The sequence below is a fragment of the Phaethon lepturus genome, unplaced genomic scaffold (assembly GCF_000687285.1).
Source record: "Phaethon lepturus isolate BGI_N335 unplaced genomic scaffold, ASM68728v1 scaffold16566, whole genome shotgun sequence".
Taxonomy (NCBI): domain Eukaryota; kingdom Metazoa; phylum Chordata; class Aves; order Phaethontiformes; family Phaethontidae; genus Phaethon; species Phaethon lepturus.
The window spans coordinates 1-60,263 of record NW_010547136.1 but is presented as its reverse complement, the minus strand read 5'-3'; the positions used below and the strand labels follow the sequence as shown (position 1 = coordinate 60,263).

The window sequence follows — 60,263 nt, the reverse complement described above, 5'->3', positions numbered from 1 at the left end:
TTTCCAACCTAGTGATTCTGTGATTCTAATACCTGTGTTTTTATTGCTTAGATGCCAATGTCTGTAGCAAACTAATATGACAAAAATATGAGCTCATCAAGCTTTTTATACTCACGTGTATCTATCTACATTGTTTTTTTAATTTAAAAAGCATACATATTATTTGCCCTCATGAAGTATAGGATTATTTACAAGTAATATCCTGAAGTCTGTGGTTTTGATGCCATGCCATTACCAAGGAATGACAGAAGATTCTGGCTTCTATTTAGTAGAATAAGTACATTCTTATTTTTCCATAATTTTACATTGCTTTTTCATAAGCAATATTGCATCAAATGGTTTGCATGCTCTTGTATTTATTTTACCAAGAGATTTTTCAGGAAATGATCAGTGCTTCTGCCTTAGTTCCTGAGTTCAAGGAAAAACAAGATGCCAACTTCCTCTCAAACTAATTGAGGACATGCAATCTGTTTCAGTAGTAGATGAAAATAAGTTTTTTCTAGACAGAACTTCAGTGATGGGGATACTTTTCACATCCTTTGCCTTAGTGAGGTCGTCATAAGGTAAATGACGAATAGAGAAAATAAACTAATGTTTTCTATGGTGTTTAACTGATTTTGTTTGTTTTCCATATATATATACACACTATATATAGAAATAAAGTTTGGGCCTAGAGCCTTCTTGGCAAATACAGGTTTTTTTTTTTTAAATGTACAACATATGTTAGAAATCTCTTTTGTTGTTGTTTAATCATTAATTTATCTCCTACGAATAGAATTAATCTGAGTAGGGTGTGGGAATAGTTTCTGTTTCCTCAAACTGAAAGACTAAATCTGCAAGAATGGAATTCAGTTTGAATAAGCTCATACTAAATAAAAGCTGATGTGAAATGTTACAGGAAGACACTGCTGGGAAGAAAACAAAATCTGGTATTTTGTAAAACGATGTAATTTGGGAGGATATGGAACTAAAATCCCATGCATAGATAAGTGATTTATTTATCTCCATCACTTAATCACTGAGTGGATATTAGTCGTATATTTTACTAGTCTGGTTTTTGACTGCTGTACGTGTTTTTCAACAGTGTTGGCAGAGAGCCTGAGAAGACAGACCAAATAAGATTTGACATTTACCTCTATGGACACATTTCCTCAATCTCAGAACACTAACTGTGTGTGGGAGTGTGCAAAAAAAAAAAATACCCAGAATGTTTTCATATGATTATAAAATAAACATATAAGCTTTATGGGCCTCTTTGGCCTATAGTTACATTCCATGAAAACATGAAGTTAATTTTCAATAAGTTGGTATGTATTTTCTTCATGTGCTTAGGTTTTATAACATCGATTAATATAATGACTGGAAATCAATATAAGAAAACACTTTAATGAAAGGAAATTGGAAACTTCACAACTGTCATGTTTGTCTATTTTTTTTTTAATAAAAAATAGATTTAATTTAATAAAAAACTTTCAAGATTGATGCAATTATTTATTCTTTCATGGGCGACATTAAGTATTTAAAATACCAATTTGGAACACGCTTCTTAATACAAACTGCCTAAAAGTAACAGGTGAATTTGTGCATGTAAGTTCTTAAACATTTTGTTTGGTAACTCAAATCAATGAAGCCTGGTACCATTTTAACAAAATCCTATGCAGAATCTGCTTCATGCTTTAATGATTTGGTGCATGATTATTCACTGAATAGAAAAGGCGGCATGAGTTATAACAGTTGGGGCAAGGTTTAATGAGGAGATTGAAACGGGAGATTTGTTTCTGCTAAGCCAACTATAGACAATTAGTCTTTATAGTCTCAAGTTAATAAGATTATTTCAATGCTACTGTCTTGCTATCACAATGGAAACTCACTAATGGAAATTATTTACAGAGTAGAATAGCTTGGAAAACTAAGAAGAAAAAAACCTTTCCACTTTTTTAAGATGTGTGGTGCTCTAATGATCCATAGGTCTATTAGTCTGTATAAAAATGAACAGTTGCATATACACCTATGGTGTGACTTTATTTATGCTGCAGCTGTTAAACTTGCATGAAACTGGCAAGTGTACCAGTTATGTCTTTATTATTGCTGCCATGTGTTACAATCTCACTTCCTGGAAAAGAAAAAACTGCATTCTCTACTGATCTCAGTAGCAGTTGTAGAATTTTACCTCATTAATGCCTCTATTTGAAATCTAAGAAAAGATAGAAGTCTTTTTAAAGACTTTAATTTTTTTTTTTTTTATTTAAACAGGCTTTAAGAATTTGAAGTATTTTTTTCTATTTGGCATGAAGTAATTTTTAATTCCAGCGTTGTGTAACAATGTATCAGATTTAAATGTTCCTTACGTTTAAGAAACAGTGTCATTTTGAGCTAAAGCAGGCTGACAGTTATTTTAGAAATTCCATTGTAATCAGTATGTGTAGGAGATGACACACGCATGTTTAATCACTAGTATTAACATTAAAGTTCTTAGAAGTTTGTTCTAGAATTTTTCTGAGTTTTGGCCTGGAATACATGCAAGTGCTGCGTATGTAAGGCTTGCTTTGCAAAGCTATAGCAGCGAATGTGCACGATATGTCACGCATGGCTTACAGAATGTTTTAGAGCCATCCCAGCAATATATGTAAGTAAGATTAGTTTTGCACTTTTTTTCCCCCACTTTAACTCCTTTAAAGCATGCAGTTAAATGGTCTATTATGAGATGGGGGGATTTTACAATACAATGTTATTTTCTATTTTTATTGAACGAGCAATTTTGATATTATTTCATAAAACAGGTTATGAAAACATTACAAGGCAAAGATATTCTTATTTAATACTAGGTGAATCATTACATGTGTTTTTCGGAGTCTTGTCTTTAAATAATAAATGAAAAATGCGCTTCAGCCATAAAGAAAAAAGAGAACCTAAAAGATAAGTGGGAAATAAAAAATAGTTATGTGGAGAGAAGGAGAAACAAAAAAAAGAAATTCTATTAAGCATTTAGAAGGGGTCTCTTCATCTTCTTTTCATCAAACATCTCATTGCACAGTACTAAATATAAAGCTAACATATAAAAAATATTTTGAGGTGTTGTGTAAATATGTTTTGACTGCTGCTTATACCTTCTGCAAATAAATACTTTGTTCCAGGTTTACAGACATTTTTTTCAAGAATAGCTTTGTAAATTCCAGATAATTTTCCTTTACAAGTTTTATTCATAAAATTGTATTTTTAAGGCAGAAAAAAAAAAGAACATTTCTAAAAAGTCTGAAGACTGCAAAATATTTTCTGAGGTTTCATCCTGTCTTTACAGATGATAATATATTCATATACACAGGCTATTTCTTGCATATTTTAGAGATTGCATTGAATAGCACAGAACATCTATGACATTTCTTGTCCAAGTTGTCAAGTCAACTTTTAAGATCATGACTATTTGTGTGTGTAACATTAAGAAATAAAAAAACAGAAAGTCCTAGAAAGTGTAATCAATTCTGCTATGGTCACAAAGTGAACGCTGCTTTTCTGATGGTTATCTCTGAGATTATTCTAGTAAAGAATCTCCCTGAAGCTCTCTTTGGTTAAGCCTGTGATTTTCCAAATATTACAGTTTCCGTCTTAGCCTCTCCTAGACTCGTTGTTTCATTAATAGTCTCACTACACCTTTGTAGCAGCTAGAGTTGTTGCTTCCTTACTTGCCTTGTAGAAACTGTTGTATGATTGTCTTTTGTAGCTCTAGACCTTTGTAGAATGAGACCTCCTTTACAAATAGCCTGGTTCTTTCTCTGTCCCTTTCCTTTCACTCTTGCCAGTTCAGAAATTTCTTCCTGAAGAGATTGCAGTTCGCAATCCATCCGTCCTCTCATTTTCCCCAAACGTACTTCAAATTCCACACAATTGCCTTTTTTGCTGTACAGATGCTATGCTTGTTCTGTTTAAAAATTATAGAGCTGTGATGAACGCTAATGTTCAGTATTTGCTTGAGGAGTTTTGTCTTAAAGCTATCTGTATTTAGCCTGATGTATAATTTCCTCAATCTTGGCAGATAACTTCTTATAACAGTATTTCAAAGTTAAGGCTATTCTATAGTGATCTATAGAGCACTCTGCAATATTTAGAAAGCTGTACCGACTTGCATTTAGAATTTGGGTGAGAATTTCAAAGGGTGGTTCAGATCAGGTTCTATATTAATTTTTTGTTTCCTCACTGTTCTCAATTCCTTATTCTCATCAATTCTGATGTATTTAATTAATTGTTCCAGAAATGCAAGTGCTTCAAACTGAAAATAGGATTTTTAAGTAATTAACTTGTACTTCAGATATTTTTCATTATATAATTTCTAAGAATTTTTCTAGTTTAGAAAAATTTACTCTTTAGTTGTAGTTCAGTTTCTCGCTTCTTTTGATTAAACTTACTGTCATAATTTAGATTCAAACAATATTGTAGCATCTGTTTAATCAAAAATATTAGAATCAAATACTGTGCATATCATTATAGTATAAACAGTTGATTTCAAATGTTAAATTTGGTGCAGGCAAGTTTCACAGGGAAAATTTTTTTATGAAGTTGTCTATCAATGCTGACAAGTCAGTGTTATAGATCCCCTCATCCTAGATTTGATCCTACTAGAGATTGATCCATTCCAGCTTGTTAGCTGGATCAAACAGAGAGTGATGGTAATCAAGCTACCAAAAATCCAGTAGCTGCAAAGTGTGACACTTGGGTTTTTTCCTGTACGTTTTCTGTCTAAACAAAGCAGCTTTTTTTATGACCTTTGCATCAGTAAAATAGATTAATTCTATATTGTTTGTCTGCTGGCATGAGTGTTTTCAGGGCGCTCCATTACCCAGGGAGGGGAGTAGTGAGTTGCTGTTGTAGTGCCTGAAAATGACCCCACAGAGATGAGGTAGCTGACACTGCAGTGAAAAGCATTAGGCAGGGTATTCTTGGAATGCAACAGCACAATATAAAAACTGTCTGAATTCTGAACATCTTGGGTGTTTGTAACAGCTACTTTTAGATAAATTAAAACAACTGTAGTACCTGCTTCAGGCTTATTTTATCCTGTTGGTATCCAAGCATGGCAATAATAATGAATGTGTAATATTTCTGTTGTCACTCCATAACATCATTCTTTTTTTAACTTTTCCAGCTATTATGCTGTCTATTAATGAGTTCTATTTCTCTGTATCAAATTACCATGCTTTTTTATTTTTTAATTTTTAACCTTTTCCTAAATCTTCACAAGAAGCATGTGTTTGTGAAGAACAGCATAGGCACGTTATGCTGTCCTGCATCCTTTACCCCTTAACCTCCTACTCCAGTATAAATGTTTCGATTGCTACCTTATTGCATAATAGTTTCATATACAAATGTTAACCGTCTCAGCTGATACAGTGTGGCTATTTTTAGCACCAGGGATCTATTAATTTTGTTCTTATTTCTTTACTTGTCAACCTAAAATGATTTCTTAAATATCTTAATGTGGTTCATGATAAATCACATAGGAACTATTCAGAATTCTTCTGGTGGAATGTAACTTGCCATTGCTGCTAACATCTCTAGCATCTGTTGCGTATAGCACATGTCTACATGAGATATTTTGGCTAGCTTACTGGTTCATGGAATGCAACCAGAAGGTTTGTTTTATTATAGGCACGTTGGTAGCTTTGCTGCACCCCCCAGAAGCTTTAACCTTCATTCAGGCTATACAGTAGGACTTTCAATTACTACCACATGCTTTTTCCGCATTCTGCTTTCTTTATCCAGTTAGAGCATGGTTTGGTAACACGCTGCATGCTTCCAGCTATTGTTACTTTTTCTGTTATCTACAAATCATGGAAACAAATAAAATATGAGCAGATGACAGTAGGATTTAGCTCCATTCTGTGATTTTATCTTTTGTAGAAACATAAAGTGTTTGAATTCTAAAACACTTTCCAGTGCGTAACAGTGTTAAATTTTTCAAGCCAGAATTAATGTTTATCTTGCGTTAATGTGCGTATTGGTTTTTCTGAATAACTTTACCAAACAAAATTATACCAGCTATCCACGGCGGGAGAGTAAAGCCAGATCACTAGCACTTGTTTTGGGGGCGCCTTGATTTGATGTTGTTCTGATAGATTGGAATTGCAATAATGATCATCTTAACTATTTCTCTAATGTGATTTACCTGTTTCCCATGTGCTAATACCTCGTCTGACCTTTACATTATCTAAAAATTTCTGGAGCGCAAATTTCCTTTGACAAATTCTATATGAGCTTTTTGCTACTTTGCACTCCTTACAGCCAAAGCTCGTGCTGTCTTTTCTATAATACTTTTTATATGTAATTCTGGACTTATTTTTCCAGAAGTACGTTGCTCAATCTTCTCCACGTTCTTACTGTCTATTCCAGAAATTACTCAAGTGGCCTTTACAGGAGTTCAGAAACTTCTTGAAGAACCTGAAGTTCCCAAGTATTGTGAAATGTATTTTTTATTTTTCTTAATAGGATGCAGCACAGATGCCAAGCAAGCTGAGGAGCAATCTGCAGCTGCAAGTGAAGAACTTTATCCTTTCTGTAGGGAGCCAAGTTATTTTGAAATCCCTACAAAAGAATTCCAGCAACCTTCACAGGTAGCAGAGAGCACTATTGATGAAATTCCAACAAAAGACACCCAAGGCTCCCATGCAGCAGGTGCAGGGCATGCTTCCTTTACCATTGAATTTGATGACAACACTCCAGGAAAAGTAACCATCAAAGATCACGTGACAAAATTCACATCAGAACAGCGTCACAAGTCAAAAAAGCCTTCTTCCTCCAGTGGTCAGGACCTGCCTGGGCTTCAGACGGTGATGATGGCCGCAGAGAGCAAAGTAGCAGATTGGCTAGCACAGAACAATCCTCCCAGAATGATATGGGAACCAACAGAGGAGGATTCCAAAAGTATTAAGAGTGACGTTCCAGTGTACTTGAAGAGACTGAAAGGTAAAGTGAATAATTCCAGATATGCTTATTTCTGAAAGCAGCAATTCCTCACCAGCATCCAGTGTGTGGATCCCTGAGCCCTTGCGGAGTTCAGTTGAAATCCCAGATGCTCCACACGCGTGCAAGGATCTATGCTGGGAAAGTTTATTGTGGTATTAAGTCTTAAAAAGAGGATAGAAAACCAAATCCTAAATCATCTTACAGTAAGGATACCAACTGCACATATTCTAGGACAGCTGAAAACATAAGGTATTTAAAACATTGGTCTTGAAAGGGAAAAGGAAAAAAACTAAAACATTAGTTAAATTTTACCTATTTCAGTATTTCCCATGCATTACTTTAAAAAGCTGAATTGCTTTTTAGAATCAAAGCTCTGACGTTCAGATTATGCTTTTAGCAACTCTTCCAATGGCATATGTTCTGTGAATATTCATGTGCTCTAAGAAGATAAGTCATGGCAAAGAACACATCCTATAGTTAGTCTGCTTAAATCGATCATGTATGATGGAATCGGGTTTGAGTCAGGAATCTGAACTAGACCAAGAGCTTCAATATTTACACTAAGCTTGAAGAATATTGTAGAATGCTGCTGTTGAATGGAGTTTCATGTGATTATACCTGTTCATTCACTGCAGGCAGTGTCACTTCAAATAAAATTAAATCAGATGTTAAACATGAAAAATGTACTTTCTTTTGGATGCCTCTTAACAGAATAGAGAAGAAAGTAGTTTTGATGCTTAGATGAAGATTCCAGTGACATTCAAACTTGCAGAATGAAAACTTCTGAAGAACTTTTTCAAGTCTCTCTTATTTTCTGTTTTTAGTTTCAGCAGGTTAACCCTGCAATTCCCTTTTTTCTTGATTCTGCAACTTTATCGTATCTAGCTTTTAAACCAGCTGAGACTGAGTGCAACTTGCTGTGTCTTACTGATCAAAAGTCTGCTTTTTAAGGCTGATTCTTCCAAATTAAGCTCACATAAAATTCTGAAAACAGAATTATGTCAATGTGCTAGCATTAAGGTAATAGCATAATATTTCTTCTAGAGTACACCACAGAGAATTTTTTGGTCTTCATGATACTGTATTATATTCATAAACATTCTTTAAAATAATTCCCATGTCACACTGATAAATAGGAAGAGCTCTGTTTACATGGCCTTAGCCTTTTCGTGGCAGAAACTCCTCAAAGTTTGATAAATTTTCGTCTGAGAGGTGTAAGTTATGGGGTGCATATGGCCATAATAAATATCTGAATTTTGTAATCTTCTGTGATCTGTTTGTATTGTCACTCATTATTTGTACTTTTTCAAATCATAAAGGTAGAGAATATACCTAGTCACTTTGTAAGTTCGATTTTAAAAAAAAATAATGTTTTTTCTCCTTAGCTTTTTCTTTGAGTACACTCTACTGAAGTCACACTGCTAAAATTATGTTATATAACTTTCACTGTGGCATTGATACTTATTGTTAATATTTGGAAGAATATGAACCATCACATCATTTTCTTACTGTAGCGAAGTAGCAAACAGGAACATAAGTTGGGAGTTCAGCTGTATATTCAGTGCAGTTAGTCTGATAAGTAAGGTGATTACTGAATAGTAACTGCATATCCTAACTATGTAGGTGAGAAAATCTTAAAAAAAGCTATCCTCTTGAGAACAAACAAACAAACAAAAAATTGTACATTCTATGTACACGAGTAAGACTTGATCCCAAAGAGTTAAAAGAAGGTTAAAACTGTTCCTTCCCTGAAACTGAGCTTTGTACATTGTACATCAAGTTGCTCTGTGTTAAAGTTGACTTAGTGTGTATGAGTATACAGCCTTCCATGCATTTTCAGGTATCATTACAAAATACATTTCTATGCGTATATATGATTTATTAAATATGTAATACTTATTCTTAGATCTCAAAGTAGTTTGTGGAATGAATAAGTAATAACAACCATTTTACACACATACATCAGATGCTGAGGGGAGTGAATGATAGAAAAAATCATTGTACGTCTTGCAAAGAGTCATAAAGAATTCATTCCAATTTTCAGTAAACATTTCTCATGGTAAATATGTGAGAAATCCAACAATATGAACTGTGGCTCTCAATGAGTGGACTGTTTTAGGGTTTTATTTTTTTTCTTAACCCTGCCTAGAATGTTTCAGTAACCATTTGTAATCAAATGTCTGTGTAACAAAATTAATATAATTGGGAAGCATACTATAGTACAGCTGGTAAAATACTGGCTTTTGTAAGACACTGGTAAGTATTCATAGGTGAGAATATTGGTGAAAAGGGTAATTCAAATGCATCACTGTTACCAATGAGCTTGTGAAGTGTTGCATTGTTTGACTCACAGCAAGTTGAATGCATTACAAGGAGCTGTACAAAATTTGCAGAGCCAGGTACTGAAAGCTGTTGGAGTCTAAATAGAAAACCTATTTGAAATTCTTTCTTTCTTAATTTGCCAGTTTCTTTTGTATATGTTGGGTTGGAGGTTTTTTGGTTTGTTTGTTTCCTTGTGCTATATATTCTTTTGCTTTGCTTGTAGGAAATAAGCATGATGATGGTACACAAAGTGATTCAGAAAATGCTGGTGCACACCGGCATTACAGTAAGCAGGCAGCACTTGAAGAACACTTAAGGCATCATCATACAGAGCTGAAAAAGTCACACCAGAAAGTCCATTCCACAGAAAAGCAGCAAGAACAAGCTGCTTTGAGTCAGACTGCCTTTATGATTGAGTTTTTTGATGAAGACCATCCTCGAAAGAGGCGTTCTTACTCTTTTTCTCAGAATGTAGGAGCTCTGTGCCCAGAATCTCCATCTCCAACACCTCATGTGCGAGCTGAAAGAGTGAAACCTATGTCGGGAGAGAAAGCAGTCTCTTCATCTGTGCAAGCTAGCTCATCACATCACAGAGCGGTACATGGTGTTCATGCAAAACTTCTAAAACAAAAATCTGAAGAACCCTCTGCTGCATTACCTGTCTTACAAGCTGCATTGCTAAGGAGTTCGGGAAGCCTTGGTCATAGGCCTAGTCACAACCAGGAGATGGACAAAAAGTTGAAAAGCCAACATATTTCTGCTGCTGCTGAAAAGGACAATGAGGATGACCAGAGTGACAAAGGTACTTACACTATTGAGTTGGAAAATCCCAATTCTGAAGAAATGGAAGCCCGTAAAATGATTGATAAGGTGAGAAACCTAAAATGTGTACTTATGCTGAAGTGGTATGTGGTGTGTTGGCAACAGTGTGCCATTTCAATTCTACTTATTAAAGCTGCTGCAATAGTACAAGTTTTTAAGCCAGTCTGTAAGGATGAAATATGGAGTGTCATAAAAGCAGCAGGCGGCATTTGGCTAAAAATTATTGTGCTGCTCTTTTTAGTTTGGTAGCTTTAATATGTTTTCAAAAGATTTAAGTACTGTAAGAATACTAGGCAACAGAATTTAATTAACTGGTATTTTTGTGGGAGTTGTTAGACTTGAATTTTTATGCCCCTGTGGAAATACTCACCTGTTCTTAAAATCATACGATCTCTGTAGTTTTCAGTATGTAAATTGATCCCATCAAAATTATCATATAGAAATAGATTGTAGATGTTTTCCATACTTACTAAAAAAGTATATTCAATAACAGTAACTTAAATTTCAGCACCCATTATAAAAAGTATAAGAATGTTTTCCTTTTCCAAAAACGTTTATATAATAGCAATGTCATTTTCTTAGTTTGAATATAGCTATATGCTTTGTTGGGCTTAAGAATCTTAAGTTAAATAACTGCAAATAACTCCTTGGATTCAACAGGAAGGTGTGCGTAGGAGAAGCTATGTTTAATCATTTGACTTAACTGACTCTTAAAGACGATTTTTTTCGGTTACTGTGTTTTCCTAAACAACCCATTCTGGTAGAATGTTGGCATCCAGTTCTAGGAAATTTTTTGGCCAATTTGACAGGAAATTCATTGCTTACTTGTTATAGAATTATCTAAGGATTGATTTTGTGTGTCTAAAACTTTTCCAGAGCTGAACAAATACATTAATACATTTAGAATGAATTTTGGCTAAACATTGAAAAATATTTTTTGAAAGACAAACTAGCTTCACTGTTTTGATTTTTTAGAAAAATGATGACACAGTGGGAAAATGTGAAATTTTATTACAGGTGGTTTTATTTTATAAAAGGTGTTCATGGGGCAGTTGCGGGGGTTAAAATAAAGAGAATTGCCGTCCATAAAATCATAAGGATAATGATTTCACCTCTTACGAATTCTGAAAGGGACACTTGACTTGTTTGTGTCAGTATTCAAAGTTCTGAGAACTAGGAGCTATATTAGACAATGTCATTGCTTTGACTTAGTAACTACAAATATCTACATTTAATTCTTAAGTTATTAATCTTCAATTAAATTGCATCAGAAAATGTGTAAGTCCTGTTTTTGCTAAGTATAGCTGTGCAACAGGGTTCATTTGGAAACCAGAAAAAATAGTAACATTTGGAAATAGTTTATATACTTTATACAAATGTTAATAATCTCTAATTATTTGTGGTCTTTAATGTCCGTTCAGGATATCCGCAGTCAGTTTTCTGTTTGAAACAAATCTCTCCTGTTACAGTAGAATGAAAGGGGGTGAATGTAAGTTTTAGGGATGGGAGTAAAGTATTGGTTAATATACTTAGCATCGTATAAAAAGATTTTTGGATATCATAAGTACGCCTTGCTGCTAACCTAAAAAGAGTCATCACTAGAAATTAAAGATTTATTAGGAAGTAAAACATTGTTAATGTTTTTTCTTTGAGGTCTTCTGTATCTTTTCACTTAGTATCTGTATTGAAGTATTATGAACAGTATATTTTACACCCAGTTCAGAGTCCTGCTGCACAATTCTTACTTGATTTGGTAATATGAAAGAAGTATGATACTGTTTTTATGAAGTGCAGAAAAACAGCCAGTGAAGAAAATCAAAACCAAATGGAAGACAAAACTTCTTCCTCCAGCTGAGCTCAGCTTTGCTTCCCTCCTATTTTAAATTGCTAATGCTGTGGATTCTGTTCCTTTGCTGAAGGTGGGTGAGGAAGACGACAAGGACTTCTGTTAGCCTGTTGACTGCTGTGCTGCTTTATTGAGGATTTAACAGAATTATTGGTATACATTTTATCAATAATTCCAGTATAACCGCTCTTTCTTTGTTTACAAGTCAGTTCTTTTTCTAAGCAGTTATGATGCGTGCTCAATTGAGTCTCACTTAAGGTTAGCAAGGATAACTTTCTAAAATATTTGCACAAATAATGCAGTCTTGACAGTAACAATTTACATTAGAATGGTGCTAAGATCCATGTCTGCCTTGCCTGAAGAATTTCCTGTGGAATAAAGTACTTCTGGTTTGGGTATTTTTTATTCTTTTACTGTAAGAAAGGGTACTGGAAGAAATAGCTGAAGATTACTTTCAGTGTGACTCATTCACTTGGGAAACCTTAGCCTTAGCCTTACTCCTGTACAGTCCGGTCCCTTCTCTGGAAAGGAATGTAAAAGCAAACCATAAATGCAAGAGTGGCATTACCTTGTCAAAAAACAAGGTGTGATTCTTCTCACTTCTTTGAGTTAAGCATCCAAGAGTGGTACACAGGAAATCAAAGCTAAAATTCTCAGAAAAATGTGGGGGGAAAAAAAATACATCTGTATATTTTTTTAAAAAGGTGTGAAAGACGTTAATGTTGAGTTGTATTGTTTCCTTCAAAAGTACAGTTTTTGCTTAATGTAGCCTTTTACTAAAGGTTCTAGGAAATAGACTCAAGTAGAATAGATACTTATGTGAAATTATTTAAAAATCCCAAAAGGATGTTGTCTTGCTAATTTAGCATCTTGATTTCATTTAGATTGCTAAAGATCCATTTCTTCCTCTGCTACTCTTTCAGTCTTTAAGAAAAAAAATATTGTCTTTACAGCAGAAGAGGAATAGTATAACAAACAACATACTTTTTTTTTTTTTTTAACCATTTTAAAGCCTGGCTTTTGAAAAAGAATGTGAGAAAGACACAAAAATAATAAGAAGGAAAAAGGAAGACATTTTCTGAGTAGCAGAGAAAACATTTTAGTGATATAGTGGTGACTGCCTTGGAGTGAATGTCTGCCACTTACCTAAAATGAAAGATTCCAAAAACACTGAGGCTTGTGTCTACCAACTTCCAACAGTAGATAATTTGCTGAGCCAATGAAATTAAAATCAGACAAGATACCAAGATCTGACACGCAAGGTCACTAGAATAAAATCTATTTATATAAATGCCCACAGACACTGAACTGAGGAGGAAAAGAGAAATTTGTTAAATTGTTTGCAAACTTGCAAGATTTAAAAAAATAGATTTGATTTTAGGGTGAAAAAATGCAGCAGAGAATTTCCAGTTGTAAACGTAAAAAAAAGATGCAAGACCTGTGCACGCCTGGCGTCGTCCAGAGATTGTTCCTGTTTCACTTGTATGTCAGTTAATCATTTGGATTGATTGTATTTTAAAATCTTAAATCCTTAGATCAGCCATGATAGGAACTGATGTAGGCAGAGACAGAGAAGCAGTCATCATAAGAAGATTTCCTATTTGTTTCTATTTTAAAATATAATACACATACATGTACGTGACCCGAACAAATATCTATGCTATCTCCACAATATTCCTGTGCTTACATAGGACCCAGCTGTGCTTTTCACATGTAGCACAAACCCATGCATGCAAACCCCATCTTACATTATTGAAATTTACTCTGAAATTCATATTACTAGGACTTCTGACTCATTTTTTAGTAACGTGACATTACTACTATTTCTTTCAAATCCTGTTGGGGTTTTTTGATATATAGAGACTGAGTGAATACTGCCAATATTACTGATATGGACACGTGTTGTACATTTCCCTCTTCTGTCACTAGTTTACTTGCATTTTTATTCTGTCGTGGGTTTCCATATGGTCCTCTTGTCATCTTTAGCTTACAAAATACAAATTTTAAGCAAGATCAATTCTGTTCCTCACAAACACATGTTCTTTTCACTTCTTGTCTACAGTATAAATGTATGGTTATGTCTTAATGTTCTTTATGAATAGAGAGCCCTTGAAAAATAGCAATGAACCTCGCTTCCTAAAAGTCCTTTCATTAGCCAATAAATAGCAATATTTCTGCATCCAGGTGTTCGAATGTCACTTGAATTCAGGGAGAAATATGAATTGTTTAGTATGCAAACAGGTTTAGAAAATAAGTACATTAATAACGTGAAAGAAAGTCATGATTGAGTAATAGTTGCTGGCTCTCTTTTTATACTTGTAAAGCTCTTTTTAAAAATCACCATTGAGAGTGATTTCATCAATGTGTACAGGAGAAAAGCTGCTCTTGCAAACTGCAAAAACCACCTTGAACATATCAGGCTCACAATACTGTCTACTCAAATAGCTTTAGAAAGCCACAACTCTTTCTAGCAGAATAATACTCTCATTGTTGCAGCTGACGGCTAAGTACAAAATAAAACAAATTCAGGGTATTTATTGTCATAAGTTTTCTATCTGTTTGCTTTTTTTATATAACGGAAGTTTTTCTCAGCAGTCACATATCAGGTTAACAAAAATCTTCCTAGGCCACAGAAAAGGTAAGTCTGTCAATGGATGAAAGGATTCAAAACTATGTTTCTGCAGTTCATCTTCCTTTTTGTTGATGTAAAAAGACTGCAAATTATCAGGCTATGTGAGTTTCCTTTGTTAAATAAGGTAAAATACTACCAGCAGTAAATTTTAATAAATGAATGTGCAAATAATTCAGAATGTGTTTGGAATATGTCCTGGTTTCAGGCGGGATACAGTTAATTTTCTTCATAGAGGCTAGTATAAAGCTGTGTTTTGGATCTGGGATGAAAATAATGTTGGTAAGATGCTGATGTTTTGAGTTGTTGCTTAGTACTCAAGGACTGTTCAGCTTCTCATGCTGGCCTGCCAGCGAGCGGGCTGGGGGTGCACAGAAAGCTGGGAAGGGACAGCTGGCCCAGGCTGGCCAAAGGGATATTCCGTACCATACGACATCATGCTCAGTATGTAAAGCTGGGGAGAAGAAGAAGAGAGGGGTGGAGTTTTCTCACTTCCGCTCTTCTGATTCTCACCTCCATCCCACCAGGGGTGAGCGAGCCAGCGGCTGCATGGTGCTTAGTTGCCGGCTGGGGTTAAACCACAACAGTATATTAAATACTTTGAGCCTATAGCAACAGATAAAAAGCAACTCAAGTCATTTTTGGGCAAGCTCTTTGGATGTTTTCTTGGGGGTTCCTTTTTTTGTTTGTTTCTTTTGTGTAGGGTTTTTTGTTGTTCAGCCAATTTCATTTCAGGGTATTTCTGAATGGAAACACTTTGTAGAACTTACTATAGCAGAGTTAAACTCCTTTATGCATGTGTGGTTAGGGAAGGAACAGAATAGAGGCTCTATGTGTGTTTCTGTTCTCATCAGCCTATCTAACCAGGGAATCTAGAATGTTATAGCAGCTCATATGCATATGAAACATTGGGCTTAGATAAAGTTTTCTTTGGTCCCCAAATTGTTTTTTTCAATTATGTTATCTTAATTTACACTTCTTGATAAATAATTGATTTTATTTTCATCAATAAAGTAATTTTAGATCTCAAATTCAACATTCTGATTCCCAAACATAAAACTTGGAAAAAAAAGTACCAAAATCAAACCTCAGTCCATCTCTCTGCCATCTTCAAAAGGAATTATTGTGACCACTTAATCACTTTGTTTTCAGTGCAAAGTTCATGTTTGAGGTGATATTGAAGTTTATTTTAAATTGGAAAAGGATGCTGTTTTAAAGCCTTTGTTTATATAGATAAGCAGGCCATAATAGTAATGACCTTGTTTTCAATGTACATGCTAAGATCTTTAATTTTACTTGATTATATACTATGTAGAGTATACATAGAATGTTATTCTATTGACACAATATACTATGCAAAGAGTATACATAATATATTCTGTTGACACAATCTTGAGAGAGGTTCTTTTTTCCTCTTTAAAAATTTGCAATAACTAATAATTTTGGAGGGAAAGCTGTGTTAGTGTTCATATGGACACCAGGTTTTCCATTTTCATTTTCTACATCTTTCTGCTCATGGTGATACTTATATTTCAGACTGTTTTGACTGACTTTTTTTTTTTATGTATATGAATGGGAATCTATTCTGAAAGACAATTATAGTAAAATGGAATCTCCTTACTCTTTTTGCTCCTGGGGTATGTGTGTTCATACCGTATTATGCTACTGGCTAATGTGTTCTTCAGAGACTGTGTACTTCTGAATGGTTGTTGTTGCTGTTGCTTTAAGTGTTCATAAAGCTTGTTTACCAGATCTTGTCTTCTCTTCTCTGTTGCAAACTGTGAAGTTTTATCAATAGTCTTGCAGATAGCATGAAACATTGTATTAAGCATAAAGTAACTGCTAAATGAAGAATTGTGGACTGACGAATTTAAGATTAATGTTATTCTAAATATTTTGAAAGTAAGAGTGACAAAATCATCAGTAGCTATTTTACTACATTGTTACACTTGTATGTATCAGTCTAGTTCTGTGAGAAGTACAGACTAATTCGTGTGTTTTCCACATTTGTAAATAGTGTGCAATGCACAGCAGGGATTAATTTTAAAACATGGAGCCATATACCAAATTAAAACATTAAGATCTGCAAGGTTTATTAGAAAATGTATATTCTGAATTCTTTTACTGAAACTGTTCTCATCCAAAAACGTGTGCAGGTGGAAACTTACAGTACAGTTGGAGCGGGGAGGGAGGAATGTTTCCATTGCAATACTTAACATACATGTTATTGTAACTCCTCTTGTTATGGAGTTAACGTACACCTTATGGAGCTCCTCTTGGCAAATTTTTGCAATATTGTAACTGACAAATTACCTGGAGAGAATCAATGGACAGGGAGTAAGTTAGAAGGGGGAAGAAAAAATCTCAGCATGTTTCAGTGACTGTTTAAGGAACTAAGATGGATGTATCTGTTTTCAGAAAGTGACTTTCAGATCTTCTGTCTTTTCACACCCTCTGGGTTTAATTGCTTTTACCATTACTTCAGCAATTTCTTCTAGAAAGAATGCCTTTTAGCCCCACAGAGTGTCTTGGTTGCAGAATGACCGTATTTTATTAATACAAAAATACTGCTGAAAAAGCAGTAGAACAGTTGAAGCCTATCAAGTCATCCGAGCATGTAAATATTGTCAAGACTTCAGAGGATGTTTGTAATCTTTTTTTCTTCTGAGGAGAGGGGAGGAGTCTTAACAGTCTCTAAACTTACTGTTTCCTTTTGAATTCGGATTTCTAAAGAAAATGTAGCTGTTTGCTGTAGTGAAGAATTCAAAATATGTATGCATGTAAATACGTAACTGGTGTCTGGTAAGAGGAAGTTATTAGGCTTGGCATGTTGATCCTTTTCATTCACTTATAAAGCTTTTTTTGTACCGGAGCGTCTTGCATCTAATCCTGTATCTTCAATATATAGTTAAAATGACATAAAAGGCTTATGTGAAAATCCATGGCTATTCGTGAGATATGCCATGCACAGAACACAGTCTGTTCACCTGAGATGGCTAGGATAACTGCCAAGAACAAGCAAAAACTATTAAAATTAGACTTCTCAGAAGCAGCCTGGTTACACACAGTTCGTGCAGAAGCTAAACACAAAGTGAGCTTAGGCATTGTACTCTGACTAATCACACTTTCTCAAAGGAGGGAAGAAATGCTTGCCTTTTGTCCTTTCTATATGATCAGTAACTCTGACTTTTAACAACCAATTTACTGTATATTATGGATGTCTGGACTACCTTCTTTGGAAGAAGTATGAGGAGCTCAGTCTGAATACGAAGCACAGCATTGCCAAGATAATCTGCAGTAAGGATCTGAAGCCTCTTCCATTTCCCTGCTCCCTGGAATCCTCTCTTCCCATCAGTCAAGCATCACCTGAGTGTGGCTTATTTAAACTTTCAGATTGTGGCTGTAACTCTTGTTGGCATCTGAAAGAATAAAGGAGAATTTTTTTAATGCTTTTAATTTGCAAACACCATCATTGATGGATAGATTCCTAATTATAGATCTCTGAATTGCAACTAGAATCATTATTTATTTGTTGATTTTCTCTTAATCTTATTAATATTATTAGTAGTTACTGCATATTCTTTATGTTAAGACTGCAGTTGTAAGACTATTGGGGAAACTTTACAAACTCAAAATTTTAAAACTAGAGAGAATTCTTCAGGTTTGTATTTCGGATAAAATTTATGCTCCTGGTTTGTATTAGTGCTTTTAGAAAAGCTTTCTAATGCTTCATCTAGTAAGTATGTATGCAGAACAATAGAATCCCTGTTCTAATATACATAATTTGCTATAAAACTGAGTGAACATATGTAGTAGGAGTTTCAAATAAGACCTTTTTTGCCATTGTTATCAGTATCATCAGTAATGATTTGGATGAGGAACTAGATCTGTGAACACTTAAGTACTGAGTAATTATAATACCGTAGAACTGCAGTGTGATCTTCATAAACTTTGAAATAGTTTAAAATTAATATCCTGAAATTAAATAAAAGTAAGTATAAGGTCCCAACATTAGGAACTCTGAAAGGCATGTAAAGGAGATACAACTGGAAAAAGCTTTTTCTTGCTCAAGAACTTTAAAGTTTATAAAAGGCACATAAGGAGGACATCAAGTGGGATGTGGTGGGTGGTTTGTTGGGTTTTTTTAGCTAACCCATTTTTTTCTTTTCAGTTTAAAAAAATGGTTCCTGTTGCCATTAATTTTTCTGACCAGTTTTTATTTTAATTTCTAGAAGGTCTCGCATATATATCAGTGCAGAAAAACAGCTTTTATGGTTATAAAGGATCATCACTTCTGATAATTAATCCTGAAGTCATTGTACTGACCTCTAGTATAACTCATCTCTGGTAAAAAAGCTATTAGTTTATCTGTTGCCGGGGCAGGGAAGAGGGGAAAGGAGAGTCAACAAGACCAATTCCCAGTCACTAAAGCTATCTTCTGTTAAAGCTGTGTTTCAGTGATTGTGACAAGCAGGTGTGCTCTGAATCATGTGCTGTTTTCACAGGGAAAGGCATATGGCCTGCCAAAACAGATTACTCTGCTTTCTACCAAATTAGCCCTTGCAGAAGAGGACAAGGCATGTGCTCCGGCTTGGTCCTGTAACTCACGCCATCGCCAAAATACGCCAGTACTTCTTGCAATGATTGTGTCTTACTTGTGTTATATAGATTTTGTTAATTCTTGTTTGTTATTGGGTAAAGAAGTTTTTAAATTACTGGTTATGTAGATGAAGGTACAGTCTCAGTTACAATATTGGAAAAAACTGTTGCTGAGATAAAGTGATGGAATTTTTTAATACCTACATCAAGGTGCAGTTGTTTTGCCATTAGTTATTTTTTACTTCACCTCCGTACTTTTCAGGTTGAGTTTGCATTCCAGCAAGTAACAGCATAATGCTTTGGGGCTCACTGTATTTTTAGCCTGCTGTTTTGTCCCTTTGTTTTTCTGGTGGAACCACAAAATGTAACATGAGTATCACAGGGGGATCTTTGGAGGGCTTACCACTCATTGCTTTGAATTTGAGAAGTATGGTTCAGGAACTCCCTTCTTCCCTTTTGATTTAGGAGACTTCATTGTATGTCAGCCATACTGTTGACGGTTCCACAGCTGTGAAATTACTGGGTTTCCCTTTGGGCTTTCTCAAGACTGCCTCTTTGAGCTAGAAGGCTGTCCTGAGATGCTAAATTATTAACTAGGATCACTGGTATTATGGATCATAGGATCACAGAAGCTTGTCTCTAGTCCAGCACCTGCTCAAAGCAGGGTCAGCATTGAGGTCAGACAGGTTGCCCAGGACTTTATCCATTTGAGTCTTCACACCCTACAAGGACAGAGACTAGGCAACCTTGCTTGGCTCAGCCTCTCTTGTTTCAACTTACGCAATTCATCCCTTGTCCTTCTGCTGTGCACCACTGTGAAGAGCCTGGCTGTCTTGATACGCTCCCCACGGGTACCTGGGGGTCGCTGTTAGGCACCTCCAAAGCCTTCCCTTCTCCAAGATGATCAAGCTGAGCTTCCCCAGACTCTCCCCACAGGCGAAGTGCCTCCAGCCTTGACCGTCTTGGTGGCTCCTGCTGAGCTCAAGTTTCATGGATTGGGGTGAACGAAACTGGATGCAGTCTTTCTATCACCTGTTAATCCGTTTACTTAAGAGGTGAACTGGATTGCAGCCTAAACAAAATGAGGCTGACTATGTTTCATAAATGGGGCTTGACTTTCTACAGCAATATTGTTGTTATTGTTCCCTTGCCATTCAGAATGCCTGATTTGCAATGGAAATTGTTTCATGCTTCATAACAGTAAAGTGGTGATTTTTAAACACCACCACCACAGGTTATACAAAGTTTCTGAGAGTTAGGCCGTTACACCCAATGTGGCAGAGACCCTGCAGGAGCCCCGTGCAGATTGGTGCACTTGCCTGGGTTTTCCCCAGTCAGTCAAATTTCAGGGATTCTGTGAAAGTTTCTTATTTTGTAACTTTATGACGCTTGAAGCATTCAGGAGGAAATAATCTAGTCTTTCTGCTAAAATATAATCTCATAAAAATAAAAATAGGACAGAGCAGGGCAGAAAACTTTTAACTTCCCAGAATGATTGCTTATAGGAAGCTGGTAGCTTGCAAATACATTAATCTGATAGTTTCATTTTTAAATGACATCTGTTTAAAAAAATAGCATTAATATTTGTTTTTTGGTTTGGTTTGGGTTTTTTTTTTTAAGATCTCTAGAAATTGTTTTCTTCATGGTACATACAGCTACGTAAGTTAAAAAATAAACGTATTAACTCCCCATCCCCCAGACTCTGCAAAAATACAAGATCATGATTTTGTGAAAGTCCTTATTGTTTACAATGATATAAAACATTTTAGAAGATGTGGGAAACTTCTTTTTTTTTTTTTTTTTTCATTGACAGCTGTGTGCTGGATACATGTGATTTGAGATGGTTAGGAAAGTTCTTGAAGTCATGAATAAATGCATGGACTTCCTTTGCCTCCTCTATAAAAAATAAACAAACAAAAAAAAAACCCTGTTGTTCTCATTTTTCAAACAGCTTGCCATGTCCAAACCTGTATCTTGGAATCTGGCTTCATCTTTTTCTTCCCCAAAACACAGTTAATCAAAATACAGGTGATAGTTGGTTCTGTTCAAAGATGTAGCTGCTGTTTCTGACAGATACAAGCTTTAAAGAAAGAAACTTAATCTTTTTGTATAAATAGATAAGAGATGCAGTGATGGGTGTCATCAGCATTTCCTCAGGGGTTTCGTTGGTTGGTTGGTTAAGTTATCTCCTAGACTTCCCTTAAATTACTTTGAAATCATGAAGATATTTAAAGAACAGATACATCTGAAGAATTGGAAGCCTTGAAGAATGTTGTTCAGTCTTTGTGGGAAGATAGAGATCTCTATCCATTCAGGCTTCAATCACAACAGCCCACTGTTTGTATACATACTTTAATCATAGCAACCCATAAAGTACAAACTGCATTTTTCTGAATGGTATAGAGGTGACTTCCAGCAGAAACTTTCAGGTTATTCCATGGCTGTTTCTACTGAGGGTATACTGTCTTTATTTGGTGAACAGTGTAAGTGGATTGGTTAATCCTGAAATTCTGATAGTATTCATTTTCTGCAGGTGTGTGACAGGTGTGTAAGTGATGTTCCAAATTTTGTCAAATACTAAACATGAGTTGTTTTATCTTTTGCATAGTTTCTATATTTAAAGTCTTAATTATGTATTAATGGCATGTTTTCAAAGGGTTTTTATAAACTGCAGTTCTGAAATTTAGTCTTTGGGATAGATCACACTTGTGTGACTCTCTTCTTTATTGTTGAGAAGAGGAGCTTTACAGTTGTGTAGCGATGGACCTTCAGCAGAGCAGGTATATGTGCATACCAGTGCTCTAACATGTAGAATGAATGTGTAGTGCAAAAATATCCATTTATCGAAGAAGGCGCTTTCCCTTTCTTGTAGTCCCCAAATATTTTGCTTAGGTTTTCTGGCCTATGAGATCCCCACTATATATACAGAGGGAGCATTAGGAGTCGTACTAGGAGATAAATCTATGACTTGGGTCTTATTGCTACCCATATTGCCTTTCACAGAAAAAACAGGCAATATTTGCAATAATTTCAGTAATAGAAGAAGAATAACAAAATTTGCTTAAACAGGACTTCAGTACTAGAAAAGGTGAGACTGAGAGAAAGAAGCCTTAGGTAGGCGGTGGTGCTTGTGATACAAATAAAGAAATTTGACATGGTAAATGAATGTGCCACCCGACAACATGAAGCAATTTACAGGCAGAAATTTGCCTCAGTATTCTTCATTAGATATGGAAGTGTTCAATTCATATTTTCCTTCAGATGCTTATGCGATAAAATCAGAATTTCCTTTCATCTAAAAGAACGTGTAAAACTCTGTAATCAGTGGAACTACACTAAACAAAGAAAAAAGTCGCTGCAGAGTTGCAGTATAGTCAAAGGAGGCAGTGGATGATAACTGGTTTGTATCTTCAAAAATTGCTACAACTGTACAAATCAAAAGTATATCATTAAAAAAGTGTATCATTAGAAAACTTAAGTTATATCACACTTTTTTATTTAAGAAAAGAAATATTTATTAAATACTCTTAAGCAACTGCTGCCTAAGTGTATCTAGACGTGATTTATGTATTAATTGAAAATTGAGCATTGCCTAATTTTAGAGTTGCAGACAGCAGGCTTTTCACATGAGAGCAAAATACAAATCCAATGTGTTTTAAAAAGCTTCCTCAGTTATAAACGTACAGGTGTTATAACAACATCACTGTGGCCATTAGAAGAGCACAAGCAGGAGCAGAATGATGGGGTGCCTAATTTTTTTTTGGTTTTTCCTTTGTCTGATTCTCAGACAGTATAAAACGTTATGGTTTGTGGCCATCTAGTGGTGAATCCATTTTAAGTATACTAACCGTGTTCAGAACTTTAATAAACAATCCTCTACCTGTGCTGTGCAAAACAATTACAAAACAGTTTGGAGGGGGAAATAATTCTGTATATCTTTTTCTCTAGGAGGATAACATCTATGAAGGTTATTTCCTTCTGCCCTTTTCCTTGTCTTCCTCTAAGAAAAAAATATTTTTGATGTTAACAGTGTCTTTTTAGGAGCTGATTTTAATGTGTGTGGGATTTTTCCATTTTTATTCTGTATTTTATTTTTATGTCCATGTCCTTTGTAGTAAAGTAGTGAATTTATTTTTTTAGGCAGAAATTTATGCATTTTGTAAGTTATATGTTTCCAAGATACAAAATAGTCTCTAAAATATCTTTGAAGTATACGTCAATTCTGAAAGCAATTCATGTTCCTTGATATCTGTGACTCATGAGAAATGTGACAGACAATATGCTGGCTTTCCTACTTAAGTCCTTATTACTAAATTGCCTTCATAATTATATTTTCTCGGGTTTTTTTCTGAGTACAGGTTTTAAAATGTCATGGGAAAATTACTCTATCACAAGCAGAAGGGATTAATAGAAGCATCTGTAGGAAACACTGTAGTAGAACCACCATGGCAAGTCGCATCTTGAGTGAGATGAGGTTTGTGAGATGGTTTGTGAGACCTGATGGACTTCTAACATCTGCTAAGTCCCTAACAAATTAGGAACTGAAATTTTATTGTGCTAGAGAAATAATTCAATAAGCTTATTAGTAGCAGATGTAAGCATTTGTATTTCTCGTTTTCACTAGACAATAGCAAAAATCTGAAAATTTGGTGATTCCAGTTATTGTTTTTTCTTAATTAGGAAATGGACTATAAAATGGTTTTTGTAATGATTTGCCTTTACCTTTTGTTTCTTTCATCAAGGTGTCATTTTTTCATGTCTGACCATTCCAACTAGCAGTTCCTTGAATTTTCACAGTGTTGTTATAGACTTCTGCTCTTCTTTTAATTGATGTAGATATTTCTTCTACTTAATTTGTAGATTTCACCAAGATGACAGATAAACAAAATACAACAAAACCTATTTAAACTCACTATCCAGCATGCCACCATCCATCCATTAACATTGAACATTGTATCAGGATGGTATTGGGTTAATGTATGTAATGGTTTGTTTCATTTTCAGGTATTTGGAGTGGATGACAGCCAGGATTATAATAGGCCTGTTATCAACGAGAACCAGAAAGATTTAGTAAAAGATTGGGCTATAAATTCTGCTACAGTAGTGCTGGAAGAAAAAAGACCACTGAGTACAACTGGATTTCTTGACACAGAGGTAGAATTTAATTTTTGATGGTCTTCTTTTTTCTTCCAATAAGAGCGAGCACTAATAACTGACCAGTAAGTGTTAAGCAGCAAACAAAACCTTGCCTAGAAAACTTTAGCTCAGACGTATTTTATTTTTCTTAGGCCTTTATTGCATTATCAAAACTTCTCTGTCAGAGATAGGTACATTACATTGTGAAGGTGTTTTAAACTGTGCTACCTTTCTGCATGCACTAACACCAGTGTATTGGAAATGTAGCAGGAGCTTCCTTGCAACATTATGTTTGCAACACACATTTGCACAGTATACACCTCTTCTAAGTTATGCAGCGGAACTGAGCAAAAGCTGGTTATGTTTTATAGCCCACAGCAAGTAACTATAGTAAAATTCAGAAATAAGGTATATGCATATAATGTGTTATACAAAGGCAGATAGAGGAAATGTGATGGATAATACATTTCAGCTTTTTTTTTTTTTTCACCGCCAGAGGACTTCAGGTTTTTACGTTCACAGTTTGAGTTCTCAAGTGAGATGCTACTCATGAGAAGTCACTTGTGTTAGTTGCCTCAGAAGCAGTATAATTTAATCAGTTGGTAAAAGATTAGGCAAAGGAAAATGTGTGTTCTTCATATATGACTCAGAATATGCACACAAGCTAGACGTATTTCATATTGAGAGAATCTTGGGAGACATTCTGATACCATTGTGATGGGTAAACTGTAACTTGAAATGTGTTGGGAACAGAACGGGCTAACAGTGGAGCAGAATTAATCTGGTAACAGTAACAAAGCACACCACGCTTCCTTCTATTTGCCATGGCAAACTGTTTATGAAGTATGATCCTGTAAATTAGCAAACTTTATAAATAATTAAAAAAAAAAATCTGGAGCATATATTGTGTGCCTGCCATGAAATACATTGTTTTTAGTATTTAGGAATCTGTTCCTCCTGGAGGAGGTGTGCTTTATCATGGTTGTATTTTAGCTACTGTCCAGTCTTGATACACTAAGTTTGTTACTGTATCTAGATTAGTACCTTTGGATAGTTTCTCTAAGCCCACTGATTCAAGTAAATTATTGCCATACAGCATTGGGCATATCATCTGGAAGAATTTGACAAACTTCGCCTTTCACCTTGCTTCTTTGCATGAAACTATAACCACAATCTTTCTCTCTCTTCTTTTTCATGCCTTTTGCAGCATTCAGCTCTTTTGTGCCATACCTGTTTTCAAGATTATGAAAAGTAGTGATATTTTTCCATTTCTATGATTTCATAAGCAGCAGAAGAATATATAATTTATTTTATGAACATAGTGAAGCTTTCTGTGTGTCATATTTTGAAAATAACAGGGTTTGGTTTTAGAAGACAGAGACTTCTGAAATCATAGGGCAGGTTTAAGAACCCTTCTGGCAATGGCATACTAAAACTCACTTACATTTAGCTTGGAATTACAACAGTGATGCTTTTTTTTACTACTTTGGATGCTTTGCTGAATAAAACGTCTTTGCATATTGGGAAGGGAATGGGTTATTTGGCATAGTCTTAATTTACAAGATTATTACAAGACATGATAGGAGAAAAAAATCGAAATTGTTCACTGTGTAAAGGAGCAAAACTGACATAAGCAATGTGGATATAGCAAGAATTAGTGTGAGAAGAGGGCAGATGAAGGTGGAAAAAAGCTTACCAGAGAAAGTTAGAAACAGAAGTTGGTTCATATGTATGTAGAAGTAAGAGAAGCCAATTCAGAAGAATACTGCTGTATTTTGTAGTGTCACAATGGGAAAATAATCATGAGGATGACTGTTGAGAGAAGAATGTAATATTTAAACTCTTATTACCAAAACTTACACTCAGTTTGTTTTATCATTAGGAAAGGAAGAAACAAATGTGTTTGATTTATAAAGTATGTGGGTATCATGTTCTCATTATATATAAACTTTTCTGCTCGTGGTTTTTGGAAGACTTGTAATCTGCAGCTCAGTAATGCAATAGGTTAATAAACCTTCTTGAAGAGTATGGCTAAATAGTCAGGTAACCTCAGGGTAGCTCAGTGTTCCAGGCTTGCATCCACTCAGATTGTGGGTGGACTTTGTTCCAGCTGCCCATCACAGTTGTACCTATAGGTGATTAAACAGAATGAGGTGAATTCAGAACATGACTGACGTAGAAAAGGCAGAGAATAAAAATGTTAAGAGATTTCAATTCAGGAAGATGGAAAAGATAGCTTGGGGAATTATGAAGATTTTAAAAAACTAATTTGGCATTGAAAGATTATTCTGAACTTAAATATCCTAACTTTACAGGGCTTGTGAAGTATTGTGAATAAAGTGCTTGGAAAGGACCTAAAAATTGCTTTTCTTTTAAAGAAATGATCAGCTTTTCCATTGATATGACAAGCTGTGGTACTTTGGAGTAGTGTATGTCATGAGACTAAATAAAATGCAGAATGAATGTCTGACACAGTTGGATTGAGCCTGCATGCATTGGTTCTTGCCTTTTAAATGATTACAGATAGGCAGTAAGAATACTAAATCCATCTATTTAAATTATTTAAATGTTTTTATTTTCTATATTATAAGCTGCCACTTGCCAACCAAGGTAAGTGTGATTTAAGAACAAAAATAAGATAGAGAACAAAAAGAATATTATTGGTTTTGTTATTATTATTTATTCTTACTATGTGAGCTTGATTCATAAAAATGCTGCAGACATTTGGGCTAAGATTTATCCATTTAATTTTCTGTGGCCACTTATCCATGCTAACCAGTTCTTAAATAATGTACATGGTTTATCAACGTTGTCTTTGATGTACTTCTTAAGAACATACCTGGGGTTTTTTTGGTTTATGTTTTGGTGGTTTTTTAAAATGGTTTTTGTTAAGACTGCAGCACAGCTAGAGACCTAGTTCTGCATCTGCAGGGTCATCAGTGCCATTGACTAAAATGTTCCTTTTCCTGTTTTGAATCCCGATTTCATGTCTTTCTCACTGAATATAAAATAAATAATACCACTGACATTCTGAATACTGAACAACATTATTCATGTCAATATTTGCTTTATTGCTTCTTAGAAGTGGAGAACTGTTGTGTGTATTTAGAGGCTGTATTTCCTTTTGTTTATCCTTTCTACACTAATTTCCTATCCTCCTGTAGAGCAAACCATTCAGTCTGAAGTTTGATACTTGCTCTTGTTTGAACTTAGATCCTATACTGAAACGTAGGATGATTGTCACCAATGTCATATGGGTGTGAAAAGGCCCTTGGATACTCTGGAAAAATGTATTGTCAGTAGAAAAGGGCAGTGTTGTTGCCATAGTAGAAAGTGTTGGTGAAACTTCCTCTGAAGTACTGACACTAGAATTGTCACCATTCTTGGTTAAGAAGGGTGAGTACAAGACTAGAGAAGGTACAAAGTCTACTCAGATTATTAAGGGAATGGAGATTTACCATACAAGAACAGATTGATAGAATTTGTTCACTCTAGTAAAGTAGTAGCTGAGATCGGTACAGTTGCTGGGTTTTGCTGTAGAAGTAGAGTAAATGCAACAGAAGGAAGAACTATTTTAGATGTCAGTGTTGTTCCAGGAACAAATGTGAAGACATTGGCTGGAAATAAAGTGAGCATTGAAATTTGAAAAAAGATCATCACCCCTGGAGTAATATGGTTCTGAAGCAAGTAGAGGGGGGAGGGAATAAAACAACTGCTTTCAAGAGCACTTCAATTTACGAAAGAATGGCATGCTGTGATTCTTATGAGATAACTGGCATATGCGTCTGCAAAGACTACTTTTTTTTATTCAGCTTGTTGAAATTTATTTTTTAAAAATACTATTCTGCTCTTAAATGCCAAGTATTGGAGATGCTTCCAGTTGTCATGGGCGAGTGCTTAGGGTTTTTTTCAGATGTAGAGCCTGAAGCCCGAAATCTTCAGGCTGAATAAGTCCAGAGAAATCCATTGGTACATTTTCTGAAGATGTGTTACTCCAATTTAGTTTGAATACATGATAAGCATCAGGGAAAGCAGATTTAACATGAAGTTAAAAGGCTGGTATCTTTTACGCAAACGCAGCTTTCCTGAAAGACTAGGAAATTCCTTTCAGTATTCTAGAGAAGATTTGGAGGATTGCTTACCTGAGAGACCATAAAATGCAGATTGATATGGATTATAGGAAGAACATTAGGATACGTGGATGTGACTTTTTTAACATATGTTTTATAAACTTTTACTTTTTGAATGTGTTTAAACTACTATCAAAAGAAACAGCTTTTCATAGCTTTGTTGTTTGTGCTTGTATGTACAGAGAGTTGGCAAAACACACATTTACATCCACTGCTCTGTAGAAAACTTTTTTTGGCAGTGTAATTACTTTCAGAGAAAAGTAATTTATCATGTTGATTTACTACAGTTAATCTGCAAAGTCTTAATATATTTCTCTATTGTGAAGTGGAATTCGTATTTCTGATACATATCTGTATTTCTGGAATTGGTTAGGCGGTACACAAAGAACTAGATGGAGTTTTCTGTAGCAAAGATAATTGGGGCGTCTATCATATTTGCTTCTTGCTGTCATTAATTGTTTTATTAATGATGGAAGTTCAGTAGTATGGACAGGAAATAAAGAGAATAAAGTTTAGAGATAGGAAAGAAAAATGAGGCTTCAGCAGTAGTTGTCAATGCATAAATGCTGCGCATTTTTATGTGGGTTTTTTGTATAATCTTTCTGGTACCCTTTTCCTTGCATTCTGTTCAGAAATGACCATAAATAACAGAAACATTTAATTGCCTGCCTTTGCTGTTATTAGACTTAAATTTTATAACATTTTGATTCTAAAAAATGAATTTACAATGTGGAAATTTGTATAATAGTTCAAATGATCTGGTGTATCTCTGACTTACTACATTCATAATATTCTGAAAAAGATTCGTGATGTTGCACTTGTTTGCATTAATTAGGGTCATTCATTTAATCAGGAGAAATTCAAGATCATAAACTCAAGTCTTCTCAAATGTCTAAGTAACTTTTAATTTGAAAGAAGTCATACAATAGATGACATTGTTCACCAGTACATTTCTGCTAAATAAATTTTATAAAATTGATAGAGTTGGTTCCTGGTCAAAGACTAGAATCCCAGAGTGGCCAAGGCATGAGGCAAAAATCAGTGTTTTGAATAAAGTCCCAAGATTTGAACAGGCAGCAGAGCTTCATCTAACCTTTGAAATGGCTCCTTCAAATTTCATTATTAAGCAAGCTATTGGTATCTGCACAGAATCATGGAATTATTAAGGTTGGAAAAGACCTTTAAGATCATCAAGTCCAACCATCAACACAATACCACCATGCCCACTAAACCATGTCCTGAAGTGCCACATCTACACATTTTTTGAACAATTCCAGTGATGGTGACTGCTACCTCCCTGGGCAGCCTGTTCCAATTGCTTGACCACTCTCTCAGTAAAGAAATTTTTCCTAATATCCAAGCTAAACCTCCGCCGGCACAACTTGAGGCCATTTCCTCATGTCCTACTGCTCGTTACTTGGGAGAAGAGACCAACACCCACCTCACCACAACCCCCTCGCAGGTAGTTGTAGAGCGCGATAAGGTCTCCCCTCAGCCTCCTCTTCTCCAGACTAAACAACCCCAGTTCCCTCAGCTGCTCTTCATAAGACTTGTGCTCCAGACCCCTCACCAGCTTCGTTGCCCTTCTCTGGACACGCTCCAGCACCTCAATGTCTTTCTTGTAATGAGAGGTCCACATGTCGCTCCATGTCCTTCCCATCTCTTTTGTTGATCTTGAATTGAGATTTCTTGTTTGACTTGCCTATGATTATGTAACTCCTTTGGAACTGTAGTCAATGACTTTAATTTTTGAACACACACAAGCCCCTACCCCATGTTTTTTTCCTGCCTTTCTGAGCTGAGGACTGACATAACCTCATTTTAAAACTAGCACATGTTCTAATACGTTTTAATATAGGTTCTGCTGTTTAAAATTTCACTGCACTGATTCTGCAACTATATAGATTTTGTTTGCCATTCTAGAGCTGGTAAGTCTAAAGTTTATTGAGGTAAACTCCTTTTTCAACTTCTGTCAGGAAAATAGTGTCTGACATTTCTATTCAGGAAAAAAATGGAAAGAGGACATGCTTTTTTATCAAACAGTTGTAATTTTTATTCTGCTTTTTTTATTCCTTAGGAAGGTTCTACTGCCCCTGGAAGTAAACGTTGGGTATCACAGTGGGCCAGTTTGGCTGCTAATCACACACGTCATGACCAAGATGACATCAGATTGGAGTCATCTGTGCCTGCTCCATTGGAAAATGGTATTAAAAAAGCTGTTGTTGTTATAATTTCTGCTGAAGAAACCTTTGAAAGGGAGAAAAGAATGATTACAAACCTACACAAGCAGCTTGCATACTCTTAGTGCCTCATCTTCACCTGAAATTCTTTCATGTCATTGAGAAGAAACAGCATAAAAACAAGCTCAACCTTAGTGGTGTTTGACATGGCAGAGGAGTGTCAATATCAACTGAAGAAACCTTTGAAAGGGAGAAAAGAATGATTACAAACCTACACAAGCAGCTTGCATACTCTTAGTGAAGAAACAGCATAAAAACAAGCTCCTCCTTAGTGGTGTTTGACATGGCAGAGGAGTGCCAATATCAAACTGAATGTTACTAAAAATGAAAATATAAAAATGTTTAATATTAGAGAAACTTTCACTTGGCTGCAGTTTGGGTTGGTCTGCGTAGTATGTTTTTGTCCTTACATCTTTCTCAGTACTAGCCCCAAATTGGGCTTTAATGGATTGATTATTAAACAGTCCAACCCGAGACTTCATTATTTAGTCATTATTCAGCTGAAGCGTAGCATACTTCCTCATCTTGGAAACAGAGACAACCTTCTATGTTTCTTGAAAACCATAGAAGCCTTCTGCTCAGCAATGAACAGCTTTATCTCCCATATGAGTGCCATATGTTCAGGGTATATGTCTCCTTAGTGACACTATTCACATTTGTTTTAAATGGTTCGTTCTTCAAGATTTACACTCTTGACTATAAAGGTTGCTTACCTTACTTTCCCTCCACTGTTTTCTTCTTCTCAGTTTCACCTTAGAGGTGATTTAACACAGAATTCTAGTGTAATTTTTATGCTGATACTTTTGTATTGAGGTGGAGTTAACGTAGCTCTTCATTACAAAATTGACTGGCATCTGCAAAGGGACGTCATATTAATGAATGCTGCATATTCTGAAAGTGATATGCTGTTTAGTGATCAAGAAGTAACTAATTATCAGTCTACTGATATATATCATTATATTGAGATATACTTTTGTCCTGCGATTCTAGCATTTACTTTTATTACAGCTGACTTTGAAATTTTCAGCATCAAAACAAAGCTTAAAAGATTTTAATTAGGGAAAAAATTGTGGTTTAGAAGTAGAAATGCTTTTCTGTGTACACCACTTCTGAAGATATACTACCGTCTAGAGAACAAGTCTAAAAACCTCTTGTTAGACATTGGTGAGTAGAATAAATTATTTTTTCTGCAGCACCTTTTTAGGTTTTTTCCTTTTCTTTTTTGTTGAATTCACAAGTATAATGTGTGTGCTCTACTTTTTTGTTATAGCTGCTGGCTTTCTTCAGATTTTCAAGAATCTGTGTCTTACAATTTCAGAGCAAGCTACATCTTTGACCTATAAGATAGTCTCTTGGAAGACTGCATTTTCAACCGATAAAACCACGCCTTTACCATTTTCAGAGCAGAAGCCTGTGATGCTGTCCCTGTTTAGACTGCAAACCTGGTTCCAGTACTCTGCGCAGCAGAAAAAAAATTGCCTATTACTAAGTTCTTTGCTTTTTTCGCTCTTTTTTTCCCCCACCACCTTGGGTCCTCAGACCGGTGTAAAAGTGTAGTGACAGAGGTTTCTCTAACATGTGACATATTTAAAAAAAAAAGGGGGGGGAGGAGGCAAGAAACCCGTTAAAGGTATTGTCCGTATTTTTCTGCCCAAATTTTATGTTTCTTGATAAGTTTAGATATCTCCCTTTGTCCCTGGCCCAGGTTAGATGAACTGAAACATTGTCTGAACTGCTCAATCTTGAATCCCACAGGCGATAATTATATTTGGTTTTCTTTCAAATTCCCTCTATTTCTCCTACAACACCTTAACTTAGTTGTAACTAATATATGCATTTCCTAAGTGGATTTGACACAGATTTATCTTACTGCCCTCAGAGTTTAGATAACACTAATGAATTAATTCAAACACTTTCTGTGTTCTTTAAAGAGATCTTACCTGTACAATTATTCTTTACTGAAAAAAAAACCAGTTAGCTTCTTCACAAAAGAGTTAGCTTTTAATTCTGTGTATTGTTCTGGCAAAATGAAAGGAGGAGAAATAACATGACTTTTAATTGTAAAGTTGAATAAATAACCTGACTACTTAAAAAGTTGAAACTGAATATTATTGGGAATTTCTTCCAAAGTGAAGCTGCTGTTATGTATTGATTAGTAACTGAATTTCTATTCATATTTGTATTCAGTAGATGAAACTATATATAAGCGTGTTTAGTTCACTGGTTTATCAAATACTATTATTTTTCTGATCATTTACTTTTTGAAGTTCACGTGGTTTTAAAAGCATAGAAGGTGAGGCCATTTATTAAAGCAAGCAATAAAATATATTCCAGCTTCATGGTCTCATTTTACTTTTTGGGGAAGTAAAAAGAAATTTTGCTTCTGATGTTGTATAATGCTGACTTCTGTATCAATGCATGGAGGAATTCTTACCAGTAACTGCTGCTTCTATAGTCGCTTTTCCACACCTCATAGCAGTTGAACATTGCATAGGATACTAAAAGTCAAAGGAGATGGATAGCGGAAAAAATAAATTATCTGGTATGCATTGTACATAAAATAACGGAAATCAAGAGCAAGTTTGGCACTGGTTGGGAAGGATCAGGTACACCTACAGAGCACATAACATCATAGCTCTTGAGACTGATCCTTTGGGTGGTTAATCGGGGGATTTGGTGGTCTTTTGTTTTTTGTATTGTTTTAAATTGACACTTTCAGATGGGATGCCAACTAGGATCTTCTTTGGAGACATGAGTGCTTCTTTTACTATTATAAGAACTTTATGATTTAAGTGAGGCAACTACTGCATAGTGCATACCCATACTGCAAGAATTCTAAAATACTTAAGGAGAAATCCAGAAAGCGTTCAAGGACCAAAGATGTAATGAAAAAAACAATTTGATATGTATATCCAAAGACAATTCACAAAACGTGTCTTGCTGGCTTACGTGCCTGTATTTTCTTCAGAAATGTTAGTAGTTAAACTTAACATAATATGTATACGGCTAAAGACAATGCTGAACAACTCCACAGCTTTCTTCTACTAAAGACTGAAATTCACCAAGAAGAAAGTTACATGCCTAAATATATAAAAAAGATTTGATCTGGTAGGTATGTCTGAGAAAAGTCAATCTTCACAGATAGCAATCCTATTGATTGTCATTGAACCTCCAATTTTTTAACGATTTCCAAGAATAGTCCAGGAATTAGAAAACATTGCTTAGATTTCAGAGCTACCCCCTTCTTCTCAAATGAGTTGCCTAACATGGATTATACAAAAAAAGGTGTGAGTCATTTTGCATTCTTCATCAAAGGTGTGACACTGTACAAAGAGAAAAGAAAGACTGAAGAGCCCAGATAAAGTAGCAGACGTATACAATTGTATACATATAGAATGACTGTTCATAATGAATTAAGTGCTTAGAGAATTATTGCAGAGAGGGAAGCTCCATACTCCGGTTTATATTCCTGGAGCAACCCATGTGGGTGGCAAACCCTTGATACAAAGATCCCAACAGGGTATGCAGAGCAGTTGTTTATAGATCTCTCCTGGTGAAAAGTGAATTGACAGATGTGTATTAGTAAGTATGCCACATTATGTGGCAACAGTGGGCAAATGAACTTGCAAAAAGAATTATTTTCTGTCCAAATATTCAAATTCAGAGCAATTCATAGAGAAACTCATATTATCTCTCAGTAATAAAGGCTCGTTTCTGACAGCACAACTGCTATGTTTGTTAAATGGGCAAGGAGGGCACAGTCATCACTGTGGAAAAATATTGATTTCTAAAATGGGGCTATTCAGCATGAATTATTCCTTGGAACCATTCATGGGATGGCTGTATGTGTCTGCCTAAAGAGCATTCTATATCTGCTAAGAATTCAATGAAAGTGCTTTAGCAGTAGTACTGCATTCTTTTGATGCTTTTTATACATCTGCTATATATTTCTGTACTACAATGTCTTATTTGTGTTAAAAGCATTCTTTTTGCTCTTTCAACCATAGTAAGTTCTTTCTTCAGGAGTAGGGTTTTTCAATACTGCTGAAAAAGTGTCTCTTAGCACTGCAGCCTCTTCCTTGAGGGGAGGTCTCACAGGGAGAGGCTGTAGTACCTTGGTGAGACAAGACCTTGAGCTGTGGAACAGACAAGTAGGGAGGAATGAGCGGGATCTTGCTTTACTCAGTAGCTTTGAAATCTGGTGCTGAATGTGTTTAGGAACATAAGACTTGCATTCCACTCCCTGTTGTGATGGTGTGTTGGTATAACAGCGATTCGTTGTGTTCCTATTTTAACCTACTGTGGAAGCATAAAAACTTTAGGTTCATATATATATATATATATATATAGTCGCAGTGTACACTGCTGGCTAAAAGAGTTTGATTTCTGGGAGAGCATCTCTCATGTGGCTCAAATTCTTGTATCTATGAAAACTTTCCCTTTTATATGAGAGCGATCCTAGCCCATATTATGCAATATATATACTGAAATTACAATGAAGCAGGAAAAAATACCATAATCTGTCTGCAAGAATGACACAAATGTTCATGAAGTGTTCCCTTTCCCAGTATACAGTCACAGAGTGTCAGCAAGGTAGTAATTAGCCCAAGATGCCACACAAACAGGTGATTGTTCAATGACAACTCAAATTATCCATGCTTGGGAAGAAATTCTGCCTGTTTTTAGCAGAGCTGGAGGAAAGGATGATGTTCTGTCTTTGCACTTCTGCCTTGCTTCTGAAATTACTCCTTCCCTTTTCCTGTAATATGCTAGTTTTAGGAAGTACACTTTGGGAAGATGACTTTTTCTGTCCTGACACGTCTCGGTTAATAACCAGAAATGGTTTGTTGCAGTTAATTCCCTTGCAACCTTTTAGACATTGTTTTGATAGACACATGCTCTGTATCAGCACTTTGGATTGTATAGAATGAACTGTTCTTTTGTATGATGCTCTTAACATTCTACTTCTAGTAATACAGAAATATTTTTTTGATACATGTAAGATCTTTAATTGGGAGACACCAATTCTAAATTATGTTAGTACATGATTTTGTTTGACTTCTATTACAAAATGTATTGCAACAGTGAAATAAAATAACATAGCTATTTATGTACAACTTATTATAGTTTGGAAGTAGTTAATGTAATTCACAAACAGAGTTTCCACTCTGTAGTAAAAGGAGTGTTTCTTCTCTTTCCTGTAAAGAGGAGATGATGCCTAATGAGAATAGGACAAGCAGTAATGGGCTAAATTTGAGAAAGTCCAGCTCATGTTAAAGAATAAGAAAATTATTTTAAGAGTTATCTACCCAAATAGCTTACAGGGATAATCAAATCTGCATCAACTGAAATTTTAAAGAACTTGGTAAATGTTTTTAAACATATATTTGTCTAAGTATAATTGATCCTGCCGTAAAACAGAGGGATAGACTAATGACTGTCTTCTGTTTTATGTTGTTTTATTAGTCTTACACAGTCTTAAGAATTTAATGTTTCTATTTACCTTGCTATTGAATTACTTCTCAGCTATTTTTTTCTTTTTCATTTTTAGACACAGACATCAGTGAGTCTGGGATTTCCATTAGAAGCACTGGTTCAGCTGCTTCTATGACCAGCCAAGGCGAGCGAAAGAGGAGGACACTTCCACAGCTTCCCAAAGAGGAGAAAGTGCATGAAAGCTCAAAAGCAAAAACTACTTCTCATCAGAGATCAGAAATAGGTGAAAAGCAAGACACTGAACTTCAGGAGAAAGAAACTCCAGCTCGTGCCTCAGATGCTGACAGCAGAAGTGTAGCTAAGTCAAGCAGAGCAATGAATGGTCTTTCGCCTAAAGCTACTGGAGACAAAGTTTTTTCTTTCCCCAGCTCTTCCAGTAAAGAGAGAGTTGAATCTGGCAGAGAAACTTCTGTGGTAAAACAAGCTTTAGCAAAAATTCAACAACAAGAAAGGAAGGAGCAAGGACACTGGACACCCACAAAATTATCCTCTACAAAAGCTACCGCAAACCAGGTTGAGAAAGGTAGGGAGGAGATTACTGTGTCACCCAAAACTTTGGATAATCAAGACAAAGCTCCTGGACATGGTACAGATAAAGCAGAAATTAAGTTGGCACAGAGTGAGGGAAAAAGAAGAAAAAATGAGGAAGCTATTAAAGGACAAAGTCCTAAAGCATCTGCAGGAGAAAAAAAGGAATCTTCAAAACCATTAGTGAGGCAAGGTAGCTTTACTATAGATAAGCCTAGCACAAATATACCTATAGAACTTATTCCTCACATTAATAAGCAAAGTGGATCTGCTGCACCTTTAGCATCTGCTAACAGGATACGTGACAGAAGTGATTCAATGGACACTGATTCCAGCCTAGATACAACACTCATTTTAAAAGACACAGAAGCTGTAATGGCTTTCCTTGAAGCTAAATTGCGTGAAGAAAATAAAACAGATGAAGGTCCTGAGACTCCTAGCTATAACAGAGATAATTCCATATCACCAGAATCAGATGTAGATACAGCCAGCACAATCAGTCTTGTTACTGGTGACACTGAAAGAAAATCCACGCAGAAGCGGAAGAGCTTTACAACCTTATATAAAGATAGATGTTCCTCCGGTTCCCCTTCAAAGGATGTTTTAAAATCTTCTGCAACAAGTGCCAGAGAAAAAATGGAAAAGAAAACTAAAAGTCGATCTTCAGATGGTGGGTCTAGAGCTGATGCTCGCAAAGCTGTGCAGTCCAGTGGAAGAATGAGACAACCATCAGTAGATTTAACAGATGATGACCAAACATCTAGCGTACCTCATTCTGCCATTTCTGATATCTTGTCATCTGACCAGGAAACCTACTCTGGCAAATCACATGGAAGAGTTCCTTTTGCCTCAGCAGATGAACTTTTGCATTCCAAAATGGAAGGAAAGTCAGCTAAATCAAAAACCTCTCCTGTTGCACTTGGGCAATCTAGTAAATCTACCACTCTTCCAAGACCTCGTCCTACAAGGACTTCTCTCTTGCGCAGAGCACGGCTCGGTGAAGCCTCGGATAGCGAGCTTGCTGATGCCGATAAGGCTTCAGTGGCTTCCGAAGTGTCCACTACAAGTTCTACATCAAAACCTCCATCAGGGAGGAGAAGTATTTCCAGAATAGACTTACTTGCTCAACCTCGCAGAACTCGACTTGGTTCTTTATCAGCACGTAGTGATTCTGAAGCAACAATAACTAGAAGCACTGCCTCATCTCGTACCCCTGAAGCTATTATCAGAAGTGGTACAAGGTTAACATCAGCAGGAGAGAGTAGTAAAGTTTCTGCTAGAACTCGAGCCAATAGCATTTCTCGACTTTCAGATTCAAAATCCAAATCTTTGGCTTCAGCTCATAATTCCCCCTCAGGTATGTGAGATTATTTGAACTAGTCTTATACAATACCAGATGTTTTTCATCTGTGGAAATATTTGTGTGGTTTTTTGTTTGGTGTTTGTTTTTTTGGTTTGGTGTTGGGTGTTTGTTTTGTTTTGGTTTGGTTTTTTTGTTAAGGAAGAGTTTTAATGAAACATTTATTGAGTTTTAGTTGATGCAGTCTTCCTCTTTGGAGGAAGAGGCTTCCTTGGCAGGGCTTGTGGATGTTTTTCACTTAAAAAAAAAAAAATCTAAACGGTTAAAGGATTACAATTTCTTGTCTTAACTGGAAACCAGTAACAAAGAATTGCATTGAGGCATTCAGATGTGGCAGCACTGATTTGCATTAGTACAAAAACAGAGCAGAGATGTTTTTACTTAAGTCATAGTAGTTCAGAACGTCAGCAGCACTTTTTACTACACAGAAGACAGAATATTCGTGAGGTAGGCTTGTAAATATGCTGAACAGCAAGTGTTCCCTGAGGTATACCCTGAGCATCTCTAGGATAACTATATTTATAATTTAAGATTATCTTCCAGAACTACAAAAGTGAGATTTGTTTGGTAAGAATAATGACAATGAAGTAACAAATGGAAAGATTAAACATAAGCACTACCTAACTAAATATCATAAAGTAATTTATATTAAAATGTTTGCCTTGCCTTGGAGTAGTTCCTGTTCTCTCTTCCAAATTATGACTATTTATAATTTCATCATGATTTCCAAATCATGTTAATCTTCTTTTACGTGGTAATTCCTTTATTATAATACTATCTTATGTATGGAAGGAAAAATCCATACAATCGATTAATTTTAACCTACTGTTCTGTTACAAGTTACCGTAACATTTTAAGTGCAAGCCGTGTGAAAGGCTACTAGGGTTTTTTTCCAACAGCAATATTAAATCAACCGAATTAAAATGAGGTAATTCTAAATAAGTCAACTTTCATGTGGAATGAATATCTAAAATTGACGTCCTCTTGCTTTTTGAATTGCATACTACCAGCTTGACCTTATTTGAAGCCAGTCCACAACCTAAGAAAAAATAAATAGAATAGCTTCCAGTGCTGTGTGTTGCTACCGAGATTATATATTCTCCTTTACTGCTTCCCATTCATAAATATAAACATCGGTGATACTTAAATTTCCCACAGTCCTACTGCCCTTTTGTTCCTTGTATATCATAAATGTACCTTCTAAGGATTCTTAGCAGTGTTTATCCCCCAGTCAGGTAGCTTCTGGCTGTGTTATTTATTAGCTGAATAGAAATTTCTGTAGAGATACAAATGAGGTGTTCACTGAACTATGAAGTTGAATCTGTTTAATATTATGACAGGTGTCTACAAAAAAAAGGTGAAACTTCAGAGAAAACCTCAGTCTTCCCTTGTAAGATATCATTGGAAAAGCAGTGTGCTTTCACTTTTAATCAAAGTTTTAAATTTATGTGTGCAGCCTGGAAGGTGGCAACATTAGGTCAGGGAAGAGTGTCAGCTAAGACTCCTTCTATATGTTTACTTTGATAATTAACACTAGTTCACATTGTGTTATTGCTGATTTTTGAAAAGATAAACCCCAAATGTAACTTGTCACTTCGGTGCTTCTTGTGTTTTTCACAAAACTATATATGGATTTTGAGTTTTCTGTCCATGTGAACTATTGCATGCTTTTCCCAGGTTGCTGCATTGAAGTGGTTTGCTGCTTCTGTTCAGGGCAGTGGGTGTATCTTTTTCTTCTCAGTCTACTAGTCTATCACGGTCATCTTTGTTTAATGTTCATTTCTTTTACCTGCATTACACAGTCAAAATTTACTGTAGCTTGTATAAAATACTCTGTTTTCAAGAGAGGAAAAATGCCATCTTCTCATGAGCTACCCCAACATAATAAACTAGGTATTTTTAAAAGACCATTGTTAGAAGAATCTACAGCAGAAATAGCTTCTGTCATAAAAAGCTTTATCAGTTCTTGTATCAAAATCAAGGAGACGCCTGTATAAGTGTAAAGACAAAAATCTGAAAGCAATTAATAAAGCAGTCAGATACTTTCAAAACAAAATCATGGCTTAATAAATCAATCAAGCCTTCTTACTATGTAAGTGAAGAATATTATTACTATTGTTCAGGATTTGGAGTTCTGGATTTTGTCTGTATCGGTAAGCTTATTGTATAATTTTTTACTGGACTATTTAGAGTATACTTTAGGAAAATCTGAATTGCTTTGAAAGTGCAAATAATCTCTCCTACTATATATAGGCCACTACTCAGTACATCCCCATTTTCCCATTAGCATCTTATAAAATGATGCAAATAACTACCCAACACATCAAGTTATTAATAATATTATTTATTTTTTCCTTAAACATATTTAAAACATCTTTGAACAGAATGTTACTTGTATGCAACATATAAAAACATAATGTAGCTGAAACTTTTAGATCCAAAGCATATAATTCCTGAATTTAATTTTCTTTCTAGAAAAATCAACAATTCACTTAATTTTAGCACTTTTGGAAATTACTAATGAAGTGCCTGACAAAAGTGCCTCCTGTTTGAATGTGGTTTATTTCAGACACACTTAATCAAGGCATAACAGTGATGTATTTTCTTGTCTCCCTGGACCTTTGATCATTACTAATACACAGTTGTGGAGGTTTTTTTTTTACTGCAAGACCGGTTGCTATTATTGCTAGTGTTAAAAGTGTTTCATGGGTCCTTTCATCAGAGTTCAGTTAATGTTACCATGTTGTAGTTCGCTAAACATTGGCAGCGGAATCTTGCTTCTTAAATCCGGTCTACCAAAGAGAAAATTATTTCCGCATTTCCCACATCTTTTTGAATGTTCAGACATACATGCCTGTAAAAAGGGGGCAAAAAAAGGTGTAGTCACTGGATTTTTTGATTGTCTTATACTTCATGTGGATGTATTCCAGTGTAATAGTATTAAAATTGTCAGAGCTGTGAGCAAGTCCATAATTTCAAGAATCTTTTTTTAAGCCTTGATACATTTAAGTATTGCTTGCTTTTAAATGAAAGGGCCAGCAGATAAATGGAATGTCTTGGATGAGAATTACCAGCATTAAAGTAACTACCAGAGTGTTTCTGTGGTAGGAGGCTTGATAACTGACAACACTGTCAAGACCTGTGAAGCAGAATTAGTAATTTTACAGCACAAGCAATGAAAGATTTAATCGAGGCACTGAATCATCAAACAGTAGAGTGTGATCAATAAAAACACGGAAGACCAAAGACCTTTTTTCACAATTGCAGAGGAAAAGGGAAGATGACGTTATAGAAGCAGTTATGTATTGGGAAAAAGAACAACAGGATCAGGCCTAGTTAAAAAAAAAAAAATGGTTGAGCATGGAGAGAAAACAACGCTTATTAACTGCACTTTAGCATTATTGCACTGCTGAGCACCAAATTTCAGGATCTTTGAAATGGATGAACCTTGAGAAGGCAATGCATCAATGAGAGTAGGTATTTTATGGGAGGATTTTCTAGTTATTGGTGCTGATATTCACAGTCTTTGGTATCTGAGTTAACTAATTGCACAATAGCTTTCAGAAATCTATGAACTACAATGACATTTTGGGCCTGCATAATTTATAAATACTATTAAAAGCACATATGTGCAAATGTATAGCTAGGTTAATGGGAAACATGCTTGGATATTGCTTGTCATGAATCATACAACTTTGAGATTTTTACTGTTAAGCCTGCAATAATTTTTCCCCCGTATTAATGAGAAACCCAGTGCTAATATATAAATAAACAACATTTTAAGGCCTTAAAATTTAATGGTCTTAAAAAAAGTAGGGGGGGGTCAGGTATTATGTAGGCAATTGTTATTGATGTCATTTAAGTTAGTATCTCTGAAATGTTTAAGCTTTTACAAAATTAATTATTTTTGATTGAATGTCTAATTTAAGAATCTTTTCCTAAAAAGTGTGGGTGGAAAAGAGGACCTAAGACTAATCACTATATTTTATTTAAGCAAATGCTTCTAATCTGAATGTTTTAATACGAATTAACATGATAAAACACTATTTTGTACACAGAGAAATCCAAGCTTCTCCCAGACCCAGATCCTGATGTTGAAACTTACAGTGGTAGAGTACTAGAAATCAAATCTGTTTCTGATATTTCACTTCTCATTCAATTTTTAGTTTTTAAATATATGACCACATATGCTCATTGTACAGTGCTGAGTTGCTGGACAAGCTCACTTGAGAGATTTTAAGATAAATTTTAAATGTATTTTGATGCATATAATTTGAACCAGGATGAAGAATTTAAACAAAAAGTGGTGCTAAAATGTGGGCCCAACTCATAAAGCTCTTCGGACTTCGGTCACACATTGCTTGCATGCTGTTGGTGGGGAAATGTGCTTTTTCTGCTTATGTTCTACTTCCCTAAGATCAAAACACGTTTGAAACCTCTAAAAAGAGAGCAGTACGTGACCGGAGAGACATTTTTGTTTTCTTCAATAAAGTTAGAATACTAAAAAAACCTTAGTAGAACTGGACATGATTTGAAGCCCACGTTTAAACCTGAAAAAAATGGCACAACCATATTTTTGTTTTCAGCAATTAAAAATGCATTATTTATATGAGGGAAGAGATGTAAGCATATACACCAATGTCATACTCTACATACTTTGCGAGCATTACACAGATCTTTTCTCAACTAAAAATTACTTTCATTATTTGTTACTTAAATTCATATCAGTTTATACTTCATTTGTAATGTTTTTTTAAACATTTTTGTGAATAAATCATTCTTACTTCTTGTATTTTTACGCTTAAACAATATACATTACTTGAATCTATTATTTTTAAATTACTAAGAGGTGATCGTGCACTTTTAAAAATTTCTACAGTAATTATAGAGCCTCATGAGTGTCAGTGAGTTTAGAAGACTAAATCACCTGCAAGAATTTAGCAGGTTGTGCATGATGAGCATTCCTTTACACTTAGTGATAGCTCTTCCTACTGGGAATGTTTGAGGACAGCACATCTGAAATGCTTTTTCTGGACTTTAGGAATTCATAGGAGGACGAAAGCCTCCTACTTAGTTTCAGTTCTCTTATACTTCAGGCTACATTCAGCAACATGCTGTATATGCTTTATATGCTACATGTGAGAATATATGCTTTTTGCTCTGAGGCTGCTGTTTTTGTAGACGTGCTGCTGAATTTTATAACACAGTATTAACTTTAAAATATTTTTTCTGTACTAAATACATCATGCGTCATCTAGGATTTTTATGCTTACCATATGTAAGCATGCATTCCAGGCTTGGTGCCAGCTCCATCCTTCCTTCATGTCTCTTTTTTTTTTTTCTTTTTTTTTTTTTTTAACCACATAAACCTTGGATGAAACTTGGGAAAAAAATCTGCAGAAAAAGTGCAATCTGACTATATACTTAAATGTGAATGAATTGGGCCCTTGTTTTGTAATACAGTTTGCTTGAGCTCATATGCAATTACTGGCTTTTACATCTTCTTTCACTCATCATTATACAAAGAGCATCAGTTTTATGTTTTTATTAATCAATATTTATTATTTAACACAAATTTTGTAGCTTTCTTTTAAGATGTAGTGAATAAACCTTTTGTGAGGTATCTGGGGATTGATAATGAATAGTTGTGTATTTTTGTGCTGTTACTGAAATAATACTGTTTTTTCTTATTAAAGATGCAATAATAATTCTTTTTTAATAATTAAACTAATTTAGTAAGTGCAAGATGGAGGCGCTTTCCTACAGATTATGCTTCCACCTCAGAAGATGAATTCGGATCAAACCGTAATTCCCCTAAACATACCCGTCTACGTACCTCTCCAGCCCTGAAAACCACACGACTGCAGAGCACTGGGACAGGAGGTCAAAGTAGCAATACATTCAAGCATAGAATAAAGGAACAAGAAGATTACATTCGTGACTGGACTGCTCACCGAGAAGAAATAGCAAGGTTGGTTTTAAAGGAGTGCCTCCAAAATAACAAAGAGCTAATGGATTTTCTGTATCACTCTACTTACTGTTTCCATTCACTAACTGAATGAGTAATTTGAAATTATTCTTATGAGAGACTGGCAGACAGAACATTCATGTTACCAGCACATCTCTTTCTAATGGAAAATTATAGTAATTCTGATTTACAATAGCCAGATCCCAGAATATGAACTTCAGGTTGCATTAGTGAGACTTCTCAATTTTTGTTTTATCTAGACATTTTTTGATGTTAGATATTTTCTGATTTAAATCATATGTATTAATCAAAAAGTAATTTCTTTTGTTGTGAGTCCTTGAGATTAGTATAGCAATTGCTCCATTATTGCTAACAGCACTCTTCTTCAAGTGAACCAACAAAAACGTCATCAGTTCTACATTCTGATAACCAATTATTCCCATATCATGTAATACCCAGGCAGTGAAAACTTCAAATAGCTTGCACTAAATAAATAAAACTATGTAAGTATCTAAATGTTATTTAAAACTTAGATGCCACTGTTCAGGTTCTGAACCTTTTCACAGAGCTTAATTGGGAAGCCTAAACAAGAAAAGTGTTTCCCTTTTAAAATTAATCTTAACGCTGTGGCCTTGCAGATGTGAAGCATTGTGTTTTGCTTAGTGTGATTAATTATTTTTTGTTTCCTCTTCTTGGCAATATTTTTCAACATTTGTTTTTCTAGTGTGGTCTGTGCAAAGGGAAGATACTTAAGAGAGTCTGATAGCATCTTGATAAATCATTAAATAAACATCTTCAAAGGCATCTTCCTAAAACATCTCTTTTCTTTCCAAAAATCTAAAGTTAGAGATGGATATAGGGAGGAATGTGTTACATGGGGGAAGAAATTGAGGGTAGCTATAGCTTATTACTTCCTCCTTATAAAAACTGCTGCTGAACATCTACTTCAGTGAAACCTCTTGGTATATTTTGCTCATCCAGGAGAGATTGACACTGGAAGTAATTGATGGTTCAGTCTAAACTTATTTAATGGTTAGATTTGCAGGGTGTTTTTCTTCCCTTGGGCTTCTTACCATTTTCTTCATTTAGATACTCTTTTTAAATTTGTTTTGATGGCGATGTACTTACCCTACCTTTTTCAGCTGCTTTATTTCTAGTGGAAGTGGCAAGAGGCTCAAATAGTTATTGCCAAATTTGTGATTGTCTATAGAAATTTCACACAAACTGCATTAAATGATCATATTTAAAGTTAAGAAAGCTAGCACTCAGCAGCTGAGATATGCCAGACTGTGGTCATCTGTCATCACTGCTTCCAACACCCATTTCCTTGGTTAACCTCTGCTGAGCGCCCTTGCTCTAGGTCACTAGTTGATCCTTTCTGTACCTCCGTATCTCTTTGTACTGATTCACAATATTGTTCCTCCTGGCTTTAAGTTTAACTTCTATCCTTTATAAGATAATTGTTGTCTCTGCTGCCTTTGCCTTGCTAATCATAGTCTTGTCTCTGTCATTGTCTACCCTGTGGGGTTTTTTCCCCTCCCAGCCCTCAGTCCAGCCTCTATGATCAGAGTCCCTTCAACTCCATTCAGAGTTTTTAAAAAAAGGAGAAGATAGTTATATGATCTCATTAAATTGGTTGATTTCATTTTCTTGCTGAATAACTGGTTAGACTAGGCAGGTGTAAAGATAAGTATTTCATAAAATAAATGTGCAGCTGAAAGTAGTGTAAAGACTGTATGACAAACATATCATTGCATCCATGTTACCATCATATTGGTCTTCCAAGGTTGACCCAGTGTGTACTTTTCATAAATGCTACAGTTTACAGATGTTAATAAAACTGAAAATTGGAAAGAGATGTTTAAAAAAACTTAATGGAATAATTAAATTTGATGTAAAACCACTTTGGCCTGGAAGGAATACACACGCTCAGAATAACAGAAGCTTCACATATCTTTTATTTAACAATTTTAAAGTATTACAAAATAAGCTGACTCAGTGTAGGAAGTGTGACATCGTAGACTAAGCATAAAAATTACTTTGATAATCCAGCAGTTAAGGAATATTATGGGTATCTTAGAACTATTCCTGATTCATTGTGTTTTTTCTAAAACTATGGGTATTCTTTCACTACGGGTAGATATGAACTAGAGTTCCAGGCTGTTGAAAAAGATGGTCATGCTCTCCCCATCGCAAGCCTCGTGTTCTCATCTTTTCCCTTGCATTAGAGACTGTGTCCGTCCCTTATGTAACTGTGTAACTGCAGGAGTCTGCTCACTGAGCTAATCTAATGACAGCATTTCCTGGAGCGAGTTGTGGGAGTTAGGGAATCTGAAGTTTATTTTAGTTTTGCTTACCTGAATTGATTTACTTTGTACGAGTGCTAGGTCTGATGCAGGAAGCAGTAGAGTAAATAGTGTGTACCTAAATCCGAAGTCTCTTGTCTTGATTATACAAAACATACTCCTTATGCTTAAACAATACTTTCTGTTTCTAAAAGTTAATGTAGAATGAGTTGAAAACTTCATTTATGAAGAGTCAGGCCCAGCCCTCAGCTGGTTTCTAATTTCCTTTTTCATAATGTTTTTCTTCAGTGCGCTATCTATATTGTTTCTATACAGAAAGGTTATTGAGTACTGACTCTAGCTTCCTATCACATTGAAACTAATTCCAGATTTTGTTCACTTGACTAGTGTTTGACTGTGCTGTTCGTCTAAGAAGTTGCTTGCCACCCATGTTGGAGTTGTTTATTATGATATTTTTAGAATTCATTTGAATTCACTTTTATGTAGACATCTGACATTACATAAAGTAATTTTGATTGCTTGGTAAGAACTCAGTTGAAGTGCCTGTGGTATGCTGAAGCATTGCTGATTTCTGTGGGGAGTTCAGTCTTAGTTGATTGATACTATTTTTGATCATGGTGTTTAATGACATGTGTCTTCTGGAGGTTTTACTGATAATTGAAATTTCCTGGGTTTTATCTTCTTCACAACTATTCATTAAATATCAAAATGTGTCCCAAAGATTCAAACATGATTAGGAGCAACTTCTCTGTTTAAAAAAAAAGTGGTGTGATTGTGTGAAGCAAAGGAAGTAGGTGCTCTAGTATCTCTGATATCTAGAATATTAGCTCAAACCTTGGAGTTTTAATGGTATGTGTATATATAAGAACATGAAATACAAATTAAAATTGACCCAAAAGATGTAGCAATTAGGTTAAATTAATTAATGTAGTAATAGACACCATATTTTAATTCATAAAAATGAGCAATTGACTTGATTTCTGCATTAGTGTTTCAGCCTTTGATAGTTTGAATTCAGAAATACTGTCTTGAGTGGGGTAGTTGCCATATATTTTTCTACAGCTTTATCCCAATTATATGTGTATTAAAGCTGCACAAGGTTGCATTTTATTGCCAATTGCTGATGGTTAGCCGCAAAGTCCAGTATTGGAACTTGACTGGAAGTGTCTCTAATGATGCTTGCCTTTCTAGTTTAAATTCTGCTCACTCGGTCTTAAACTATTCTCTAGGTCAATGATGTCCATTCTTTTTCACTTGATGATAATGTCAAGCAGAAAGCAGCTCACTTTAACAAGCACTGGTCAGCACGGTGTGCATCACTGTCGCATGACTGTGCAACTCCTGCTACTTCAGTGGCGCATGCTGCTGTTCATAGAGCCTTTGGGGGTGCAGAATTAGCCCTGTTGACTTCTATGCCTTCAATCTTCTCAGACAGAAGTATGAAAGGGGTTTACTTGGTGGGCGGCTCTGAATTCTAAGTCTTCTGAACTGCCTGACCCAAGCCAGAGACTCAGGGTGCCATAGTGAGTAGGGGACTTTTAGCTTTTGCTTTGGGTTTGTTCCCGGCCTCCCCCCCGCCGCTCCCCTTCTTTTGGGGTCTCCTGGGGAGGAGTAGCATAAGCAGAGCTAGGCAAGCTTCCTCCCTGTGCTGAGCAGAATAGAGAGCAGAGATATTTTGTGATGTGGTTCATCAGAAGAAAGGAAAAAGGAGTCTTCAGCTGAGAAGTCAGATGTATTTATAGTGCTATCATCCAGGTTTTTATAGGTATGTCCTGTTTTTCGAACTAGAAAGCTTGTCTTGATTAAATTTGAGGATTTAGGGTACCGGTCTGGAATTTCAGATACGTAAGCAGCTTGAGCTGAGCAAGCTGCAGGGCTGCTGGATAATCAGAAGTCCTGAAGAAGTTCTTTGCAAGTAGGTAAATTGAGATATAACTTACATGTGTTCTGGACATTTCAGATTTACTGAATGTGCACAGGACACCTGTGCGTATTTTCAGTGTATTTCCAGTGCATCTCGTGTGTGTGTTGCACATCTCTGCCTCAGAATCCTAGATAGAAAACAAGGATGCTCTGTCTTTTGAGATTGCCTTCTACTTTCTCCCTCTAGAAAGGCATGTTATTAAAAGCTTCAGTTAAAAATTTGCTTTTATGGTTCTACAAATAAACTTTCAGTTTATAAGGGCATACACATTTTCATAGCACAATTATCAGGAACTAGAACTTAGAAGCTCAAAGGCTGCAGGTTGGGCTCTACTGGTCCATAAGTATTTACAGGGGAGAATGTAACACTGTCTTTATTACTAGGATCAGTCAAGATCTGGCTCTCATCGCACGGGAAATCAACGATGTAGCAGGAGAGATAGATTCAGTGACTTCATCAGGCACTGCCCCCAGTACCACAGTAAGCACTGCTGCCACCACCCCTGGCTCTGCCATAGACACTAGAGAAGAGGTAGGAGATCTTCATGGAGAAATGCATAAGGTTCTTCCTTTTCTTTATTTCTTTTGCTTTTAGCATTTTGCATAGCCTTTTTTAGTTATTTCCACCCAACCCGTGTGCATGATCTCTGCATTGTTTTTTGATTTAAAGTTCCTCTATGTTTCAACAAACAACCCAGAAATTATTCTATGAACACACTTGTCAAAAGGATGCATACTATCTGTCTGTCTCTTTTTTTCCACGAAACATAGGACGATAGTTATTTGCTTCTGGCTTGTCTGTAGCCTTAGATACTGTTGGATAGTATCTAAGTGCATTTAAAGATACTAGTGTGTATGCACAAATATATATAATGTATACATTAATACTTTGCATAGCTATTAAAACCAAAAAAGTCCCTCTTTTTCACAGGTGACATTAAAGTTTCATCTTCTGAACACTGAAATACTTAGGTACCATCAGTTAACAATTAACTTTAGATATTCTTTCTTAATAATATTGTCAAAAACTGCCTTGAAATGCTTGCCTTGTGCTTCTAATAATTCTTATTTTCTTTGACTCTTTCCGGTGTGCTGTTCTATGAATATATTGACTAACCTGTTCTAGCAACCATCACAGGTCTAATGCTGGTAAACACGTTAATCTGAATTTAAATCATCACTTTCTACCATATTACAGTTCACCCTAATATGTTGTAAATGTTTACTGCATTTTTTTCTTCATAGTATTTCTTTTCAAATGTGTTTATTGATTTTTGTGTGCATAAAGTTTGGTTAATACATTAGCTTACTGTGTTTAGTATAATACTGTCTTTTTCTGTGGAAAAAAAGATATAAACAGTGATAAGAAATCTGTGTGTTGTGTAGTCAGAAAAATTGTAACTGCACTCACATAGATTTTGTTTTAATTCTCGTCGACTTACAACTAAACTTCAAGGAAGTAAAGTGCTCATTTTCTCAGATCCAGTTAGATCACTCTGATTTTTATATTGCTAAATAATTATTTTCTTCTTTAAAAAGTAATGTACAGTGTGTACATACTACTGCAGATGGCAGTATCTCCTTTAAGTAGGTATAGGTGTTTCTTTAACGCTATAATCTGGAAAAAAACCTAAATTTGATAGTACTGTACTTAATTGCACAGATATATTCCATTAATTGAAGGACTAAATTATTTAATACCAGTTTATAGGTTACTATTATGTTACCTGCCCGTAAGCAAAATTTCTGTGGGGTAGTCTAATTTTGCCATGTATGCCTGCTATTTGAAAAAAAGACCTTCATTTTTACAAGGTATTGTTACATAAGAGATGCATTGCTTTATACTATTCAAAACAGAGTGATTTTCATTTGATAGGCTTCTTGTAAACTGTTCCAGAAGGAAGAAAATATTAATCTGATCTTGCATGTATCCAGTTGGTTTCTTAAACCTACATTTTGTAAACCATAAGCATTTTTCTTTTACCCCCAGTTGGTTGACCGAGTATTTGATGAAAGTCTCAATTTTAGAAAAATCCCTCCACTAGTGCATGCCAGACCACCAGAGGGGAATGGTCGGCCTAATGATGCTCGACCTCAGCTAGCAGATGCCCTCGATCCCCCAACAATTACCCGGAGAAGGACTTGGAGCAGAGATGAAGTGAGTACGCAACAGGATTCTCTCTAGTAATGTGTCTATTTTAAGCTTTTACGGTTGTCTCCCCACTTAATATTTTAGAGACTATCTTTTCTTTCCTGCCTGTAGCACGTGGCATTAATACTGGAAAAAGTGTTTGTGTATTTAATTTGCAAAATGTTCAAATATGAATGTATGTGATAATAATTAGAACACAAGTATGATTTTTTTAAAAGTTAAAAAAAGATTTTTAAACATATGGACTTGTTTGTATTAACATTAAACTAATAATATCCTTTTTTATTAAAACCTTATTTCAGGTTATGGGGGACAGTTTGCTGTTGTCCTCAGTCTTCCAATTTTCTCGCAAGATAAGACAATCCATAGACAAAACAGCTGGCAAAATCAGGTGGGTTTTTAAAAAATATTGTTACGACTGAAAATGTTCTGCTCTCATCAACATTTCTACTAGTAGAAGAGATATGTATAGTACAGATAGAGGAAATGTATTTAGTAGTAACTTGTGTTTTAAAAAAGCAGTATCACGTATGGCCTTTTTAGCATTCAGAAAGATTTGTGATGATGCTTGTGTGTATTTCACATTATATGAAGATAAATATCAGCAAAGCTTATATGGACAGAACAATACCAATCTACTTCCAGCAGAGGAGCTGTTCTAACACATGCAAATGCTGTGCAAAATCTACATGACCTCTCTGCGAGTCTTGTAAAACTCCCTTCCTTGAAAGATAAGGTTAAAATGTTGCTGAACTGTAAAACCAGGCCCTGTACATTTGCCAAGTTGTTGTAGGGATCACCCATTTTTGGCAGACAAACAAATGGTACAGAGGAGAGATGTTTCAGTAAATCTGTCTGAAAAAGAACTTGCTCTGGGGACGGTGTGGTTACTCTTGAGTTCCAAATCTAAAATAATGGATGTAACCATCTGTTATTTTTAATTGAAAACTCCTGCTTAGATAGTTAGATTCCTGCATAAAATGTAGCTAACGGGAAGTACAGACATGTCAAAAATGGTAACATACGGCTTTACCAACAGCTCCATTTAACTTGAATGAGTGAGTGTACAGTCATTTGGTGAACACTTTGGTTGACAAGAATAAATGACAATTCTAAATACAAAGTTCAGAATCATATAATTCACATGTCCTTCTTCATGTCTTTGTGCAGTTAATTTTAAAATAGAGTACATTAAAAATAACAAAGTCATTTTTCTGAATGTGAGAAAATACTGTAATTGATCAGTTTGTCTAGGAAGTGTCAGATATTGAAATCTTAGATGGGTGACAGCTAAATCACCAAGTCACAAATTTATTTCAGCATAGGGTGATGTAACTAGTAAAAGCAGCAAAATAATAACACATCTGAAGGTTGTATTCTTGTGGGAGTACCAAAAAAGACTTGACCATAGAAATCAAGAAGAAAAAATGATCCATATAAATCAGTAAAAGCTGTAGGTTATCTGCCATTTCTAGTCCTCCTATTTCTAGTAGGAAGAATATCACTAAGTGAAGACTCAAATCTTTAAAAGCCTGCAGCCTGTTCTTATTATTTCTGTTTTAAGGTTTCCTGTATGTTGTTTTTAGTGCTTGTTACAGGTAATGTTTGTGAGTACCTTGTTTCCACTGTCTTGGAACATGTTCCTGGACTGACATTCATCTCATTTCTCTTTTTCGAACTCACCATTTTGGGGCTACAGGATTATAATGTTGGAAATATGCCATTTGCTGCCTTTCCCTTCTTGGTTTCCCCAGATACATTCTTTTATGTATTGTGCTATTTATTTGAATATCCTTAAACAAAATACATAAATGTCTTTTACTATGTAAATTTTGGATACAAATGAGTTTGTGAAACGCGGGCATACAATCCGGTTACTCTCAAAAGCTCTGCCAAATTAACAGAGTTCAACTTCATTATGTAGAATTTATTACAAATTATGCAAAAGTTCACAACTTGTTTAAGCAACTTCTGAGTTCATGCTATCATTTACTTTAATAGCTGATCTCAAAAAACCCAAGCAAACAAATACATGCAAAGAGCTACCTAGGCATGACCATTCTTTGAAAGCCATTTTAAAAGGCATTGGAAATTTGGAAATAGAAGCAAAATATTACATTAAGTTTTGTTTTGCGCATAATTCTCTGGGAAAATACACTGACATCCATAAGGAACTCTGCTTACCGATATATTTTTTTTTTTCCTTTTAAAGCTGCATCATTGGAACAAGAATCTTGCTTATTGACTGACTTACTTGTGGTAGGCGTCTAGGATTACATGTATCTTAAATTCCTCAGAAGCAGTAGATAGTCGATACTCTTTTTCATTGTGCTGATTTTTCTTGATGGTTGGCAGTTTCTCATCTCTAAATATGTTGCTAGCACAGCTGTAGTTTACTTAACGTAAAGAACTGAGTTCAGTACAGTGAGTTAAATTTATGTGTGCAAATTCATTCTGAGAAAAGCGGGTAACTATAAAATAGCCATACACTTTCCTGATAATTTTCTGACCTTAAAAGGTAAGTCGGCTACATTGTAATGAATGTAATAATTATGTGATCATGTATGATATTATAAATACAAGCATACCTATAAACCATGTATATACTTTTAAAGAGAATGACATTGCATATTTCTATAAAAATACAGTGGAGAATCTTTTAATTAATAAGCAATTACATAGGATATTCCCCAGAGCTGTGATCAAAACTTCCTTTTCCTGCTACTCAGAATGGATTTGAATAATAGGATGGTATTTATAATGTCATTAGTATTTTGATTCAAAAAAACAACAGTAGTTTTAGAATTGTTTGTAGAGATCATATAAGGTAGATAGGACCTATTACCAATTTTACCATAGTTTTGGTTTGATATACGTGAGTTCAACCAACTGGTGTGCTTCTATTCCTTTTACTGGAGTTAAGCCAGTTAAAATTTCTGCCCAGAACAGGTACAATGAGAATTAATCAGGATTTGTCAAGCTAGCAGTTGTGTATTTTTGCAACGTACTTGAACCTGAAAGGGGAGGATAAATTCACAGAGGCAGCAATAAGAGTAAGCTAGTAAGCCTGACTGTGTTTTAAAAGTCCTCTCTCAAATTTTCTTGTTCAACGATGTAAACCTCTCTCCCAAGAACATTGACCGTAAAGGGCAAATACAGTCCTTACAAATTGCATCGTACATACTAAAAAACTGCATCCTTCCTATCTGTGTCCAAATGGACAAAGACGTGCTTCCTGTGCATGTGAACACTCTTCTTTCCATTATATTTTAATTGCAATAGCTAGCTTTACAAAAGGACCAGTTTCATGTTGGCTAAAATATTAAGAACATAAATATTTTCAGCCATTCTTGACAAGCAGATTTATCAGAAATTAAGGTAGTGAAAATAAATTATTATGAGGATAAAAGGAAATGTATATCCCTTTGCTTGACCAGTTTCTTCCCCACTTCATTAGAGCTGCCCCTTCTGTTTTCTAATTTATAGGTAATGTTCTGAGTTCCACTGAGTTCTCTCATCGTTCCTACCTTATATTAAGAAAAAGGATTAAGAGAAGCTTTTGACGCTGTATTCCTTGGGTAGCTTTTCCCAGTGCTGGCCAAACTGTTTTGTTTTTTTCCCCCAAGTCTTAGCATGGTGTTCAGATCAAACCAGATTCAGGTGCCTGGTTCTTTCCTTTCACCAAATCCTCTCTACATATGTAATTTTCTTCAGGATAAGGTTGTAGCTTGGTTATTGCTAAGTTACATTTTTGTAATTTATTTTTACCATTTTACTTTTTATAATCAGTTATGTTCTTATCTGCTGGTGTACACAAAACTACATTATATTTTAAAATTCTGCAGCATTCATGCCATGTATCTTATAACCCATTCTTTGCTAACAACTTCTCAGGAAGCAGATATGCAGTTTGCTTGCTTTTCTTTCTTTTATATGTTATGAAGAGTTTGCAGGAATTTTCAGAGATTATGGAGGGAAGAGGTAAGTAGGTTTTGCAGTGAGAAGACCTACGTGGTTTTATCAGTGCTCTACAATGTGAATGCAGTGTTACTGGCTTGTTTGCAGCAGGAAAGTACCTCTTCAGTCAAGTACTAGTCAGTCTCTGCAGTTTGCTGTGCATCCTGCAAAGTGCAATGAAAGAAGAACGGGGACTGAGCACAACCAAATAGGAAAGTTCAGGCAGATTCGCCCCAGAAAGTAGGACTGGGAAAGGCAAGAGCAGAAGGTGGTAGCATTTACAAATACATTCTTTTAATATAAAGAGTATGGTTAGAATGAGTAAGAGCAAAGGAGACAGAGATGAAGACCCCCTTAAAGTGTGCTAAATGAAGAATTGAAAAAAATATTGTAAAAAGGAAATAGGCTTCCTAAAATTATAGCAAAAACAAGTTGGCCTGTCCAGTTTATAGTGGAAATTATATCATTTTTTAAATTACTGTTTTCATTTTTTCCTCTTTTTTAATAAAATGACCTCTGAAATGGAAAGCTTGCAGATTGTCGGAGAGAAGTAAGATCACTATCTCTAAGAGAGTTAGACTGAAAACACTGCATACACAACCAAAGGCATTAATCACATACATAAAGATAGAAGTATTTTAATATATCATGAGCAAGAAGGTAAATGGATAAAACAAGCAGTGTCACAATAACTTCTGTATTTTTCCTACTAGTGCTGTTTACTGCTAAGTAAAGCCATATTTTCTATGTTTCTGCTGATTTCCAGAGTATTATAAATGCTATTAAAGTATGGAAAGTATAGCTATGTAAGATTTTCTGTATTCCGAATCAAAATATTGCAAGGAGTCGCTTGCTTTTAGTGTAAGATCCTGTAAAGGATTTCATTGGCTCTGCTTTTTTTTTATTTAAACTCAGGAGTGTCAGGCAAGTAATAGGACAAACCTGGTATGCAGGTTTGCAGTTGTATGACTTTGCAGCTTTTGCATTCCCTTCCAGAACATAAAAGCAATGTTGTCAAATCTCTGATGATCACCTCTGTTACAAGGTGATGGCACTACTTGAGGCCATAAAGTGCTTCATGTTTTTCTTCACTGTAGTTTTGATTACTTTTAATTTAGTTTTTCCTTCTCTAAGAAGAAGTATGTATTAATGTATACTGTTTGTATGCTTTGTACATTAATACGCTAAAGTCACTTGCAGAAGTGGTCATTTGCCTCTATCCCATGACATTGTGTCATGAGAGTAGTGTTTCCTCTCAGTGAAATATCTGACAAAAACATGTTTTGAAGCAGCAGCGAGTGAAGACCTCAAAGACAAAAGAAGATTTAAAGCAGCTTCTGGATGGGCTGTCTGCAGACATCTGTGTACTTGTAACACAGGGTACATGTTTTGAAAAGCTAGACTTTCTTGTTAGGGTAACAATAGTGGAATTTTCCATAGGGTATAAATAACTGAAGAAAGATTACAGAAATGTAGTACTAAGTCTCCCAGCTTTCTTTCAAATTCCTAGTCTTTATGAAATGCAAGGTATCATGAATGTTTACCTTGAAAATTATTTCCTCGGAGACTTACCTACACTAATAACTTCTTTAAAATGTAGTAATTCTCGGTCATGATTTTAAATTGGTTGGTTTGTTTGCTTAGCAGCTTTACTGCAGCTACTTTTGTACTTTTAACTCTGAAATACCAATCAGAGAAGTGGATTTGGACTCCTCTATGTCATCATGGTGTCACTTAAAAAGAATAAAAGAATATCCAGACCTTAAATATCTACACACTCCTTTCTTTTTTTTTTTCAGTTGTGCAAATGTAGACAGTTTAAGTTAATGTTTGTGATACAACAATGAAAACAAAAATTCATTATCACAGCAGGGATGCAAAACATAAAAATTGGTGAATTTCACAGTATGCTTTGGGGTTTTACAAACAACAGAAGTGACTTCTTTAAGCATGTAATACAAGTGATACTTACATTACTAAATCATGTGTATAGAATTTGTGTGTTGAGACTTTTCAGTGAAAACTTCTATGAAATGCATTTTTCTTTTAATTTTCTGAAGTGTTTTATTTTTCATTAAAAGAGTTCCATTTTATTTACGATTGTTAACTTTTCTCTTCTGTTTTGCAATTGTAAAATGCAGTGTTATTAGAGAATTCTCTGACTACTATAAAATAGTTGGATTAAAAAAAAAAGTCTCGGCGCCAGAGGAAAGAATCAGCTGTGTCTTTTCAACACTATAACCAAGCATTTAGCTACAGAACTGCCATTTTAATGTCGATAATGGTGATATTGCTGCAACTCCATATGTTTCCCTAAATGTTTAAACTGTATGGTTGGGTCCTGTCAGTTCACAATATTTCAGATTTTAGTTTTCTTCAGTGCTCCCTATGCTGCTTTCTTGTACCACGTATCTGATCTTTCCATTTTAGTTTGTTTACTTTTATCTATTTTAAACATACTGTTCTTGAATTTCTTTCTTCTAGAATATTATTTAAGGACAAAGAAAGAAATTGGGAAGAAATTGAAAACAAGTTGCGAGCTGAAAGTGAAGTTCCTATTGTGAAAACATCAAGCATGGTACGAATAGCCTTCTTCTCTGGGACTGAATGAGCCTCTTAATCTAATTCATAAATAATCAGTAGAGGAATGTTTTATTTTCAATTATATAAAGGCAAAAAAATCTTTAAAAGGTTTTATTTAGACACTCAATATATTTGCTGGGTTAAAAACTGGCTGGATGGCCGGGCCCAAAGAGTTGTGGTTAATGGATTTAAAGATGGTTGACAGCCAGTCACAAGCGGTGTTCCCCAGGGCTCACTACTGGGGCCTGTTCTGTTTAATGCCTTTTTCAGTGATATGGATGAGGGCATCAAGTGCACCCTCACATTGCAGATGATACTAAGTTGGGTGGGAGTGATCTGCTAGAGGGCAGAAAGGTTCTACAGAGGGATCTGGACAGGCTGGATCGATGGGCCGAGGCCAGTTGTAGGAGACTCAACAAGGCCAAGTGCCGGGTCCTGCACTTTGGTCACAATAACCCCATGCAACGCTACAGGCTTGGGGAACAGTGGCTGGAGAGCTGCCTGGCAGAAAAGGACCTGGGGGTGTTGGTCAACAGCTGGCTGAACATGAGCCGGCAGTGTGGCCAGCAGGCGCAGGGAAGTGATCGTGCCCCCCTACTGGGCTCTGCTGAGGCTGCACCTTGAATAAATACTGTGTCATTTTGGGGCCGCTCACTACAAGAAGGATGCTGAGGTGCTGGAGCGTGTCCAGAGAAGGGCAACGAAGCTGGTGAGGGGGCTGGAGCACAAGTCTTATGAGGAGCGGCTGAGGGAACTGGGGTTGTTTAGCCGGGAGAAGAGGAGGCTGAGGGGAGACCTTATCACTCTCTACAACTATCTCCCAAGTAACAAGTGAAAAGACAAGAGGAAACAGCCTCAGTTTGCACCAGGGGAAGTGTAGCTTGTATATTAGGAAAAATATCTTCACTGACAGGGTTGTCAAGCATTGGAACAGGCTTCCCAGGGAAGTGTTTGAGTCACCATCCCTGGAGGTATTTAAAAGATGTGTAGATGTGGTGCTTGGGGACATGGTTTAGTGGTGGACTTGGCAGTGTTAGGTTAACAGTTGGACTGGATCATCTTAATAGGTCTTTTCCAACCTAAGCAATTCTATGATTATAAGAATAAACCTCATCTTCTTTAATAATTACGAAGACTTACTATCTTATAAGAAACAGTCATAAGGAATTTTTCAGGGGAAATTCTCAAATGAAGAATGCAATAAAAGGGATTCAGACTATATTTAAACCATCCATACTTTTTTTTTTTTTAACAAAAGGTAACAACCATTAGTTTGAATGTTGGATTGCTTTCGAATTAACTTATTTTGCAATCTAAAGATACTTTACCTACTGATTATTAATACTTAATAGTAATATATAATATTTAATACTATTAATACTGATTATTAATATTTAGAGAAATAGTTGTATTTTGCTATTTGTGAATGAAAATGATCTGTTGCAACAAAAGCACTCTTCAGTGAGAAATAATCATGTTGATATTGTGTGGAAGTGACAACCACAGGGTACCAACTACAACTCTTGTTGATTCATGTAATCTTCTACCCCTGCCCCATTAGGGCCATTTTGTGACCACACTGGGTGACTGTGAGGGAACTGAGCACACACGTTGTTTCCTAGTACGCTTCTTGCCTGTTTTTAACCACAGAGCGCAGGGTTTGAAAAACATGTCTGCATGTGAGAACAGGTGGAGAGTCTAGCTACTTTATTCTGTCTGGAGTATCGTGCTGTTAAAATGTGAACTTACGGAGGCAGTTTTCTTTTCTGAGGGAAAGGTGGGAGAGGAAGCTCCTTCTCACATACTTGGTATTGGACTGCTCAGAAGCAAAATGTGAACACGTTTCCTCTGGCATTGAACTGGCTAGCACATCTCTTAGTTCATCATGAGTTATTAAATTCATCCAGATCAATTTTTTCCTAGAAGTATTAAAAAGTTGACCTGTAATTTCTGCAGAATGGTGTATTTTTCAAGAGCAATCATTAGTAACTCAGTGTATCTAATAAATTATAATACTGACAGTTTGGGGGTTTTTTTTAAAGTTTAACTAAGCAAGTTACCCATGGAAGTTTCTAATTTTAGAAATAATGTAATGAGTTTCTCTTATCCTATCCACTTCCAGAATGAGATCAGAGTTCAGTGTTTTGTATTCTAAATGCCATGAATATGGGGTTTTAAGGCATTCATTAAAAAAGAAAAATATTAGTTGTATATTTATTCCTAAGTTCAGCATTTTACAAATTTTTTTCCCATGCATTAAAGTGTCTTGCATTGCTTGAAACTGTATGGTTGTGGGTTTTTTGTCTATGCACTGATTTTCAAGTTTCTGTGCAGTTTTCAGACCAATATATTGTTCAAATGCAGTGCTTATTTTTACCACAGAGTGTTATTAAAAGTTAACAGAGGACAACTGTAACTGATGTTTGTTTTGTCCTTGGGATATTTATGTCCAGCTCTGATGTGGAATCTGCTTAAAGATAATGACTTTGTAAAATCCAAGGTAATAAATCTCTTTGCCACCCACAAAAATCACGTTTCTTAGTACAGAATGGATTTCTGAAATGGGTTAAATAGGTTTCTGAAATCAGTGCCTTTGAAAATTCTCAGCTTTTGAAGACCACTGATAGCTCTCCTCAGCAGCTCGTTTAACAGTGTTCTTCAGTGTAGGATCTTTCAATTGTAGGATTTACATATTTATAATTTAAGATGTGGTACGTTTAATGGTGGTTGTGTTTCTGAGTGTGTTGCTGTGGCTACATCTGTGTTAGCAAGCAGTGCAGCACAGAGGAGAAAAATTTGTAAGGAAAACTAAAGCTGAGGGCCCAACATGGCCATGAGCAGGCCCATCCTGCTCTACAGGATCTTGTGGGCACAGGGCCCAGTGGTTGCAGACAAAATCCCAATGCAGTTCATCCTACTACTCTGACTCACCTCTGAACAAGGTTATAAATCACCCTGTTCCACTAATACTGCGTTTATACTGTAACTTTCCTGTTGTTTGCCGTTTGCTGTTACTTTGCCCCACTTCTACAGAACCATGGTGTCTATAAGTCTGTGCTTGAGAAGAAGTAGCGCTGGCAGATGCGCAAGGGACAGAGTGAGGTTTTGCTGACCCTCACAGTCAGGCAATGTGGAGGAGCTCTTGATTTCTGAATGGGCCACGGCCGTCCAGCCTCAAGCACTGCCGCTCAGGACCCATGGTGGACAAGGCTGGGCCACCACCAGCAAGGGTGTTCTTGCTACCAGCAGGGACAACCCAAATAGCATATTGCAAAGGCTGGGGAGGGGGATTGTTTACTCCTTGTGGTTTAG

The 60,263-nt window shown here is 35.6% G+C and overlaps 1 protein-coding gene across 1 annotated transcript; it reads left to right on the top strand.

The window, feature by feature from the left end:
* Window positions 1–6,477: 6,477 nt before the first annotated feature.
* Window positions 6,478–56,946, top strand: CEP170 (centrosomal protein 170kDa; the record flags this gene model as incomplete). Its single annotated transcript, XM_010289550.1, has 10 exons — window positions 6,478–6,954; window positions 9,500–10,146; window positions 24,177–24,326; window positions 30,516–30,642; window positions 36,230–38,059; window positions 43,799–44,033; window positions 48,644–48,791; window positions 50,250–50,417; window positions 50,714–50,802; window positions 56,853–56,946. Coding segments are annotated over 10 exons (3,965 nt in total), but the record flags the coding sequence as incomplete, so codon positions are not given.
* Between the last annotated feature and the right edge of the window lie 3,317 nt (window positions 56,947–60,263).